General features: G+C 42.2%; 7 protein-coding genes and 1 non-coding gene across 9 annotated transcripts in view; 3 read left to right on the top strand and 5 right to left on the bottom strand.

Moving 5' to 3' along the window:
- The window catches only part of LOC133011954 (alpha-1A adrenergic receptor-like), a 12,030-nt gene extending 4,506 nt beyond the window's left edge, over window positions 1–7,524 (top strand). Inside the window, exon 2 of the mRNA XM_061079898.1 lies at window positions 6,311–7,524. Coding sequence (XP_060935881.1) covers window positions 6,311–6,876 — 566 coding nt within the window. The 3' untranslated portion in view covers window positions 6,877–7,524. The remainder of the gene's footprint in view (window positions 1–6,310) is intronic.
- Window positions 7,525–8,284: 760 nt separating this feature from the next.
- trnaw-cca (transfer RNA tryptophan (anticodon CCA)) lies at window positions 8,285–8,356 on the top strand. Its single transcript has one exon. It is a non-coding gene; the product is annotated as a tRNA-Trp (tRNA).
- A 1,833-nt stretch (window positions 8,357–10,189) lies between these two features.
- Window positions 10,190–10,869, top strand: LOC133012254 (gastrotropin-like). The gene is made up of 4 exons (XM_061080232.1): window positions 10,190–10,256; window positions 10,349–10,509; window positions 10,594–10,683; window positions 10,810–10,869. Exons 1-4 carry the CDS (start codon window positions 10,190–10,192, stop codon window positions 10,867–10,869), a joined length of 378 nt encoding a protein of 125 aa, XP_060936215.1.
- A 9,838-nt stretch (window positions 10,870–20,707) lies between these two features.
- Window positions 20,708–33,681, bottom strand: ccnjl (cyclin J-like). 2 transcript variants are annotated; one of them, XM_061079854.1, is made up of 6 exons: window positions 33,604–33,672; window positions 29,837–30,047; window positions 22,032–22,331; window positions 21,761–21,920; window positions 21,205–21,260; window positions 20,708–21,108 (listed from the first exon to the last, which is right to left on the bottom strand). In XM_061079854.1, exons 1-6 carry the CDS (start codon window positions 33,670–33,672, stop codon window positions 20,738–20,740), a joined length of 1,167 nt encoding a protein of 388 aa, XP_060935837.1. In that variant the 3' UTR covers window positions 20,708–20,737. The 2 variants fall into 2 exon arrangements, with proteins under 2 accessions (XP_060935837.1, XP_060935835.1); XM_061079852.1 differs by having other exon boundaries at window positions 20,708–21,260; window positions 33,604–33,681.
- A 3,892-nt stretch (window positions 33,682–37,573) lies between these two features.
- On the bottom strand, window positions 37,574–39,131 carry c1qtnf2 (C1q and TNF related 2). The gene is made up of 3 exons (XM_061080200.1): window positions 39,116–39,131; window positions 38,543–38,800; window positions 37,574–38,214 (listed from the first exon to the last, which is right to left on the bottom strand). Exons 2-3 carry the CDS (start codon window positions 38,790–38,792, stop codon window positions 37,574–37,576), a joined length of 891 nt encoding a protein of 296 aa, XP_060936183.1. The 5' UTR covers window positions 38,793–38,800; window positions 39,116–39,131.
- Window positions 39,132–39,745: 614 nt separating this feature from the next.
- On the bottom strand, window positions 39,746–45,211 carry LOC133011391 (pre-mRNA-splicing factor SLU7-like). Its single transcript, XM_061079123.1, has 13 exons — window positions 45,045–45,211; window positions 43,743–43,893; window positions 43,576–43,656; window positions 43,273–43,437; window positions 42,883–43,071; window positions 42,678–42,775; window positions 42,486–42,553; window positions 42,028–42,167; window positions 41,385–41,546; window positions 41,193–41,294; window positions 41,025–41,102; window positions 40,016–40,138; window positions 39,746–39,925 (listed from the first exon to the last, which is right to left on the bottom strand). The coding sequence occupies exons 1-13, from the start codon at window positions 45,209–45,211 to the stop codon at window positions 39,746–39,748; spliced, it is 1,704 nt and encodes a 567-aa protein (XP_060935106.1).
- A 3,647-nt stretch (window positions 45,212–48,858) lies between these two features.
- LOC133011598 (pre-mRNA-splicing factor SLU7-like) lies at window positions 48,859–55,374 on the bottom strand. Its single transcript, XM_061079369.1, has 15 exons — window positions 55,246–55,374; window positions 54,831–55,005; window positions 53,509–53,662; window positions 53,343–53,423; window positions 53,071–53,235; window positions 52,647–52,712; window positions 52,407–52,538; window positions 52,204–52,301; window positions 52,055–52,122; window positions 51,672–51,811; window positions 50,983–51,144; window positions 50,791–50,892; window positions 50,623–50,700; window positions 49,201–49,323; window positions 48,859–49,118 (listed from the first exon to the last, which is right to left on the bottom strand). The coding sequence occupies exons 2-15, from the start codon at window positions 54,995–54,997 to the stop codon at window positions 48,939–48,941; spliced, it is 1,716 nt and encodes a 571-aa protein (XP_060935352.1). The 5' UTR covers window positions 54,998–55,005; window positions 55,246–55,374; the 3' UTR covers window positions 48,859–48,938.
- Window positions 55,375–56,794: 1,420 nt separating this feature from the next.
- The window catches only part of nsd1a (nuclear receptor binding SET domain protein 1a), a 14,440-nt gene continuing 1,826 nt past the window's right edge, over window positions 56,795–69,408 (bottom strand). The window contains exons 3-23 of the mRNA XM_061079122.1: window positions 69,181–69,322; window positions 68,917–69,089; window positions 67,011–68,817; window positions 66,795–66,919; window positions 66,200–66,416; window positions 65,670–65,773; window positions 65,514–65,570; window positions 65,199–65,411; window positions 65,021–65,113; window positions 64,802–64,925; window positions 64,489–64,686; window positions 62,937–63,116; window positions 60,357–60,513; window positions 60,061–60,266; window positions 59,864–59,976; window positions 59,507–59,776; window positions 59,259–59,375; window positions 58,753–58,894; window positions 58,555–58,661; window positions 58,256–58,445; window positions 56,795–57,738 (exon numbers count right to left, since the gene is read on the bottom strand). Of these exons, the coding sequence (XP_060935105.1) occupies window positions 56,795–57,738; window positions 58,256–58,445; window positions 58,555–58,661; window positions 58,753–58,894; window positions 59,259–59,375; window positions 59,507–59,776; window positions 59,864–59,976; window positions 60,061–60,266; window positions 60,357–60,513; window positions 62,937–63,116; window positions 64,489–64,686; window positions 64,802–64,925; window positions 65,021–65,113; window positions 65,199–65,411; window positions 65,514–65,570; window positions 65,670–65,773; window positions 66,200–66,416; window positions 66,795–66,919; window positions 67,011–68,817; window positions 68,917–69,089; window positions 69,181–69,322 (5,679 nt within the window). The remainder of the gene's footprint in view (window positions 57,739–58,255; window positions 58,446–58,554; window positions 58,662–58,752; window positions 58,895–59,258; window positions 59,376–59,506; window positions 59,777–59,863; window positions 59,977–60,060; window positions 60,267–60,356; window positions 60,514–62,936; window positions 63,117–64,488; window positions 64,687–64,801; window positions 64,926–65,020; window positions 65,114–65,198; window positions 65,412–65,513; window positions 65,571–65,669; window positions 65,774–66,199; window positions 66,417–66,794; window positions 66,920–67,010; window positions 68,818–68,916; window positions 69,090–69,180; window positions 69,323–69,408) is intronic.

Genomic DNA, 69,408 nt, shown 5'->3' with positions numbered 1-69,408 from the left:
ACACCGGATTACAGTAATAATTACAGACGAGTGCAGACAGTGGATGAAACAGGCTTTTTAAGAAGCGGATACTTTCCAGGTCATTAAAGCAACCAAACGCTTTTAATAAGCTCTCAAACTGCATCAAGCAGATCTATATTAGTCTCTTTTAGTACATTGAGCAGTAAGCTGGTTAATATAAAATGTCCCGAAATACTGTTAATGTCAAAATTTGTCAAACATTAACATTTGTTATAGTTATGATGCTGTAGATGTCCTTGTAAATATCACAATATTGGATTGTGTTCTCACAGAGCAGCTAAAGATAGTTAAAGCACACAGAGGTTTATTTTAAATTCTTGTAACCTGATATTGACAATTTGAAATGTTTGTATTCGGTCTATTTTGCAGTCAAATTAGTAACTTAAGCTGTTTTCCAACATGAGCTCTGAGAACAGGGCCCAGATATTTTCTGGAATTTGTATTTGACATGTTAGGATGGCAGCAGCAGATTGTCTGGGTCAGACACATTCACAGGAACAGGAAAATGTCCGGAACGTTCAGGGAAGGGCTGGTGTCTGGGGCGAGCAAGCAGGAGGATGGACCTCTCATATAAATTCCACTGTGGATATCATGTGTTTTTTTAAAGCACATCAACATCGGCACAGACCCATATCTCCAAAAGCTCTTGAATCTTCTTGTCTTTCCAAGTTGACGTCAGCGACAGCATCTTCGTGTTTGGTGCCTATTTTCATCCTGAGATATTTATAGTCTTTTAGTTGTGTTTTGTTCAGTTTTGCTCCAATCACATGTTAGAAACATCTCGCTCCTACTCGCTCGCCTTGAATTTCTGTGGACATTTTCCTGCTGTATTCTCACATGAGCTTACTTGGACATTTTCCGGACATTCTACAAGGAGAAAGAAGTTTCACAATACATCAGGATCAACTGACTTCACAAACAGCAACTCTGGATGATCTCAGAACTTAGTGCATGTCTGAAAGCAACTTTATCAAGGATCACTGGAACAGGCACTTGAAGAATAATCTGAATAAAAGGGGGTACACAACAAACCTTTACTTAACATAACTTATTTTCTTTTACATTATTAGTCTGCTGATTGCTGGAGCAAATATTCATCTTAAAGAAGGTGGAACTAGTCTGTGTTTGTCATTGAAACATAGTCACCCTTTAATTTATTGTCTTTTCCTTCGTTGTCATCGCCTTACTCAACCAAAGGGAAATCATTAGTGCTCAGGGGGATGCAGCATGTTATATCATTGCACACATTTTCCCGCAGCTCTTTAACACCCAGCACAGCCACTAATGTCCTGTGAAGGGCTCACATTTAACAACTGGTGCAGGCAGTGAGCTCAAATGTGAGAGAAACCAACACTTGGAGGTGTTAACCAATTGTTTCCATGTACGTGTTTGCTGGGAGAGATGCTGCGACTGTGTGAATGTCTGCTTGCTGTGTGTGTATGGTGCACTTTTATTTTGTGGCTGCCACGAGCTGGTCGGCCCTGGTGCTCCGGGGGTAATTGAAATCGTTTTTGAAGGGGGAAAATAATGAGAGTGCTAAGTGTCAAAGCGATGGAAGAAAGAGTAAGTGGCTGAGCTCGAGGGGCCACAGGGCAGCGGGGGGGGGGGGGGGGGTGAGGGCCAGGGACCCTGCAACGTCAACCCAATTTCCCTAAAAATAGCTTCATGCTATGGTTTCATTGAAAGCAATATGCAAGGGCAATAACACTTCTGTCCTTTTAGATCAAAACATATTAATCCTATTTATGGCTTTGTGATGAAACAGGTTGTGTGCGTGTGTTTGGTAGAGGTTTTACTAATGTTGTGGGGTCATCAATCTGTTTATACAGTCACATTATGGAGACTTGTCTTCCTCATGGGGACAAAAAGCAAGACTATATAACACAAATAATTGAATGCTAAGATGATGACATTTCTTAAGATAAGGTTTAGGTTTAGGTTTAGGTTAAGGCTTAGGGTTAGGGTTAATGGTTAGAGTAAGGGTAGGTAATAACTATGGTTAAGTGTCCAGTATATCAATGTATTTAATGTCGCCATGGAGAAACGACTGTGTGCATGGTGTGTGTGTGTGTGTGTGTGTGTGTGTGTGTGTGTGTGTGTGTGTGTGTGTGTGTGTGCGCGCGCGTGTGAGTGTGTGTGTGAGTGTGTGTGTGTGTGTGTGTGTGTGTGTGTGTTTGTGTGTGTGTGCTCGGCCCATGGCACAAAATAGGTATTGCTTCTTCCAACAGTGACAATAACAGGATGCCTTGCTTAGTTAAGATGTTCCTGAGTTTGACTGTAAGACATGCGGTGTGTAGGGTGTGTACGTGTGTGTGTGTGCGCGTCCTCAGGAAGGAGGTACAAACATTTCTCTTAGCAGAAGTGGTGAGACCACCAATAATAACTCTCCCACCGCTATCTCCACACCTTTGTCTTTCAGCCGAGACCCTTGCATCCTCTGCTGTTTATACTATGGCCTTTCAACATAAACACTCTTCATGCGACAAAAATGGAGCGCATTCACACAGGACCAAAACATACCAAAATATGCCATATCTGTTGACAGGGAGATGTTGTAAATCCGATTTCCTGCTCTTTCATCTGGTGCTGGTGTAGAAAATAGACACCTTTTGTTCTGTGTAGGGGTCTCCAGCTGTTCAGGGACCTTTCCTTGGAGCCAGGTAGAGACAGACAGACAGACCAGACAGCTAGATAGCTAGATATATATAGATATATATAGATAGATAGATAGATAGATAGATAGATAGATAGATAGATAGATAGATAGATAGATAGATAGATACATAGATAGATAGATAGATAGATAGATAGATAGATAGATAGATAGATAGATAGATAGATAGATAGATAGATAGATAGATAGATAGATAGATAGATAGATAGATAGATAGATAGATAGATAGATAGATAGATAGATAGATAGATAGATAGATAGATAGAGATAGATAGATAGATAGATAGATAGATAGATAGATAGATAGATAGATAGATAGATAGATAGATAGATAGATAGATAGATAGATAGATAGATAGATAGATAGATACATACATACATACATACATACATACATACATACATACATACATACATACATACATACATACATACATACATACATACATACATACATACATACATACATACATACATACATACATACATACATACATACATACATACATACATACATACATACATACATACATACATACATACATACATACATACATACATACATACATACATACATACATACATACATACATACATACATACATACATACATACATACATACATACATACATACATACATACATACATACATACATACATACATACATACATACATACATACATACATACATACATACATACATACATACATACATACATACATACATACATACATACATACATACATACATACATACATACATACATACATACATACATAGATAGATAGATGTGTAATTTGTGGCAAATCTTGAAGGCGTCTTTTGCATTTTGAAATATTTAATGTATAAAATAATTAAAAGATTCATCTGTATTTCATTTTTAGTTCAGCTTCTGTTTGTATCGTATTTGTGTTAAGTTTCAATAGAGTGAGACACAAGAAAAATCATGATAATTTATAATGAAGTTATTATTGTTTTCTACCAGTTACTGCCACCACAGGCAGGCAGACAAAGGGTGAGTCGAGAATGACCAAGTTTAAGTTCATTCCAACTCTGACATCATACAGTCATACAGTTATGTAATCACATTCAAGTGGCGCTCCAGAAGAGAAAATAACATGATGTGAAAATGCCAGCCACTGAGAAGAGGCCCATTTATCCACAGTAAAGGAGGCCAAGACACAACCAGACAGCAGTTTCCTCTCACAGTCTGGCAGCTAGAGCACCCACGATCACACACACAGAAGCAGACGCACACAAACACACACAGCTGTATCTCTCTCATTTAGGAGCCACTGAGTTAAATTCACGTGTATTTTGTCATGTTGTCGTACAACGACTTTCATTGAGGTTAACCAAGTGACTGAAGTAGTGTTTGTGTGTGTGTGTGTTGTCTCTGTATCATGACTATTAAATATCTTCTGTGATGTTTTCCATAGTTGCAATGGGAGTTTTTCCCTATCTTTATTCAAGAGCGTGGTCTTGCAGTTTGAGAGCAGGGTGTTCCCGCCCCGATTCTGTGATTTTTCCACTAAGAACCCTGCGCTTGCACTCAGATAGCCGCTGCATGTGCTTAGAGCTGCTCCGCTTGTGCTCAAACTGTACGCTTGTACGCTTGCACTCAGATGTTTCGTTGCTCGGACAGATTTCCTGCAGATTTTTACTCTGCTCTCAGATTTTTTTTCTTCTGCTCTTGTCCATATTCTTAAACCAGTAAGACACCTGTTGAAACCTGATCCCACCAGTTAAAGCACAAGCAGAGAAATTCTAAGCCCAAACAGGGGTTTGAGTGCTAGCGCAGGGTTGTGAGTGAAAACATCACAAAATCTTAACGTAAAATCATAAAGTCCTGCTCTCAAACTGAAAGACATTACTCTTACACACAGATAGGGAAAAACCTCATAAGTTGTCGGTATACACACAAGCTTCGTTTTGTGGCATCAAACAGAAACAGTGTTATTTTTTATATTTTATTTTCCACTAATAATGTGGAAGCAATCCCCGTCCCTGTCTGCAACATTTCCCCCCAAAGGCTATGAACGAAACGATGCACCTTGGCCCGTTAAAGATAATTGTTAAAGCTTGTGATCTGATTTTCATGAAGAGCGGCAGCGTCTGTGAGCCCATAATATCATACAAGTAATTCACACACTTGAAATCCTGAGATTACGGAGCATCCTCAGTCTTTTCAGAAACCTGATATTAATTTAAGAATTTGGGTTGGTGTCAAGAAACAAACTTCTACTTAAATCTACCCACGCACACAAACACACAGTCCTTTTTTCTTAGATTTTCTCTTTCTTTGATTCTTTTATTCTTCCACAATAATATCACACTTGGTTATTAATCCCCTTTATCCTCAGGCCTCCCCCTCTTACCTCATTAGTTTGTTAGATATTCTTTCTCTATTTCAGCTCGGCCACAGAAAAAAGCCCAACACGGACGGATTAATGCAATTTAGCGAGTGCAGGCTAAGCTCCCTCTCTAGCATAAGTGACTAACCTGTTTTTAGATACTTTGCAGTGTTGTTATTTATTGCCTCTAACTCCTTATCTGAATCCATATGCACACACAACTTCAGCTGTGTAGCAGTATACTTGTTTTTGCACCAACATCCATCTAGAGGTGCTGGAAAAGGAAAGCTTGTGGTAGTGCAACCTCCATAACCTCCCAGAGAATGTGCTGCCACTTTTTCTCCAAGTTCAGCGTACACACTTTTCTTATCTCTCCCTGGAGTATTCATTCATTCAAATGAACCGCGAAAGGGCAACCACACATGCTTTTTGACAAGGAAGCACTTTATCTGCTAATGAAGATGCTCACAAGGTCTTTGCTGTAATGATAAACGATGTGTAGAGCCCACAGTCCCCTCTGGCCATTTATTCTGCTGCTTCATATCACTGTGCTACTCTGTTATTCTTGATAAATGCTGCCACCTACTGGATATAATCAATCACAGACAGGATCAATAGGCTGCACTTAAATAACACTGCCCTGATGGAGCACGTTGAATACAGATTATTCATCTATGTCATTCTAACTAAGTATTTCCAACACTATATAACCAGTTTCAGCGTCTTGCAAGTGGCATTGATCTTCTCATCAAACCCTTGGCATCAGAGCAAACAAGCATATTTCTCCAAATGTTGAAGTATTGCTTTAAATGTTCAGTGTGTTAGATTTAGATGAAATGATATATTGGCAGAAATTCACTTTAAAATAGCACTTGTGATTTTTTCTCTAGTGTTTTTCTAAATCTCATGAATTGTTGTTTTCTCAACCGTAGAATGGGCCCTTAATTTTTAAATACTTTATATTTACATCTTGAGTGGGTCCTCTCTTCAGAGGCCATCATGTTTTTTACAGTAGCCAAGACCCGACAAACTAAATACCTTTTGATTTTTTATGACAACTAAAGGTTTCCACAGGTTCTCTTTAGTGTTTGGAAGGGGATAATGAGGTGAGGGATATTCAGCTGCAACATGCACATTCACCACTAGATGTCACTTTATTCTACCCGCTGAACCTTTACGGAGTTCATTTGAGTTGTCACAAAGCTGGACATTAACCTTTGAATCAATGTTTCCCCTCTCCCCACTGTCCTTTCTCCAGGGTCTTTTAATGTGAACCTGCGCCCACCTGAGGTCCTCTTCAAAGTCATCTTCTGGTTAGGCTACTTCAACAGCTGCCTGAACCCCATCATCTACCCCTACTACAGTCGTGAGTTCAAGCTGGCTTTCATTCGCATCCTGAGGTGCCAATTTAATCAGCGCAAACATCCCGGCTGGAGAGCCTACAACTACCGCTCCTCCAACATCAGCGCCTCTGGAAACTCGCGAAAAGGCTCAGCTGACCACAATTCCAGCTGCTTGAACGGCAGCCAGCGTACTCTGCCATCCTCTGCCAGTCCGAGCCCCAGCCACCTGAGCAAGGGGCTGCCATCTTGCCCAGAGGGGGAGACACTGTATATCTGGGGGGAGACCACCCCAACTCCCTCCACGCCTAATCTGCTGCCCGGCAGCGCCGCAGACCACCAGCAGAGAGCACTGAGGGGGGAGGTCAGAGGGGGAAAACGAGACGAGGAGACCACCGGTGGTTTTTTATCTTTCTCCTTTGTGAAGAACCGAGACAAGAGGGGGCTCAACCAGGACAGCTTCGTGCCGGAGGACAAGGTGTGACTGTTGGGCCTCACTGAGCTGTGACTCTTTCAGTCTTTGTTGGGATTAAAGTCTCCTACACTGTGTGTATGTAGAATTTCACACAGGTTTGCTGCAGTCACTGTATATGGTCCATCCGTCAGTGGATTTTCTTTATCATTAGTGGTCAATGTAAGGTGAAGATAACTTAGTATTGACTATGCTGCTGTGTCACAGATATTTGTCTTCTATTTTACTGTATCTGCGGTTGACATATAGGTTTCTTTCATTGGACAGTCAGAAATTAAAGACAGATCATCAAAACCACTGTTGGGGTTGGAGAGACAGCGGTGCATGCTTGATTTAACAACAACGTCATCCAAAAGGAAAAGGACATAATTCTAGAAAAGAACTGTAACACAAAGTTGTCAGCCCTGTAAAAAGAATGGACATGACAAAAAACAAAAAAACTGTCGTGAAGAGACCAATGATGACCTTTGCCGTCCAGTAACTTGATATCTTTGTGGTATGTTGTGGAAATAAAGTATAACCTGGTTTATCTGTTGTGCGCACAATCATCAGACGTCATCGTATTTGTATATTTGATTTACAAAACGTTCTGAATATCAATATTGGGAATGTGATTGATACGTAAATAAACTTAAATATGACTGTATCTCAAACTCTTAATTACTCGTTATAGTTTGTGGATTTAAAAAAAAAAAAAAACACATATTATTCCCGTAGGTGATTCATTGCATTTTTATTCGTATAGCAACCAATCACAAAATAGATGATCTCACCTTAGACAGTAAGATGGAGACAGTACTGAAAAACTCAATATTTCCGGGCAAACACATGGCGAAAAACTGGAAGAAACCCCTATAGCATCACCAAGATTAATGAGAGAGAGAGAGAGAGAGAGAGAGAGAGAGAGAGAGAGAGAGAGAGAGAGAGAGAGAGAGAGAGAGAGAGAGAGAGATACCAGGAACAGTTGTGTAACCATCACAGCAATTTATAAGTGTAATGACGTTATTAATGATAGCAGCACCAATTCATTAATAACAGTAGTAATAATAACATTAATTGGTAAGTACTGTCAGATCTACATTCAAAATACAGAGAGAGAGAGAGAGAGAGAGAGAGAGAGAGAGAGAGAGAGAGAGAGAGAGAGAGATAGAGAGATACCAGGAACAGTTGTGTAACCATCACAGCAATTTATAAGTGTAATGACGTTATTAATGATAGCAGCACCAATTCATTAATAACAGTAGTAATAATAACATTAATTGGTAAGTACTGTCAGATCTACATTCAAAATACAGAGAGAGAGAGAGAGAGAGAGAGAGAGAGAACTAAAAACACAAAGTCAGTGACATGTGGTAATATAAAGAGCCGAGAGAAAGAGAAGAACTCAATGTAGCATGGGAGTGTTGTAAGCTGTTCACCAGACTCTGTGGCGCAACGGTAGCGCGTCTGACTCCAGATCAGAAGGTTGCGTGTTCAAATCACGTCAGGGTCACATGATTTCTTTATTGTGGTAGTGCAAGCCAATAACTGGAATGAAGTTCTGAACCAATCTATGAAACCAATGCTGAGCATTAGAGGCACATGTGACTCCATATAAATGGTTTGTGTGTTTTTATCACATCATGAGAAACTTCCTGAAATGAGGTTCAATTTTTTCAGGGACTCCCCCTGAAAGACCTGACACTGTAAGCACTCGGGTGTTACTGTCAGCACCTCCTGAGTAGTTCATTCTTCTGCATGTTCCAGATGTATTTGGAACAAACATTTTCTGGTTAGTTTGTTAGAAGCAGACAGTTCATCCGATCTCTGCTGCACAAAGTGTATAAACAGCAGGTTTCTCTGACAGATGAAGGAGTTCAGGATGTGCAGAACGGTTCAGTGGGGCACGGTTGCGACACTTGAATATATATAGAGAGCGCATGTATTTTCTAAACATATATTTCTTTTCTCTCACACATTGAGCTGGAACTGAACTGACCTTAAAAGGTCCAAACCTCCATTCAGAGGAGAGCACTTAATCTTACAGCACTTCTCACATGTTTCCTTTCCACTTACGCGCTTCAGTTTACATCGAGGGATGAGGCGGCCGCTGCAGTGCAAGGTGAAGGAGCAGCATCTCACACAGACTGAGATTTCAAGCAGTGTTTCAGTTCTGCTTCCGCCCAACACATGTCCTCAGGATTTGTTTCCTGCCCTTCGACAGACCTGTCAGTCGTTTCCTGGTCAGAATTAATTTCAGCTCTTTGGCTGTTCACCTGTTTCCGCTCCTTAAGATTCAACATGTCCACACTGGTCCTACAAGTATAATGGTGGGAAAGAATGTTTTCAAAGACGCTCTGTGTTAGTATAATTGAAGAGTTAATAAATAAGTAAACTTAAATAAGTATTTGAAAACATAATAGTAATAATAATAGTCATGTGATGAATATACAAGGATGAATGAAAATGTGTTTTTACAAAATATATATACAATAATAAGGTTAAAAAAAATCACTAGTACAAGGCATGATAAGAACAAATATGTCATTTGATATAGCAGTGTGTGTGCCTGGGTGCGTGTGTGCGTGCATGCGTGAATGTGTGTTTGTGTGTGTGTGTGTTATTCATAGTGTTCACACCTGTTGATGTTCCTCAGAATCCCCTTGTGCGTTAGGCTTACATTTCTTTCTCTTGTTTATTTGCCCATCTGGCTCATTCATTTATTAAAATAATATACCAGCAGCGACCGCCTGTGTTTCTGTTGCCACTAACCCTGACAGACAGAACCACTCTGGCACATAGTTCACCCACTAATCGATCAAGAACATACTGTGATTCACCTCGTTGTGGTTGGGGTGTACTGGTTGTGGTTCAATTGTTGATTTTGTCTTGTTAGTACAAACAGTTCTCAAGAATAACTTTTCAAAGCCTCAACTTCAGCTGCTCACTGCACTACATAGAGTTTCATCCCTGAACCTCACAGGTAGAAAGAAGAGTTCACTAAAGCTGAACATATACATCAGCCCTGTGTTCTGAGCATTGTACTACATGATACAAGTCCTAACATGCAGAGGAAATCTTATCACACGACAGAAGTGCTGGAAGAACCTGAAAGTGACAGGGGCAAGGGAATAACTAGGATCTTCGTCCTATTAGATCACTGTCTTTAAAACAAGGTGATAACTGTGTTGGAAAAACATTGCTGGCATGTCTCACACATGAGGGGTGAGGTAGAGAACATGTGCGACGAGAGGAGGAGAGAGGGTTTGGCAGTGATTCAGAACAGAAGGCCACTCCTCTCTTCTTATTGAACTCATTCACTCGGTCGCTCCTTTCTTTCACCATCATGGCTTTCACCGGGAAATATGAGCTGGAGAGTCAGGAGAACTACGAGGAGTTCCTGGAAGTTTTGGGTATATTAGTTTCTTTGTGGATAAACACGAGCTGTCATTCATTTAAAGTTTGTTGACTGTCTTCATTTGGGATTTCGACCACTCTGTGACAGGGCTTCTCAACGCCAAGACCGACCACAAAGTGGTGACGGACGTGGTTCAGGACGGGAACCACTTCACCTGGACGCAATCCATCCCCAACTGGACCTGGTCCAATAGCTTCACCATTGGCCAGGAGTGTGAGCTGTTGACGATGAAGGGCCCCAAATTCAAGGTAAGCTCACGACAGATGAGTTTTCATATACCGGACCTACATCGCTCGTTTCCCTCTGTGACCTTTTATCCTTGTGACCTTTAGGCCACGGTCACGATGGCCGACAGCAAGATTTCAATAGAGTTTCCTCAGTACAACTTCACAGCAGAGATGAGTGAAGATAAACTAGTGATGGTAAGAGAAGCACTCGCTCAAACTTTGACCGCCACGATACTGACTCAATGTAACCTTAATGTGACCGAAATGTAAGCTGCAGTTTGTTTTATATTCACTTTTTCTTTCCCACTCTATTTTCTGCAGATCTGCATAACTCCAGGAGAGAAGGGTGTGACTTTCAAAAGAGTCAGCAAAAGGATCTAACGCTGCGAGACTCAACATGCAGCATTGGAGGAGAGGCTGTGGGAGGCAGAGGAACCCATAATGAAAATGCCTCCACCAGTTTAAAAATGCATTCACCATGTGTATCAAGGAGCAAGTGGGATTTTCTGGTGCATACTTTCAGTTTTACTGAAAGAAATGTAAAAAACAAACCAACTAGGCTGTGCTATCTGTTGTATTTCTACAAACCGTCCACCAGGAACAGTATTCCTCTTTGATTCAATAAAGAAGAAAAATGAACAAAGGAGCAGTAATGACATTTTCTTAAAATTGGTTTCAGCTCTCGATATTGAATTGATAATATTTCTTCCTAATTTAAAGACCTATACATTAAAAAAACATATTAAACATGCCTCATATGCCAGTTCCCTAATCTGAACATTTGGAGCAGAGATAATTTATCATTATTGTTATGGTTATTATTTAATCTCTCTATTTGTTTGCTGGTAAATTAGATTATGCAAAAACTACTGGATGAAATTCCAACTTGGTAGAAGGATGTGGAGTCAGGGAAGATCCAGATCACAGGGCGGTTTCAGATTATTTTTTTTTATCCCTTTCTAATTTAACGAAAGAATGCTTGGCACCTCCATTAAACAGAAAAGGTGTGTTGTAGAGGCACGAGTGGATCAAATACTGCTCCCACACACTGTCCAACTTGCAATCTGTGATTCATTATGCTGTATAACGTTTCGGTACTAGACCTTCGTTAGGCCAACCTCTTCGAATTTAAAATTTTCACTGTTAACCGACAGAATCCTTCTTTGACCTTGATGATAGAATCAGGCATATTCAGGGAAGTGATATATATTTAGTGTGTGAAATGTGATGCAGCTTGTTTGAATTCAAGGGAACAGTTAGGCCTTGGCCAAGGTAATGTTCTCTACTGGGTGGCATTCTAGTTCAAACTATTTTGGGCTGACTGGAAGCAGAAGGGTTGCGGATTCCAACTAACAGATTTGAAACAAATCGTCAGGTTACTCCACCCACAGTTTGAACCTTGAACGAAAGAAAATGCAGAAATGTTCTAAAAAGGCTGCGTCACATCTGACACAAACACACACACAAACAGAAGTCATATGTGCTCATCTCGACGAGCTTGTCAGCGACCACTTCAGCAGTGTAAAGGTAATTTGGAAACTGAATCTACAATTTACCTCCCTCCAGGGTGACAGTGGTCTGAAAATTTAAAATGCACAATTGGAAAACAGCCAGTGATGAGAAATTAAAATATAACTGCTTAAACATTGGAAAATGAGAAGGAACTGACCTTGAATTTCTCGCCTGCCACAGTTTGCAGCTCCGCCTCCTTCCCAATGTGGAATTTGTTGCACCAGGTCTTATCCTTCGTGTGTTTAGTCACCCTGAACTCGTCATTCTGATGGATCTCTGTTATGACTTCCCCTGCTCCGTGGTCTTTGGGCATAGTAATTCCTACAGAGAATATACAACATCGTTATCACATTTAAATCAAATATAATTTGCTTATTTTTTGGGCTGGGCCATTTCCATGTTTTCCCTCTTCAATCAAATTAATTGAAATGTCTGCTGGCCTGCAGTCAGTGTTCAACCTGTTGTGCAGCTTAGTAGCAGAATGCTTCCAAATGCATTTATGTGTAGATTATTATGAAGCACCAGCCTGTTACTCAAGAGACTCAAGTGCTAAAAAGTGACCAATTTACCACACAGTCATTATTCTTTGAGGCTAACCAATCCCCTTTGACCTGGGTAGAGTGGCGGGGTTCAACCTGCAGGGCCGATACAAATAAACATTCAAATCTACGGACAGTTTAATTTACCCTAAACTCGATCGCCTGTGGGAGGAAGCTGGAGTATTTCCACACAGACACAGACAGAACACCCAAACTCTACACCCTGGCCAAGCTGGAATACAAACCAATAACCTACTCGCTGTGAGGTGCAGTGTTGGGGAGTAACGGAATACATGTAACGGCGTTACGTATTTAGAATACAAATTATGAGTAACTGTATTCCGTTACAGTTACAAATTAAATAGATGGTATTCAGAATACAGTTACATTGTTGAAATCAGTGGATTACATGACGGTACTTCTCGAGTTTATTCACTCTCTCGTAAATCCACCGGCGGCACAGCCCCCAGGAAGCAGCTGGAGACCAGGGCTGCCGTAAGAGCGCACCTTCCCCCGGCGGCGTGAAGAAGCCTCACCGCTACCGGCTCGGGGCCGGGACCGAGGCTCTGAGAGACTTCCGTCGCTACCAGAAATCTACGGAGCTGCTGATCCGCAAGCTGCCCTTCCAGCGCCTGGTGAGAGAAGACCGACCTGCGCTTCCAGAGCTCCGCTGTCATGGCTCTGCAGGAGGCCAGCGAGGCACGCCGGGTTCACACCGGACGCTGAAGCGCCGGGCAGCGCTAATAATATCACCCGTTGACCCAGTAGTATAAAAGCATATAGTCACTTGTTGCTCCAACATTAACTGCAACAGCGTCCCAATTTAATGTCATCTATCTGCAAGAACTTCTCCGCTGTTTGCTCCGTTCAATGTCGGGTGTCGAGGGTAAATTACGTATTCTCCCCCCCCCCCCCCCTCTCTTTTTATCTTTATGACTGCTTGTGTGTCTGTAGTGGATGGGCAGAGGGGGGCATTTAATAATGTGATCGGTAAAATTGGTAAAATTAAAACTCCAGGACAACAGAAGGGGAATACAAACTATGGGATGCATACTTTATCATTTATATCATATAAAATGTCATCAATATCGTTTAAAATCATTTTTCAGTGTGTTTCCTGGAGCGATACGCTCGCGTCAAGCGCAAAAAAAAATAGACTCGACGCCGAAACGATCGCTGCACGGCGCGAGGCAGCCTTGGCGCAGGGGGGGGGGGGTCCTTCAGCCTCCGGTGGGGCCGGCACAGAGATGGGAGAGGATGGGAGCCGGACATCCAGCTGGCCCGCCGCATCGGCGGAGAGAGAGTTTAAACTGCTGCTGCTCCACTGACTATAACAACGCCGCAATCATACACTTGCATTACAAACCGGAAGTATTCCAAGTATTCAGAATACGTTACTTAGATTAGTTAATGTAATGGAATACGTTACAGATTACATTTTTGGGCATGTATTCTGTATTCTGTAACGGAATACGTTTTGAAAGTATCCTTCCCAACACTGGTGAGGTGACCTTGCTAGCCACAGTACCACCGTGCCTATTGGTTTCCTTTTGATTGCAGGGAGTCATGTATTATAGTGTTTTTTGTCCTAAGCCTCCATAGGCTTACAACACTCAAAGAGCAGTAGAGAGCAATAACACAATGATAATGACAAATAAACTGATAATCCACCTCCATGTGTCTCCACTATGTTCAAGTATTTCAAAGTTCTTAGTTAACCAGAATATGTGGATGAAAGTGATATTCTAAATCTACCTGGAACTATGGAGCATACCTGGACAGGTGATCTGGTTTAACAACTGTGTGAATATTTCTAAGGACATATCTATTCTGTGAGAAATATTGTGTTACTGCCTTGTCTGATAAATGTGAACATTTCTATAAATAAGATCCAACAGAACTAATGCATTAGGCCCAAATAAATAGTGACATAATACCAGACAAACATAGCACGCCTCTTCTTCACGTGGCTTGTTCTTTAAAATGTAACTGAGCTAATATTTGTTGGTGATATTGGATGTTCCTCAGCATTATAAACACAGACATAACAGGCCACAGGCGCAGGAGGCGAACAGGGCCCAGCTTGGCCCAGGTGGCAGAATATATTTCAATAGATATTTGATCAACATGAAATCTGCCTCGGGAGGTTTTCTGGTGTCGTAAATCATATCATGAACACCTGTGTAAACTATAACAGTCCCACAGGCCTGGGAGAAAAACTGCCACTGTCAATGATGTATAATATCGTACATTTTCTTCAATAATTATGAAACCAGTGAAACAAATAAAACATGATATGTAGAAAACCATGAAGTGAAATGAATCATGTTGGTAAGTTTGAGACAGGACGGTTTATGTGGATGTAAATGAATAAAGTAAATAAAGTCTGTTTTATGTTTTAGGTCTATTTAAGTAAGAATTCATTCATTTAATCATCATTTATAAATTTGATAACTTCTACAACTGATCCCGTGTAACAATCACTTAAATGCACTAATGTTTCACGTCTTCCCCTCTGACCCTTGCTTCTGGAGAAGAGCGGCACTTCTCCACTGTCACCACTGGGAGGCGTCATCACTCCTCTATAAACAACTCCTCTCCACATCCAGTGTTGATCTGTTACTGTGGATCAAGTCTATATTACTAGACTCTGCAGTTTATATTGGTTTATGTTCTAGTTAAAAGTCTAACTCCACTTTTCTATATGACTTAAGCTTCTGTTGAATATTCGTGCAAGAGGAAGTGAAGAACGTGTTCATTAAATTATCTGAATCCTGTCTATTTGATCATAACACCAGGTTTTTCAGAGGTTTTAATGCTTCACGTGTGACATCACACATACACAAAAATGTGGGTGGTTGTTTTTCCTTTCATTTGTTCTCATGGGGACTGAATCTGGGAGTCAATGATACATGCTTTTTAAAACTGATAATCAGTGAATACTAGAAGTTGCAGGATATCAGAGGATTTTTGAGTATTTACAATTTAATGAAAAACTTTCAATTAAGCTAAACTCTGATCTTTGAAACAGAAACACTTTATGCATGTAACAAGTGGATGCAAATGATGAAAAGGTTGAAAAACCTGTTACGGGGCCAGAGGCAAAAATAACCTGCCAGGTTCCTTTTAACCCCCCCGATTCCTTTGACCGTGTGCTGCTGTGTGGTCACTTTACTAAACTAAATAAGCACACACTGAAGAAATGAAATCCTGAGACGTGGGAAATAAAAAAATAAAGCAGCAGCTACATTAAGACTAAAAGATCACAAACTTAGATACAGCCACGTGATAAAGTTATTACTGAGTGTAAATGAATGCTCAAGTCTTAAGTTTATATTTTAATTTACACTTAGCAGCCCTGATCCCAAAGATAATGTTGGCAGTTGAGGCCCATGCAGCGAGACCCCCACCACAAACACAAATTGAGCGGCCCACCCTAAACCCCCCACACAACACTATTCCAAATACTTCCCCGAGGACACATTTGAAGGAAGCCAACAGCCTACGACTTCAGCTCCACATACAAAAGCTTACAGGAGGAGTGTTAGAATGATCCATTATTAAAGTGACGGCCCTGAGCACTGCAGCCTCCCTCCAACTCCTCCACCTCCTCCACGCTTTACAGATGGGCCACTGAACACTGGAGGAGCTTAAAGAACGCCCTTTAATCTCAACAATAATACATGTTTTAAACAAATGTTGTAGAAACCATATAAATACTGTGCATGTGAAACCACTGTCAAAACATTTATGTAGATTCTTCAATGAATAACTCATGGACCTTGATGTAAAAAACAAGCTTAAGGGTTTGATATTCATGATTGTGTGAAATTTGGTGCAGATCCAAATAGAAATCTGGATGTAGTGAATTTAAAGGTGGTTTCATGAGGCGACAGTTTGGCTTTGGCGGAGGAATGTGCTCTACTCTGTGACATTCTAGAGTTTACATCTTGTGTGTTTGTCAAAACAATTACACAAAAGCTACTGAATCCATTTCCATGAAGCTCGGTGGAAGGTTTCGGTGTAGGTCAGGAAAGAAGCCATTACATTTAGGGGGGGACCGGATCAAGGATTTTTTTTTTCTTTCTTTAACATTGTATGATTTTCCGATAATTTCAATGATTTCCTAGAGAATACTTCAAAGATCTCAATGGAAAAAAATCCGACTTGTTTAGGGGCCAACATCTATAAGTGTGTGTAATTTGGTGCAGCTTGATTGAATACAAGGCGACTGTCGGGCTGCTAATTAAAGATCTGTGAGTTGGGCAGTTGCATGTGATATACTAAAGATGTCCAACACAAGTCATAACTGAACAAATATTCTGATGCATGGGAGGGCTCAGCTCAGACATTTCTAAGAGTCCACTGTGCTGTGTCTAACACAAGGAGGGTGGTCTGTTTGCAAGAATTTTAATGCACTGTGTGTGAGCGAAAGCCTCATTGTCATGGAATAGATTTCTATATATCAAAATGCCATAAGACATAGAAAGCCCTGAGTGAGCTGTGCAGGCGGAGTTAAGAAGAAGAAGAGAGACTTCAACTTGTTTCTCAAACATTGAATAGCAACTTTGTCTTCAGGCTGAGAGATGTCCCCTCTGGGTATAATATTCAACGAGTGGCAAACAAAGATGAAATAGTCGTTTCCATAGCATGTGGTCACAGCTGGAGGTTTGATTGTAAAAGTCCGCTGGGGTTTATCTCTGGAGCCAACTGCGACCATCGTTTTCCTGAAAGCTGCAGGCACGTCACAAGAAAACACACCCCTCAGAAACTCAGTTCACTGGTGTGGTTTATTTTTCCATGGCACATTATGATAAAGGAATTCCTTCCATCATTCAGTGTCACATAAAGCCAAACAACAGATTGGCAAAAAAAGAAAAAAAAAGAAATATCATACAAAAATATTAATTGGGAGTTTGTGGTGTCATTTCATTACTATCACAATAGACAAGTGTTGGTTTTTTTTGGTGTGGGTGACATCAGCACCTTTCGGGGACGGAAAAATGCCCAGTAAATCTCTAGCTAAAAGACAAAAGCATTCAGTTATAACTATCACTCAAAGGAAGTTGCTGCAATATGCAACATATTCATTGTGTTCAGAGCCCTCTGCCCTGTCGAGGAAACCAAGCTACAGCAAGTCAAATCACACAATTATCAAAAATAACTTAGAAAAAGATGAACCAGTGGTGCACACGAGACAGTGATGGCTGTGGTCAGTTTAAACAGGAAAACAAAAAACAACTTATTGCACCTTTGACACCTCAGTGAGAAGTTGCTCATGGATGATGAGGAAAAGAGCAAGTTGAACTCTGAAGAAGAAAAAAAAAAAACTATTTCACAACCACATCATTTGTCAAGAGATCGGAAAAAGCTTTTAACTAAAGTACAAGGAAAACAAAGGGAATGTTAAAAAATATACAACAAAACTGTACAGAAAAGTCAGCAAAACAAAGGCATAGTATCTCAGTTCCCATCACTGGAAAAGCAGATTAGCTCGTCTCTTTCAGTGGTGGGAAAACACATCTGGCTGTAAAACATCTGGCGATTATTGATAATATTACTCAGAGTGTTGTAGTGTTCAGTGGGCTTCATGTAGTGTTATCTAAGAGATGCACAGGTCCGACTGTGAATGGCAGCTGTGACACAGTAAGATGTCTCAAGTCTACAAAATAAACAGTTTGAAAAGTAAGAGTCAACTTAAGATCATGTGTGAAAAGCAAATTCTGTGAGGAATTGCAACAATTTACAAAATATTATGTGGAATGATTTCTCCCAGAGCAAGCAAACAACACTACTGCTTGGGCATGTGATATGTCAGACAACACTAGCTAATCCTCCTTCCAATCAGATTAATGTACACAACCAGCTGCAGCTATATCTCACCAAAACGAGCAGAAATCCTATCAGGAGGAAAACCTTTGGCCCCTACGCACAGCCGGCAGTGAGACGAGTGGGCAGCGCCAAAAACACATATCCCAAAATATTCAATAAGGATCACTGCTGGAGAGTGTAGAGTCACCCAAATCAATACACATATAAATAGTCTCCTCCTGGTCCGAATACAACTCTCACTTTGGAAAAGTGAAATAAATCGGTAGATGGTTGTGTATTTTACTCTGAAGGAAAGGAGGCTAGGCTTGTGTTTTATGGACGTTTTGTTTTTTAGTAATCAATCTGTAACGTCAGAATCTGTAAATATCTTTCCAATTTTACCACAGCCAACCTACTCCTGTACTTTCATTTCCACACAGAAACCTAACAAGCCAAAATGCACTGTGGTCTGACATATCTTTCAAAACTTTTCAGAAACTTTCACATGCTTACATTATTTGAGAGGCTCAGTGGATTTTTTTGATTTTTAGATACAATTATGTCAAACATTTCCACTTGGTCAAATATGATAGTAAATTAATAATATGTTTGAGATTTAGACCATTAAATCAAGATAATAACCATGGAGGAAAACAAAGATTAGTTACCAGACCAATTCAGCTAACCACATCCCGGAACTTGGGATAGTCATTCAAAGTATTGCCATGGTAACTAGTGAGCTACTGGCACCGGGAATCTGGATGCGTTTAAATTCTAACAGGAAGTGGAAGAGTGGGGATTGCAGCTTTAGAAATCTTGGAAGCAATTACACCGGCTAAAGACGTTTTTGTGTGAACGCAGTGACCACGAGGTTGTTCCACAGCCATGCAAAGCGCACCATTTTGTGCGTTCATTTACTGAGTTTTCAGCAGTGTATGGTCCAGTGATGAAGAAGGGGGACATTTCAGACCCCACAGATGCTGCAGGAGCATCCGCTTTAAAGCATAAAAGTACAGAGTAATGAGTGGGCTGTGAATTCAGCCATAAAACCTGAGCCTGAAAATACAATTACTATGAACAGGTACAAAAAATATTATTAACAAATGTTTTTTTTCTTTGTTGGTATAAAAAAAAGCTACACTACATCAAACAAAATGAATACGAATAAATCAAGAAAAAACAAGTCGTTATAAATAAAAGCTATGGCATGTTTCAATGGCATCATATTCAAGTAATCTTGTTAAAGTCCCTGATACTTAGTGGTTCATGTAAACATTGGAGTCATTAACACAGACACAGAACCAACAGGTCATAAGAAGGCAGCAGCAATTCATATGTACAATACACAACCAAAGTCCACGTCTCCTTCACCGCGCTGGTCCAGTCACATCGGTGTGTGTTCAAGTCTTTGAGCGGCGGATGTTGGAGAAATTCAAACTTTAGTGTGACAAAGCCTGCAGCTACAAGCCAGACACATTATCACACATGTGTGTGATGGCTCTGCCACAAGGCTCGACTTTGGAGGTGGGAGAGAAGAGATGACAATGACAGTGAGGAGAGGAACGAGAGAGAGAAAAAAAAAAAAATCACACCACAGGCCCGTTCGAGCAGCGGACGTCACCTGCTGTGAACAAAACAATGAATTCTTCGTCCCCTCTGAGGTCTTATGTGGTGAGGAATTCTCAGAGGGGCCCTTCAGCTCAAACAGGGCTTACATTAGATCAATGTTTGCTGACATTGAGGACACGCAACCTAAACATTTCAGTAACGTGCATAGCCTTGTTTCTTGCCAAATCAGCAACAAGCCTCTGTTTCTTCTGCCCTCGCCTCTAAATGACGGCTCAAGAAACAATTCCAGCCAATTTGTCTCTTTACATTTGTGAAAAAATTTGGATTAGAAAATGAAGAAAAGAAAACATGTCAAGCAGCAAGATATCCTTATCCCGGATACTGCTGCTCTGTGCACTTCTAAAATTGGCTCAGCTATCACACAACTGAGCTCAGGCACTGAATGAGGTGGGTGTTCGATCACACTGCTGCTTTCATCTCATTCACAGTGATGACAGTCAACAATTACACAGATCTAGAAAAACCAGTTCAGAGTATGGCAATAACATTTTTGCAATGCCTCAGTATTTCATGAGCCAGTGGAGCGTTTGTCACGACAGTGTGATGACTTCCACCGGGTCCATCTTGCCTTTGGACCTTTGCTTGCGTTTTAGGCGTGTCTGTGAGATGGGCGGGGGGGCTGGATGTGCTGAAGGTGTTGCCGTGCCGACGGAGAGAGAGAGGAGGTCCGTGAGTGGATGTTTCAGGGTAGGAAGCCGGGATGAAAGCGCAGAAGTGCACACCCGCGGCGGTTTGCGATCTCTCTCCGTCTCCTGGCGTCACCTGTCAAAGCAGCCGGCTGCAAAGGTGTGATGAGCCCCCAGGTAGCCCCCGCTGTAGGCCATACTCAGACAGTGCCGTGGCTCACCTGCTAGAGCCATCTGTACAGAAATCGGGGCCTGGAGCGGCAGAGCACGTGTTACCGGCTGAAGACCTGCGGTCAGGCTTGGGTAAGAGGCGAACCCACTCCCAGGAGTCAGGGAGGGAACCCCAGATAACAAACCCATCCTGTGGGTCTGAAGGAAATCCTGAGACATGGTCCCGATGGGCCCCAGAGCCTGAGAGTCAGCGAGCGCTTGCAGATGGGATAGGGACGGGGAATGCTGGGAGAGGTGCGGGAAGCCATCAGGTTGAAAGAGCAGCTGTGGTGTGGAAGAGGTGGAGGACGAGGAGGAGGTCGGTCTCTGGATGGCTGACACTGGAGAGAGGTGAGAGATCTGGGGCTGAGTCTGCAGGGAGGAGGGACGGTGAGGAGGAGTGGATTTGGTTTTGTTGGCCTCCTTTACGTCGTTGTCATGAGCACTGTGGAGGGACAAATATCTCCGTCATCATCATGAAGATGAAAAATAAATACTTTATATTAAGTAATGAAAAATAACTAATCCCATTATTGTATTGTAGGGAGAAAACACAACGTGTGAACACATCAGGGACATTTCCCTGCAAAGATTTCCAGTGGTCAGAGAAATCCATTAACGGGAGTAGAGATCAGTGTGAAACAACCCTTTTTACTCCCACACAATTAGTCTGAACATGTCCAAACAATTGTACTTACAGGGGAGCAGACAAACAAACACACACTGCCTCCCGCTGCCCAAAAAATGTCCAACTTAATTAATGTTGTTAAATTACACACCACATTATTGCACACAGCGTTATAAGCCTCTGTGTCTTATAATCCAAAAACCATGGCAACAAAACTACAGAGTGAGAGAGTGGCCTTAAAGTCAGAGGCTCATCTGCTTGGATTTCTTTTCTCTATATGTACATGTGTGTGTGTGTGTGTCTTGTGTATCTCTTACAGCAGCATAAGTTCAATGCACTGGGTGAGGTGGTCCCAGGTGTAGCCTGTTAGCAGATGCAGAGCTGTCGTCCAGCTTGGGGAAATCTGCAGACAAATGCGAGAGGCTGCCACACACGCAGAAGCGACCTGAGATGGTCGGAAACTCAGGAAGGCGTGATCTAGAAGAATCCAGACACAAGAGTTTTATGAATCCTTCCCTCAAACTTACATCACAAGCAAATATATTAATGAACAAACAAAGCAATGTCACCCTCCACTTCCAGACCCACCTTGCAGTGAGACTTCCAGAAAGTAATGAGTGTATTTGTCCATGAAAGCCTTGGTTTTGGAGAGGGAGGATAGGGGCCAGCCGTTGTACAGGTCGCCCTCCTGCACAGAGGCATGGAGGTAGTAGTCAATAAAGTGGGCGGGTGTGGGCATGCACAGATTCCAGCCAAAGGTCTCCAGCAGCAGGAGCTCCATCTTGATCAGATCCTTCTTGTTAAGAACCAGGTTCAGGCTGCACATGAAACCCAGAGAGTTCAGCTGCTCCAGTTTGGGAACCCGGTCCTCTTTCTCCTCAAATTTACCTGGAAACAAAAACGTACAGAAGATTTTAGAGTTTAGTGCAAAATAACAAATTATGCAGCAGGGCCAATTATTAATTTTTCTGATTTTAAGATGACACATACAGCTATTGTTTTTTGTGCAACATAGACAGTTTACATTTAGATCCTGTAATGTACTTGGTTAGCAAGCATAACAGCAGCAGACTGGGAGGTCATTGATGCGTCAGTATAATCAGTTTGAAACCCCTGAGCGATTTACTGTGCTCTTTTGAATCAATGTTTTAAATTAATATTATTTTATTTTATAAACAATTGATCCAACAAAAGTTAAATAATCATTAATTGCAGCCAATATTTATTACTAAGATGAAGTCTGTGAATCATGTGAAATAGACAGTTAGGCTTAAGAGTTTCAAGAGCCTGAAAGCTGATAATATAAAACATATTAATTAAAATCCCAGCCTAAAAAAGCCATAATTGTATAGACAGATGTATAATCCCAAAATCTCTGCGGATATTCTTAAACCCAGTATTTTTGATGTAATGAATATTAAAAAAATATTTCATTCTAAATTACTTTATTTCTTTTTTACAATAACTAATATCTGCAGCCACATGCAGCAGGTTTATGGTCAGTTCTAAAGAGCCTGCTTCCACATAAACTAACAAGTGCCTGCTAAGCATTAGCAATTAAGTTAACTATTACTGCACATCTGGCCATAAAGCTAAGCCATTACACTAACAAGCATTGGGAAGCATCTCTATATGTTTACAGAGCATGCAGCACTTACTGGGGATTACACAAGCCTGACTATTTTCTATGAAAAGCGAGTAATCTCGATCCCTGAGATTTCTGTCCCTCTCACTCCACATCAAGACATTACAGCAGTACCACTATAGTGAGCCCCCTCCCCAATCGCCATCCCAAGACATACTTTCCATAGCAACAGCCCCCAGGCCCCTGGGGTCCATGTGGCCAATGAAGAGGGGTGACTCTGGTTTTAATCCACAGGTCCAACAGGCCTCTGCTCAAACTTTAAGAATGAGGGCAAGGAGCTGGGTGTCAGGTTACACTGATACAGGCTTTTCTCTGAAGCATGTGCCTTAACTGCTCACAGCTTCAAGTAGAAAGAAGTGGGGGAACGGTGTAGACTTACAATGGAACAGATTCTGTCCCAGAACTGAAGCCCCACAGCTACTGAATTGTTCAGTAGCATTAATACAGGAGAATACAATATTGATGCATATTTTTTATTAAATACCAAATAATTAGTCTTGATGATTTAATTAACTTATGTGCCCCAATATAGCCTCGACTAGCAGTATATACACATTTAATAATAATGTATTCAATCACTTTAATGTAGTCATGAGTGTTTATTAATATATTTATATATTTAAGCCTGTGTACAACCCCATATGCAAGCTGTTGTATAAACAGTTAAGTATCAATATAAAAGAAGTCTTAATGTTTAAAGTTATAATTTGTGACAAATATTGTCACAAATATTTGTCACTAATTTTCAAAACATGAATGTAATATTTATGTGCAATTTATAAACACTAAATGAGGGGACTTGTTGTGTTCGGGATGATACATCTCAAAGGGTTAGATTCTAATAAATAAAAGTCTGGTCTGTATCCTTTTAAAGATACCGAAAGCTGGAGCAAATGAAATGACAGGGAAAATACACCTAATACAAACAAACCAACACATGAATATACAAATAACCTCATCATGCACACTGCTCGGTGGTTGTTGTAGAATTACTTGAGATTATATGTTCAGATGAGGATTGAAATGTTATGTTTCAAAACATAAATCCAGCTGGGAAAAACAACAACCGTGCTGTTGAGGCAATTCTTGGCCTCTTATCTAAAACCATGGCAACTGAATGTTATAAATAGGACCTGTATTAACTTTAGTGAATCCTTCAAAAGACGACTGTCTGACATGCCACAGCTACTGTGGTTGTCTTTGATGGACCTCTCATACCTCTTTATGCCTACGTATCAGTAAGGGGACTCATCTTCCTACCATGTGTGAGTTTTACCACAGATGTTGCGACCTGCCATTAAACAAAGCAGAAGAGGGGGAATGGCTGAGAGAGCATGAGGGGAGGCGAGAGGGGAGGCGAGAGGGGAGATCTGCAGCCCAACAGGCTAGAGGGGTAATTAGCAGAGAGGCAGTAATGGCGTCTCTCCGGCAGAACAGGAAGCACAGTGAAACAAGGCTGTTAAGGGCTAGTTGCACGGCCCAGTCCACACTTACCCCTTTCTCTCACCCTCATATCCTCTGGATCAGGCCTCTGTCTGCTCCCAGACTGCTGTGTCCACACAGACGATGCCATAAAAAGCCATCAATGCCCCCAATCTCCACACAACCCCAGCCTTTTTTGATCTTTAGAGAGACAGTGGAAGTCAATCTCCTCATTGTGCTCTGTGATTACTCCTTTGGTTTACTACTGTGGGTGTCTGGGCGCATGAGAAACGTGGGACGCCCCAACAGCTTGGAAAAAATTAAAACAACCAACAGAAATACAGTAGCAGATTGAGCCACAAAGCAGTTTAACTCACTGTAAAAAGAACCGACTGCGGTGTAGATCACAGTCTGTGTGACAATACAGGGCTCTCATTCATTTCAATGAGATGCCACAGCTAGAGAGCAGCCACAGAGGGATCCAGCAATAAAAAATAAAATAAAACTCTGGGCCAAAACATAAAAATCCTCGTGCTCCGACGTTTCTACTTTTTCTGAAGCACAAGCAACGTCATCCAGTGTCAGGGCCAGGTCTCATTTGAAATTGATAGAAATAGGTGCTAAGAATCTGAGGAATATTTTTTGTTTTCCACTGTTCTTTTGAAAAACATTTATTACCAGAGACACTCTTGGTGTTTTTTTCATAAGCTACTATTTGTTTTATCTCTAGAGCTAAAAAAACAGGATAAACTGTGCATTGAAATCTCAATTCATTTTAGAATTGGGATATTTCACTCTGTCTTGCAATTTGTACAATCCCATTTCAAAAGAATATGAAGCCTCCTTCAGTGTCATTAATCTGGACTTCCTCAAATGTATTCCATCTTCTCACTGATACCCTGTAGCAACATGCAAACACCTCTGCTGTCCTTCTGAAAGTGAACACTGAATTCCTCTCCTGGGAGTTCAGACTACCTGGAATGCAGGCGACTCGATGATCCTATCTGAAGTCAGCGAGCAGGGAAGAGACACAGTGATGACGGACAAAAACAGCCTTGCTTTTTATTTTGGATCTACACCAGCTATCCTTTCCATGTACTGACACTACAGGAGGCCCACTCACACAGGAGGGGTTACAGGTCAGGGGTTAGGGAGAGGTAAGGCTGGGTTGCAGCGCCTCCTCCCAGGTGTGCTGCTTGGGGAAGGAGGTGAGGGTGCGGAGTGGTTAAGAGTGATAGGGGCCGTTAGGAAACCTGAGAGGTGCGTTCTCGCACAGAGACAAAGAACATTGTTTCTGTTGATCCCCATTTTAACGAAACCAAATTTCTAGTTCAGTTTTCATTGTCCCAAATGAAGTAAAATAATTATTTATAAGGAATAACTCAAGTTAATCTTTACTTTCCTCTTCTTTCACTTGACAGCCAATAGAGGAATTTCCTTTGCTTGTTAAACTCCCTTTTATCTACTGGTTCATCTTTCATTGGGAGTGTGAAATCGCTCACAGCTCCATCACAGAATCTCTGTGTTGCCACCCCTGGCCCTGGCGGCTCACGCATTGTAGGCCCAGGCTGACCCTTGACCCTTGATGCTAATGCCTGGGTGACCAAAGAGAATCCTAGAAAACTCGCCCTATGTCTGTGTGCGTGTGTTGGGGGGGGGGGGGTCTTGCCATATAGGTGATGATGGCCGACACAGAGAGAATGTGAGCAAACAGAGCCTTGTGCATTACACAACAAAACACTAAATATTATTACATTTTGAGATGTAATATTATTACATCTCAAAATGTGTCTAATCTACACAACAGCTCCCCAACATAAAATATGAACTGGTGCTTTAGTAGCATCTGATAATAATTTATGATATCCACATGTCCACACCCATCTCTACATCTCTACATAATTTCATTAATGTCGAGGGCTGCACATGACAACAGTTCCATCAGAATTACTGTCAAACCTCAGAGGGGCATAAAAGGGGGAGTGGGTTCCCTATTCATCTACATTTCAGGGCACCCTGCAGAGTGGTTCACTTCTAATATGTCCCATTTTGCAGGCCACCTCTTCTCCCTCCCTTTCCACCCTGTTTAACATCAGCAGCCAACCTGGCTTTGAAGTACCGCTCCACTCATTTCCCAACCCCCCCAGGGATGTGGAGCTGCTTTTACTGGCCACCCTGTCCCAGGACCGGCTCTCTCCGCCTGTCCCTGACAAGGTGAGAGAACGAAGAGGAAACACAGCTAGCAGCTAAACGCAGGAAGACCAGAACCCACTCAGTTCAATTGCTGTGCAGTAGTTAAGCAACGTCCATTCAAATAGGAAATACATTTAGACATGAACGTGTATGTTAATCAGGGTGATCAGGATGTGCAAAAATCCATAGGTTTATCGCAAGGTTGCCACGGCAACCATCTCCTTATTTAGCAAGGTTAGCTTACAGCAAGTCTCTACCACGAACACACAAACACACGCCTGCACACTCAACCTCCAGCCCTCAGTTTCTGCTCCCCTCCCCCTCTCTGGGAAGCGTCTGGCTGGCTGTCCTGCTTGCATTGACAGGCTTTTGTTTGAGGCCTGACTCGGAGAGCATATGGCAGGTGCCCCTCAGCACACAGTCCCCCCCCCTACCCCCAGGCTCTGAGGCCTATGTAAGTGTACTGTTTAGTGACTGAGCTTCTTGTGCATTTCACAGGATGCTCTTTTTTTGCTTTAGAGACCCTTCATTGGATCAGGTTGACTGAACAAAATAGAAGACATCCAGCATGAATAATAAGTCACAGTGGAGACATGACAAATTAGATTGCTAGAGCATCTAACGTTCATTATCAGGATCCACAGACCAACTTCACTGAATACATAAATACATTAGGAAGTGTTGCAACAACAATAAAAATCCATAGCAGTCTTGTGCTGGCAGGCAGCAGAGACACATCGACAATCTCATTTACCATAACAAATAGCTGCAATATGCAGAGGTCTGACTCCAGGGAGCAAGATCTGTCAAGAAGACTGATGTGATCACTGCAGGACTTCATGGAATTTAACACAATAGACATTTAAGTTTGTGGAGTGATTTCAAATGGAAATATGCAGTGTATACATAAACAGCCTTCACTGAAATTTACATTTCATTTTCCAGGATTTTGATTTCCTTGAAAAATTGTGTTCTCTGGAATAAAGTGAGGTCTCTTAATAAGTACCCAACAGTCAATAACACTCTGTCCCTGTGGGTTCGAAAACCTGACAAAGATCTTCCTCTTGCAAATGAAAAGGAGCTCATCCATGAACAAACACATGCACACACAAGCATCCACAAAAACACACAGCCACAATGGAGTAACAGGATTAAGCAGTGACTGCTGAGAGGCACAAAAGAGGTCGCGATTAATTAACCGAGTGCAGAAGCCAGAAATATTTGAAGAAAGACAATGTATGTGCCTGTCAAAGGAAGGCAGAGGGATCTGGGGAGGCCGTTCAATAACTAGGCCAGATTCCAAAGCACCTCAGGACAGATAAAAACCCAAGACAACTTTGAATCAAACACCCTTTCAAGCCTTCATCCATCATGGCAGAGACTCCCTAGAGTCGTGGAGGAGTCAGAGGCAGGAGAGCAAAGAGGAGTGAGGCAAACCAACTGAACTCCACAATCAAAAGATTCTACAAAAAAAACGATAAAGGAGAGTTAAATTAGAACCTCTGTCCAGGTTAGGTTGAAAATATTTATATCACTCCAAGAGCCAACTCTCAAAGCTATTCTTGGATCCTTGTGAGATTGCTTTTAAATAAAACCTCTTTCAAGTGTCATATTCAAATCTATTGCACCACAGAGACTACTCTGATTGCAGAGATGGCCTCTGTGCCTCTAAACATACACATGCACACATGCTGAGCCCTCCCAAGTGAGCGGACCCTGTTCCAGACTCCCTCTTTGACGTTATCATTAGTCTAATTACCCATGATGCCGAGGGCTGCATCAATGCACAGAAAACCTCTGTCGGTGAATCACGAGGCAGACACAGAGACACTAATAACTAAGACGCAAGCCACACCATGCGTCAGCCAGACAAAGATTAACACACCTGCTTTTGCAATAAAGCATTTTTCTGTTTTGCAGCAGAGAAACATGGTTACTGGTCGTCGCACCACAGCAGTGAAACAGAAATTCATACAGAAAAATTGACAGCTTGAGAAAAGCAGCTACAAGTACAGAACAACAACAACCAATCGAACTGGCTTAAAAACAAGGAACCGTAGTAAAATAAAAAGTTTCAACTTGACTTAGTTTCTGTAAAATGCTTTTTGCAGGGACAGTTTTTAAATGATAACGCTAGTATTTTCTAAACATATTTTCATAAAACAAATCCCATGAAAAGACCTAACTGAACAAGCTAACAAACCTTATTCCAACTATCATATTGTCAGACTTCTCCGTCCTGTCCGTTTCCCCCGATGGTGGAAAGGCTCAATAACAGCAAATGATTGTATGATTGTACAAATGCAAATACAAACAATGCAGGTCATTCAGGACAATGGTGTGGCACGCTGATGAAGTAGAGGTTGTGACCCAGAGGAATACACTACATCAGACTCCACAGAAGTGTAGGTATGAATCAATCTTTTAGGTATGAAAACATAGCGATCGCAAAGAAAAGTGCTAATGAATAATTAACCAGAGGATTGGTGTGGGGGTTGGATGAAATGCATCCAACAATGTTTTCAGAGATAAAAATGAAAAGGGGGGGGGGTGAAAACATGTTTTAATAAGAGGATATTTTAACCACATGAAACTGGTTCATCTGAGATTCACTGTATAGGATTAGAATAACAGGAGCAGCCCCAGACGTGTTATCCCAGCTAGCATCAACTACACAGATAACGCTCTGTAGTTTCCACTAAAACAATGGTATAGTCATCCCACCACAATGCTAACAAGGAGTCTTTCGTGAAACTAGCGTCGCAGCGTTAGCAGTGTAGCCGGAAAATGAAAATCATCATGGTCTCTAACTCAAATTAGCCTTGTGAGGGGCCTTGTGCCATCTGGGTATGAACCACAGCCACGGCTCCTTTTTTAGCTCAGAGTATTTACATTGCAGCTCTTGTGAATTTGCACGTTATGATGACAACATAAAATCTAATCTTAGTTAAGCTACCTCTGAACTGTTTCAATATTTGGATTTGAGAACTGTAGTTTCCAAAGCAACAATTTCAACACGCGTCTCGGAATAATAAGGAAGATGAAGGGTTAGTCAGTCAAAAACCACCTGGAGTGTAAAACAGACATGTAGACGGAGTCAAGGAAGAAGCTGGAAGGCTGTTTAGGGACTTACTGGCTAGGAGCAGACAGGAGAGGGCGATCACATAGAGCTGCTTGACAGCCACATCATAGTGGTCCATGAACAAGTCCAGCAGGTAGACGGCCAGGTGGCGTGCTGTAGGACATAGCTGATACCGATTACTGAGGATGGCCAGCAAGTCCGCGAAGTACCGTCGCATGCCAATCTGCGGCGAGTGAGCCCGGTACACCGGCAGCTTCAGCTCCTGGAGAGGGAGAAGAGAAGAGGAATGAGAAGGGATGCAAATGACGGCAGTTTGGGGGGTGGGCAGGAGGCAGAGGTTAAGAAACACAGAGGCTGTAAAAAATATGCATAATAATAGCAAGCAATGCATCTCTCCTGCTGATTGTGTTAAACTGCTTTCAGGAGAGCTGCTGACGGTCTGAAATACTCATGTGAGGAATAAAACTAAATTTAACACCAAAAAATAAACATTTTATTCACAATCGCTGCATAGAACTGGAGCTAATCTGGGTCATTGCAGGGGTCTCGATGGGCTGAGGGCGCTGGTGTGTGGGTGTGTGTGTGTGTGTGGTTTTTAGCGGGGGGAGGATGAGGGGGGTGTGGAGGTTGAGTAGTAGATAGGATTAGGTTTCACCCCTAGCACATCTCCTATTCATGTTCAATTAGCTGCATGTGTTTCAAAGTGGAAGGAAGATACTCGGGGGCATTAGCATTGAATCGGCCTCTTCCCCAATCAGCTGCAGAGAACAGGAGAGCACATGGCTCCGGTTTCAGAATCGGCTTCAGACCGCAAAACAATGGACGCACAAACTTACTTTCCTCAGTTCTTAAGCGGCTAAACCCCCCCAAAATAAATTAGTTTTCAAAAAATGTTTTTTTTAAATGATGTGTTTTTCTGAATCCGGGTAAAAACAAGGGCTTTTGATTTGGATTTAATATGAGATTGGGGATTTCCTGGTTAATCTCCTTTAGATCACACAGTGAGGGGTCCTTATATCAGAGGAGTTATACAGACACACACACATCGCGTAAGGACAGTTGTTGAGGAATATCCCTGCCTTTAGGCTCTGAACATCTCAGGGCTACAGGGTGACACTATTTATTTTGAAAGCAACTGAGACAACAAGGATGCTCAGACTGACACTTCAATTGAATCCAAAAATAAACAGTACCCCCACTTCCAATTCAACATATAGCAGCTCCACCCCCGGTGCCACAACCCACCACACCACCCAGTCCTCCCCAAACTCTTCTCTCCTCCCACTGCTGCAGATTCTGCCTCTGGTCCATCTGTCTGTCTCGGGGTACAAGGGCAGTGGGAGGAGGGGGCTGCTGCCGAAGTCTGGAGGGGCTCCAGGGGGTGGGTGGGTGGAGAGGTGCCTTTGTGGGGGACCTGCACCATAATTAAGGATTCCACAGCTGCCTCCTCCTGATTTGCATGTCTGATAATTTGCCACATGCTACACACCACCACTATCTCCCACATCAGGGCATTATCACTGCAGCAAATGTCATTAAGGCTGGAAGAGACAGTGGGGGAGCAGGCGCCAAGCAGGAAATGTTAACACAGACACCCATTTCACCTCCTCTTAATTCCACAGAAGCCGAGGTGACCGAAACCCAAAGCCATTTTAAATTCATCACGTATAGAACTTGAGTAAATTTAGTTTTGGAATGTTAACTCGTATCATGAACTGCACTGGCCTGTCTAATCTTATTCTTGTTTTTTTATCGTATTTTATTTTGCTCTTTTTAAATCCTGTTGCTTTTTGTATGGCATCATGTTGTAATACTCCATGTAAAGCATTTTGAATTGCCTTAAATAAACGAGCCCTGCTTCATTGCCATCATCAAACAAATTAATTAACGTATCATCCACAATAAAAATCCATGTTCGCGTTAGTTTATGAGTCCTTAAATCCAAATACTTCAGAATTTAGTAGAAAAACAAGATGCTCCGTTGGCATAATAAGAAAGTAAAAGTCAGCATGTTGCAGAAGTATTTGAGGTATGATTAAAAAATATATATATAATGCCAGAAATCTCCTATTATCGTCTTATATTATATTGTGTCTAAAAGTAATTGAAATCTTTTTAGAAACAGGGCATAACTTCTGTTGGGCTTAGTGTTATTTTATAATCAGTTGTGAAACAACTATACAGTGTGTTGTCTTCTACCAGTTCCTAAATAAAAACAACAAATCTTATATGTCTCTCTAATTAGTCTCTGGCATTTCTCACTTCACCACATGAATCGTATTGCTCTCTTTTCTAACTCTGCAGAATTCACACTGAGGACATTTCATTACACAGCATTAACTGCAGCGAGCCTGTTGCTCAGGATTCAAACCAAACTGCTGTTATAAGGAGATCAAACCTGACATTAGACTGACGCTATCACCCCCTTTCATTACGGCATAGGAGAAAAGAGTGGGTGTGTTGTTTAGTTTCCAGCTCTGCGTACAGATCCTCACTCTAACTGACAGCTCGCTCTGAGTCAGACACTGTCCAGCATGAACACAAATGAATCAAACTGTGTGTAAGTGAATGATTCATTGTGAGTCTCACAAATATCTGATTCACTACAGTCCTCTTTCTCCACATAAATACACATAACCTCACTCGCACGTTCAGGCGCCCGACGTCTCAAACCTGATCTGTATTCAGCTCCCCATGTGCTGAGCTGGCAGCAGAGCCTCAGCTAGAAGATGCCAGTCAAGTGACAGATGTCTCCATTAAAAAGGGGACACATGGGAAGAAATATGATCATGCTTGGAGGATAATTAAGACATTCTCAATTAATGAGTCTTAACTCCTCCATGTAATCTAATTTAGACCATGTTTAAGTAGACAACAGGCCCGTGTAATTATTTTAACTTCCCAACTTTAAATAAACTGTGTGGTATATGTGGAACAAAGATGTCTGGCTTCACAATGTCCAAGTTGTTTTGACTGCATTATAAATGATTTCTTGATTAATCATTAAAATGTTAATAGATTAATAGTAAATCTGAAAATAGGATTACGATACGATTAAATTCATAATGAGACAATTATGTCCTGGATTAATCAATTAAAAAGATCACAATCTTCTCAGAGCCCATTACGAAATTTTAACAAAACGTCCAAAGCCCAAAGAAAATTGATTTGTTTTTGATACCAGAATAATTAAATTAGTAAAAAATCCTTTTCCTTTTGACTTGAAATCAACAAATCCGATTTAGATGTATTTTATTACCTGCACCACAAAGGTTATGTTTTCACCCGTGTCTGTTGTAAACAATTTAACACAAAAACGAAAAAAAATGAATTACCAGAAAACTAGGCCGAAGGATGCTATGGGGGTCAGGGAGGAATGAAGTGATTAATCCACTCTTCATTTAGCCTGGTCTAGTTTAGGTACACAATAATATACTTTACAACAGAAAAAAACACCAAGGTTGGTATTGGGTACAGCTTGTCACAACTTAAATTAATTTCATGTGACAAAAAAGTTTGTCTTAAATCGGACAACCACGCCAAACAAAATTGTTTAAATAAAGTTAAAATGCTCATATCAATCAATATAATTATCATGATAAATGTCACATTATTTTTTGTGTTAAGTTTAAAGGCTTGATTTTTCCTCCTAATGTTTTTAAACTCTTCTTTGAGGGCAGAGAATGACAAACACTTTAAAAACCGATGGATCAATTATGTGTTACACCTCCTCATTGAGCATTCAGCATGAGAATTCAACTAAAGTTGTGTTGAAAATGATATTGAGATAATTTCTGTTGTTGTATCGCCACACTCACCTTGATGCGGAGGGACTGGTGGATATCTGCAGCTAGCTGGCCTTTCCACCATTGCAGCTCCCTCTCCATCTTTCCCATCCAGAGGAGAGTTCAAGAGTCAACTTGTTACCTGCGGAGACACACAAGTCCAAAACAAGACACAGATCAGACACTTTAAAGTCAGTGACTTTAGGAGAAATGTGAGGATTGTTAGATAATGAAGAGTTTTCAACTGAGAAAAACAAACTGAATCTAAGTGTTTGTATGAAATAGCTTATTAAATGTATTAATTTTTATTTTATTAGCTGTGTGTTGGTTTTGTTAGTCAGAGCAAGGCTGTGGTTTGAAGCTAAACTTAAAGAAATCTAGAGGTTTTGACAAAGTTTGCTAACATCTCGCTGATCTCACACAGGTCTGTTTGGCTGCATAGGCCATTTTCTCTGCTCGGGAATTTAAATGGCCCAGTTGAAAGACTCGCCGGACCACGTTACTGGTCAATGAATCGATGCAGCTTTCCTCTGGAGCCAGTTTAACACGATTGTTCACATTTAGTAACAAACCCAACACAACCTTATACGGGTTATCATTCAGAAGGCGCCTGCAATACGAGACAAACAGTGAGGCTACACAACTTAACTGTCCTCTCTCGCACACACGCACACACAGACAGAGTCGCCTCGCTTCAGAACAAAAACACACACCGACGTAAAACCCCACAACCTCCCCGCAAACCCTCACACATCCCCGCTGCAGCTCAACGAACCTGCTCAACTTCGTACCGTCGCGGTCCACACATGTGCCGCTCGCCGCTCCGACGGGAATGTCCCCCCAGCCCCTTTGTCTCAGTCCGACATCCTGAATGAGAGAACTCCTCCTCGGCTCAACTTTGAGACGAACCTTCCGCTTCTAAACGCAAACTTAGAAGCCGCGGACAAGTTCCCCGAGCCGCCGCCACCACCGAGTCCCGGAGCCGAGCGTCGGGTCGAGCCGTCTCCCCCAAACTGTTGACACTTTCCCCCAGAGAGCTCTGGCTCCGCCGCTTCCTCTCCGGTGGCTCCGCGGTAACACAGTCGCCTCCTCGGCTGCACCAGCTGCTGCTGCTGCTGCGGAGAGACGAGGCTCCTGCTCCAGGTCCCTCCTCCAGCCTGGGAGTTGTAGTCCTTTAGAGGTCAGCGACGGAACTACAAACACTCAATCTCTTCCTTTTTCATTTTGCTGGCTTGTGTTGACATTTCTAAACAGTAAAAGGGCAGAGAATGAATTTAAATGGTAGAATACTAAACGGCAAAAAGTTTAAGTAAAACAAAATTAGGTCACAACAATTGTGTAATTTATTGCATTACTTACCCTGACCCTAGATTACAGAAGCATATTGCTGCCACTTTAGAATAAGAAACCCACTGACCAGTATCACCTTAAATATGATAACTTATTATGAAAAATATAAGACATATATTATACAATATACAATATTTCACATTATAATTTGATAACTTATTAGGGCCCGAGCACTGATAGGCACTGACAGACAGTGTGGCCCTATTGAAATTGAAAGTAGTGAAAAATTACTTTTCATTTATTTTCTGTTATTTATTAAATTTTTTTTTTAAATGTATTAACCTCCTGCACAGAAGCGGACTGCGCACATCCTGCGCAGACGACTTGATCCCCCAGATACTGACTCAAAATATAATAAGAAACTAGGACTGTGAGCAGCACTGTGCTGGCCTGATTACTTGCGATCTCGGGAACTGATGCGGTTGCAGGGAGGACGAACAGGTACCGGGTGAAAGGGCTCCATTTTGGGTGCGTTTTGTGGATCGTGCTTGATCACGCCCACTAATCACACATTACGGTCCACGCCATCAAGTGTAGACAACACAGTGAAAATTGAATGTAAATCAAATTAAAGTAGTGAAACGAGGCTTACATCCTTTTGGCAGTGTCATCACTTTCCCTTCATGCAGACTAAACGGTGTTTATGTCTTTTCAGACCTATAAATTGTTCACCTTTGCATCAGTCGAAGACATCAAAGATATCTATGACCACCGACACAGTGATATTAAAGCAAACTTAAAAGGAAACCTTTGATTAATTAATACTTTGATGTGATCTTTTATATACCGCCTGGGCGGAGTTAAAAAAAAACAAATAAGTGTTGTTCATTCAGCTTAACCCTTCGGTACACAAGTCAAAAGTGACACTTTGAAGCCATGCCACTAATGCGGTGTTCAACAGAAAATCACAGTTTCCATATGACCTTATCATCAATGTCTTGAGGCCCTTCTGATAAAGTTTGACATGGCTGTGGTCAATGGACGAGGAGGATTACATCAAAGTGTAAGACGTGCAAAACAAGACATGTCCTGTTGCCACCAGGGGGCACTGTGATTTCTGTGTAGATGTCATTAGGCCGGGACTGTTATCATATATGTCCAGTTTGGAGTCAATTGGACCATCACAACCTCGTGTTTTGATGGGGATTCATACAAATTTGACACCCCGCCCAGGTCGCAGCATGTGACGAAAACTCACAATTTGAGTAAATTTGAATCTCCACTCACAAAATTGGAAGTTAATCCGATGAAAGGTCTAGGAAGAGTTTGTTAAACAACAGCCAAAATGGCCCGAAATCGAAAACGGCCGACTTCCTGTTGCGCTAATCAAATGGTGCCAGGAACTTATTCTCGTCCGGGCATGATACACGTGTGTACCGAATTTCTTGAAGATTGGTGTAACCAGACAGAATTGCTGTGGTGCACCCATTTCGAATTACTCCACAATACGTCCATTTTCATCAGGCCTGACGAGCCCACAAAGTTTGGTGAAGTATGTTCAAGCTGTCAAAAGATTCTATTAACTTTCCTGAATAATCAAACGAAAAGCAATGCTTCGAGCTATCCGTGCTCTGGCCCTAATGAACCAAATGAAGAAGTCTTAACATGATGAAGAGCAGTACAGCCAGTCTCCATATTTAAATCCCATCAGGCTCCACTGGACAGAGGGTGAGAGCAAAGCAAACTACCAGTGCAACACAATCATGGAGTTGGAAACAGCTGTATTGGATTTACATTGTAAAAATTGGTGTGTTGAGCTGTTGGATGTGTAAGAATTTTGATTAAGTTTAGTTCAACAATAAAATTCAGCACTTCATTGTTTTTAAAATGTCAAATTATTTACTTGTTGCAGACTTTACATTTCAGACAATCGAATTATGTAACTTTAAACAACAGCTTTGACTTGTACTTAATAGTATAATTTCGTTTTCATTTGTACTGTTACTGTTGCAAGTTTTATCCTGTTTTCATTTGGTGTATTACTTGGCACTTAAAAATATTTAGAGTTGTCACCATACAAAACCAGACATCTGTAGGAAACAATTGATTGGCTGAATGATTAATGCTAGGGATCATCATTTAAATGGACCCCAACCCAACCACAATGTTTTTACGAGAATGGCTATGAAACAAGGGTAAAAAAAATGAAGAACAGAACAATGGACAGAATAAAAGATTTGATAAAATTGTGGAGAAGTGTGGAGAAACAAGAGAAGCCAACTTTCTGTTATGCTCAAGTTCCCCCTAGACCTGGGATATACAATTTTTACTGATTTTAGTTTTATTGTTGTGGATAAAAACATGGCTGCATCAAAGACTATGGCTCTGTGCCACTATTAAAAACTCACAGCAGTCTCACAGCTCCTGTAAACTGCATTAATTTAATGAAACAAAGGAATTTTAATTATTAAGTCCATCCTTGAATTCATTTTTGAAAAGATCTTTGTCAGAATTGTGATTTCATGAGTGATACATAATTGCTGAGTGGTTTCCCAAACGTTGTTGCGTTTCTTCTTTCCTTGGGTGCCCCCTAGTGTCAGAACTCACACGTCACTGAGGCCTTCAGCAGGGGACCTATCTATTCAATAAGTAAATAAAGTCAATGGAAAGAGTCAATTCTAAAATCAAAACAAATCCAAAAGATTGTTCAGGGTTAACTGTCATCCTTAGCATTTGCTTTGCTGTCAGCTTCATTGAGAAAGTCCTGGTCCGGGTAGATTAGGAAGCCAGTGAAGGTGCTGTCTGTCCAGAAAGGGTCAAAGAAGAGTCCGTTCTGTCCCGAGTAGAAGATCTGCAGCCAGACCTGGTGTCCCTGCTGCAGGTGGAGAACAGTAGAGCCAGATGCCACATCGTGGTTTCCTGTGTTTGCATCAAAAGTCTTGATCTTGTACTTTCCGTTGTGCACCAGCCCGATGGCCAGGTGTTTATTTGCCAAAGTGATATCATAAGTGAAATAATAGACTCCAGGGATAATGCAGACAAATTTCCCACTGCTGACATTGTAGTGATTTCCTTCATTTAGCAGGATCCTGCTGAAGCGGATGGGCATTCGTTCTTTAGGGTAGCTCTTAGTCATGGCCACGGAGAAGGCTGAGCGGGCCGCTCTATTACAGTTGCAGCCGCCAGGGGCCCCTTCCTGGCCCACGTCACCCAGCACTCCCTTTGGTCCCCGTTTTCCAGCCAGCCCTGGCGTTCCACGAAGCCCCTTCAGCCCCCGGGGTCCGGCCTTGCCGATAAAACCTTCACGGCCTTTTACACCAGGTTTTCCTGGGTTCCCAGTCCTTCCTGCATCCCCTGACAGTCATGACAAAATTATGACAAATCAATGTTATTCACATGTTTTACTGATCACAAATAATCAATTTAACAAGTACAGCTCGTCAGTCAAACTGTGTTTCATGACAAGAACAGGTTGCTTCCTATCATTAAAGTGGACTTGATTGTCAGAGTAAAATCATAATTTTTTATGTTCGGAAACAAACAAAAAATAATTTTCAGCCCTGGATGTTGGAAATTGGGGCTTTGATGGGGTGTGTCATACAGAACAGATATTCTTCCAGATAATAGAGAATGAAAGAATTGATTCAAACATTATGATAGAAAAGAGTTGGCAGATAACTACCTCCATCTCCCTTTTCTCCCTTTTCCCCATCCTTCCCATCCGGCCCATCCTTCCCCGGCGGCCCCATGGGTCCCATGACCCCTGGGGATCCATGGGCTCCTGGGGTCCCCTCAGGCCCCACTGGACCTGGCAGACTGCAAACCAGCTGGGAGGAGTGGATGGTGATGTTGCGACCTTTCTTGGATGAGGAATTTGTTGACTGGGGTATGACAACTGACAGCAAACAGAGCAACACACACATCTGGAGCATGTTGGAAACTGTGGAGTCACGACAGGAACAGGGAAAGTCATTGTTTTGATAAGAGATTTGATTTGGGTGTCGTGTGCAGGTCACAATCAGATAAGGTGAATGTGAAACAAAAACCATGGCACTCCACATGCATATAACCCACAGCTGTAATCCAGTGCAGTAACAGTAACAGTTATCTTAATGGCCTTTTCATGCAACGACTGCATTCTTACAAAGCAAAATTATATGGTCATCACGCAGGGGTTAAAAAGGGCACAGCATGCAGCATGTTATAGAACAGGGATCGCACATGACATTTAAAAACACGCAGAGACACAACTCACCAGTTTAGAAATTATGTCCCAATCACTATCCAAGTCCTTTCTCTGCATGTGAGAACACAGGCGTTCTACATGACTTTCCAGTGTCGGGTGAGATAAGTCTCCAAGAGAAGAACTGAAGAGAAATGTGCAGTCACAGTCCACAACATCCGCCCTTTTCAAGCAAGTATACTGCCAGAACATTTTTTCACCATGATGTCATTGTATTCATGTCGGTGCGACTGTATTGCACAGATGAAGCATCAAACTCATACGATGGGAAAATAAATAAATGTTACATATCACATAATAATGTAACCAGAAGTGTGTTAATCTTACATGTGCACATTAAACAGCACAGCACAGTGGTCTAAAGCAGTGTATGAAATGTGTTTGTGTTTATCTCAGGGAAGCAGAGCCAAGAGAAAAGAGACATAATAATGTTCCAGCTGTTGGGTGAGGCAGTGTCCTGAGTTCACAGTGTGAACAGAAATTACATCAGCGCTTCTCATGTTGCAGGTTTCTATGAGACGATATTGGCAAATAAGCACCAAACAATAATTCTCTTTCATGACACAATGTAGTCAAATATTTATATTTTATTTATAAAAATGCATTAATCCCATGGGGAGAGTCAGCAGGGAGGGGAGATGGTTACGTTGCAGGGAAGGAGGCCATGGGATCATCCGTCCGGCAGCGCTTCATGCGGAAGGCCTCCAGCTCCTCCTCGTTGGGCGCCTTCACTTCCTGCAGGCTGGAGTACGGCCTCTTCCTCTCATCTATCTGCATCAGTGCATCTATGTGCTTTCTGTGTTTGTCCTCTGCTTCGAGGGCCTGGCAGAGAGAAAGATGTTGGAGGTCAGTCGCCGAAATGAGCCAAAACCAGAGATACAGGAAGATGAACACAGACTTGTTTATTCTTACCTTCTTCAACTTCTCCTTCTTCTTCTCTTCCTCCTCTGAATCGCTCTTGTCAGAGCCGCGCTTCTTGTTCTTTTTGCTCTTCTTTTTCTTCTTTTTCTCTTTCGTCACGTTATCACGATGCATCTGGTGAGTGAAAACAATAACATTATACCATATAAATAGGGGTGTTTTTGTTAGAGGCCTTTTGGTTCGGTACGCACGTGTACTGGAAGCACATGGAACATGCGGACTCGTTTGAAACGGAATCAGCAGAGTGATGCCCCACAACTTTAATGGGACAGGCAAAAAACGAGTTTGGTTGAAACCCAACATTATCAGCCGCTTAGAAATAACTCATAACGAGCCACATAGGTGTTTTTATAGCAGCGGACATGCGACCACTCCGGTGGAGAACGTAGGGTTCAAGCACACGTTGAAAGTAATCACGCCCCATTACGAAGTTCCTTCTTGTCCGCATTTCAGTCAGCAAGTCCTTTAACACCAGCCCTTTATAAACCTCTGTCCCCAGCCTGACAGTGTTCTCCGCAGCGGAGACATTGTTAGTATCAGCAGAGCATCAAACCCTCTCTGCGAACTATGTGGACAAGGTCATTTTTTGGAAGAAAAACACATGTATATTTAATAATGATAATTATACATAACAATAAAGGTGCAGTTTAAGAATAGTTTGTTTTCTACATGCTGCATCTTAATGGATATTTATTTTTATTTATTTATGAGTGTTTCTTTTGTTATTTTAACTTTTTATTATTATTATTTGGGTAAGAAAGACATCGCACTGGTTGACCAGGGTTGAATAAAAAGAAATTCAAAATTAGTTCAATGTTTTATGTTACGTTTCTAATGTACCGCAAACGTACAGAACCGTATCCTCAAAAAGGTATGTACCGAACAGTGATTTTTGTGTACTGTTACACCCTACATATAAGGAGATCTATGTTTACAGTCAGCCAAAAATTTATAATCATCATTGACTTGTGCAAATAGAAATCTTCTCAGCATCACTTACCTCAAGCAGAGTCTTGGGCTGTTCTTCCTCCTGTGGTTCAGTGAGATCCTCTTCAAACGGAACACAGTCTGTGTTGCTCTGTAATTTTTGTAAACAAAACCAGTTTAAGTAACAAAGCAATCAGATAAAGTGGGTATGAAACAGAGAATTAGAAAAAATATAACTTACCACAGTAATTCCAGCCTCTCCTGTGCAGTAACTTTGTTTGACCATGGAGTGACAACACTTGAAGCCCCAGTAGCCGTCCTTCCAGTAAGAGCCCCAAATACACTAAACAAACACAAGATCTTCTTTAGAATATACTTTGAATAAGACGTGTGGAAAATTAGCAAAAGCTTTAGTCCATTCAGTCGTTCTTACCATGTGGTTGTTGATGATCACGTCCTCCTCGTACTTGGAGCGGACAACAGCCTTCACTAGTCCTTTCAGTACAGCGCCGTGACGAGAGTACTCCACGTAGTCCTCTGTCTGGGCCAACAGCAGCTCCCGTGGTGGAGCGTCCAAGTGTTCTTGACCTCCATACTGATCGTCACACACAAAAGCACAAACACAATTAAGCCATCAGCCAGTAGGTATACTTATAGGCCTCTGTGATGATGAATGAATTAAATCAATAAATCTCTCAATGTTTCTGCTGCCATCCCAAATATTAGAATATGTCCTTCAATAACACACATACCGTATATTTTGCTATAGTAAGGCCCATTTTAAATGAAAATAAGATGAAAAAACAATATTTATAAATATATATATGTATCTGTGCATTTCAAAACATAAAAACACATTGATTATGAGATGTCTGATTCCATAAGTTGACCAATCAATGCCGAGTTTGATATGCATCCACATTGACATTATGATTTGTGGTACATGATGAAACCCAGATTTCGTACTAAGCCCTTGTCCAACAACATGAACATGTGAGATTCCTTTCTCACAAATTGTGCGGGCCTTTAGTTACCAGCCCGAGGGTTTAAAACAGAAGATGATATCCGGTATTCACCTTCTCCAAGATGCTATCCCGCTGTTGCTCCTTTAAGTTCTCTTTTTTGTCTTTGAAGGACAGATGGAGAATCTCCAGCTTGGTGGGGTCGGCCTGCAGATGAACCTCCGATCCTCTCTCGTAGGCCTCCCAGGCAAACACTGTCACAAGATGAGGCATTGACAATCACTATGGGGTACATGTTGCACTTTTACATGTTTATGGTTAAACTGTAAAATATAAAAACTCAATTACATTTCTTTGTCACAAGGGTTTGATATTTGAAGAATCATTGCCAATTTCTGAAAATATATATTTCAGCCAATAAATAACTCACTTTTTAAATCAGTATCTGCACCAGCTCCCAAATATAATTTCAGTCAGAGTTTGAATTGCATACTTGTAATTCTTCTTGTTATGTCAGTGTTAAAGAGAGTGGAAAGGAGGTAAAGTGGCTGCTAGGTATCTAAGTGACTTACATTGCGTTTGAGCCATGGTGATTGTGGACCCAGTGTAGCGAGCAAGGTTGTCTCCAGCATACCCCACCCTGTCAGACACAGCAGGAAATGTTTACAATGTGAGCCAATGACAAATTGTGATTTTTGAATATGGGCTATACAAATAAAATTTGATTGATTGATTGATCAGGAAACATACGGGCAGTAACTTACTCATCAGGGTTCATGCCAGTGTTGGAGTATGGGTTCTCTCTCATAACTCTAGTCTTTGGATCATAGTAGGCTGAGTTTGGATCCAGATTCCTCAGGTACTGTGAGAGACAGACACGAGTTCAGAATATGAACAAATAACATTACAGCGACCAAAGGTTTCCTGTATAAAAGTGAAATACTAGTTCAGCAATCGTGTGACTCTTACTTTAGCCGTGTCTTCTCTGATACGCAGATTTCTGACAGTAATTCTTCTTTTGGAGTCAAAGTTCTGACCAGGCATATCAATGTCATCTGCATATTTATCTTCATCCTCATCCTCGCTGCCTTTCTCCCCCTCCAGTTTTCCAGACACCAACTCATCCCGAAGTTTCTGTGCCTTCAGAGTCCTTTTGGCCTGAAAGACAAAGACAAACTCAGATTCATGAAGAAGTTGACAAAAACACCACCTAAATATAAGGTTTTGAGCCCCACTGTGGCATCGCACCTGATTTATGTTAGAGTGCCTGTAACTGAGCACCGGTTCTGACTTGAGTTTGCCCTCCGTAACAAACATTCTACAGTTAAACCAGAATGCATTAACCACTGGTCTACTCACCAAGTCTAGTGTGGCGTACTCATCCACAATGCGCTGGTGGTCCTCTGGGTCGTAACCATTCCAGCGATCCCTCTTCCCCTCGTAGTCCAAAATGAGCAGGACCTGAGAGTGTTCATCTGGAGCTATTCTTGAGGCCGTAAACCTCGCCCCAACTTTTCTGGGACGCTGAAAAGACAAAAATTGAGGTCAGAGGTTATTGTTTATGTATGCAGATATAACATTGAAGAATTGTACTAAATAAAAAAGTGAAAGTTCGTCTATGATGGAAGATAGAAAGAGATAAAATTGCTTTAGTTCTTTTACCTCCAAGCAGTCTTTCTTTTTATGCGTCGTAGCACCACAGTTTTCACAAGCTCCTTTACGAAATTTAGTGGTCACAGCCTTCTGTGTGGAGACAAACAATGAAGCTATAACTTTACGTATAAATTGATGCAGCCACATGAAAGCTAATCATGTTGGGTCATTCTCACCTCCACTCCTCTCTTATACCACTCTCCGATGCTTGAGTATGGCACCGATCTTTCTTCCTGTCCTCTCTGATGCTTTAAAGTGGGCCTATTAGATGGGTCGATGTACCATGGCACTGATGAAATGTACTGTGGGATGTGAGGGTTGATGTCCCTGGAGAGATGAAACAGCACAAGCGGTCCACATTAATGAACAGTAGCTTCAGAGTAAATATTACAAATCCAACACATCAAGTCATCACACAGAGTTTTTATATAGTTCCCAACACCAGTTTAGGAATCTACGAACCAATTCGATTCAATGTTTTTAAATGTATATTAAGCTGCTTTCAGACATGCACTGGACTCCGCAGTTCATCCGCATTTTCTCCGGAGGAAATGCATGCGTGAACGCAAATGTCCTAGTGAGACAGCAGTTTCCACGAACTTTATCCGTCTGACCTCCAAGTATAAAGTCTGTAGAAATCCAGGAGGAGTCAATGTCTGAACAAACACGATTCACTGTGAGTGAGTGGGATGTTGATGAGGTTTCTAATGTGCGACAGACGCCAAAAAACTAAAAGAAAGCAAATGTTTCCCGGTGAAAAAGCAATTTTGTACATGCAGAAGACACAGACAAAGATTTGAAGAGAGCTTGTGGTGATAACAGCTGACAACGGTGTGGGAGTGCTGTAAACAAAATCACATGATCTCCCCAGCGAAGATAACACGTCACTTCCAGCCTCTTTGCGTTTAAAGGGACTGTGGGACTTACACCACATTCATGTAATAAGAAAAGTCAAGGACAGTTCATCAATTTGGCAACACATGCGCTTCAAAAATTCACAACACAAGCTATCTCAAAAAGTGATGAACCTGGCTGTAGTTCAATGCTTTGTGAAGTTCCATCATCACTGACCCAGTGCATTGAGCTCTCTCTGCCACCGTAGGATACCATTGTTTACAGTTTCTGAATATTTAAATCACCCAACAACAACAGAGTTGGTTGCGCGTGGACAAAATATACCACAATATCAAAGGATTTCAGGTAAAGTTACCTTGAAGATTGAACTCAAGCTTCAGTGAAACCTTTGAGTTTGTTTAGTTTTATGGAATTCAGCAAATGATAAGTGATAATCGCTGCTGCATCAAACCCCATACAGATAGGGAGGATCTAATGAAAGATGCAATGGTGTTTCCTCTGGGTAAGTGTAGGATCAGGTGTTTAAGGTTGTTTGGAAACATGGGAATATTTTAATGTCCAGATGTAACGCATGTTGGAACTCATCATTACTCCTCTCACTTTCTGTCCAGACCCACACTTACTTTCCCTCCTCGTCCACCTCAGCTGGAGCGTTTCCCAGCTTCCTCTGCTCCTCCAGCTCCTTCTTCACCCTCCAGTCCTCCCTGGTCATCTTCTTGGGCTCGTCCCGGCCCACGATGCCCTCCGAGGTGGAGCTGGGCCGCTCGGTGGTGCTGAGCTGCTCGGTCATGACTGAACCTGCCACAAACTAATACAGGAGCTTTAGCTGTAGCTTTAAGCTAACCTAGCGGTTGACTTGTTATATAATTGAAGTATTTAACAGCTTTTTAACTGAGTAAGATCAACAACAGATATAAAAATAACAAACGTTGATTTTCCACTTGAAAATGTCAATCTCGTCACGTGAGTTTTGACTAACACTTCTGCTCAGCTGCTTTTGAACAGTGTGACATCAAAGGCATCAAAGGCATCAAAGGCTTCTGCTCAGCTGCCGTTGATGCCACACTGTTCGAAGGCCGCTGTCACAGTTGCCACAAGTGTTTGGGGGGACTTGGGGGCACTTGGGGGCACTTGGGGGCACTTGTCACTGCTGCCTGTCTGAGTCAGGGGCGGTGTTGGGCAGGGGCGGAGCGGGCAGCCGTTTTCATGACACGTGGGGGGCGGCACAAGCACTTAAAATATATATTTTTTTAAATCATCTGTCCGTTTTCTGTCTGTTTTCTATTATCTATCATATCACTGTGTGGGGAATTGGCAAATTGGCGCCCCCTGCAACTGCAGGCGCCCCTGCTTGATGCTGCGTGAGAAGGGGGAAGGGGAGGGGGGGCGCGGGGGATAGTGATTCTCTGTGAGGCGCGCGACCGGAGGGGAACTGGAGGCGGAAGTAATGTTTTGACTTCCGCATCTCTTTAAAGGTGGAACTGTAAACAAATCGTTCTTTCGCCTTAGCCAGGGGTCGGCAACTCGCTTCTGCAGCGGCTCCCTGTACAGTGCTGTGCGGGCGAGTGTGTGTGTGTGTGTGTGTGTGTGTGTGTGTGTGTGTGTGTGTGTGTGTGTGTGTGTGTGTGTGTGTGTGTGTGTCCAGACAGCACACATACACACACTCGCCCCGGGGCTCCGCCCCCACTCACTCGCTCAGAGAGACGCACAGTGAGATCAGAGCTCGTTCCCGTGCAGCCGCCGGTCAGTGACAAACAAGACACAGTGTTCAAACACCAAGTTGAAAAGAAAGGACGATGAAGCCTGTCCTGCTCTTGGCTTCCCAGTGAGTAAAGGAGGACATGAGGAGAGACCAGTGTGTATTTTAGGTCTGAAAACTTTGACAGCTGACAGTAGGAGACCCAACAAATTAAGAAGACACTTAGAAACATTACATTCCAGTCACATGCATGTGTTATTTTTGGTTGAGCTTCATCATCGTTGTAACAAATTGATAATAATTTAATTTTTTTTTTTTCTATTTTTGAAAAAGTACAGACCGATGGAGGAATGTACTGATAAATGTAACCAAAAGTACTTAAATTAAGTTGAATTTAAGCAAAGTTATTGCTGTATTCTTTGAAAAAAGTGGAAAATGTCACAAAACGTTGTTTGAAAAATGTCAGAAATTCCTGAAAGTAATCTGAATTTAATGTTCATGTGTATTTTATGTAAATACGATTATGTGGTCACCAACTGCAAGGTGAATTGGTTTAGTCTTAACTTCTGGACGAGTGACAGTTTTTGGGAATGGGAAAAGTGTTGATTGTCGAGTGCAACTGTGCAAAAATAAGCACAGAGATGGACAGGAAATTGCCAAAGCCGTCAGGTGCCCAATTTAGCAAAGAAAAGAAAAGAAGAAGAGGAGCATTAATAAATTAAAGTTTATTAGATAGTTTGTTTGCCCTTGGGGGGTTGGACTCAAAATGAATCAAGACAAGCTCCACATCTATCAGATCCATAGCCATGATCTTGGTGTCTATGGGTAGGTAAGAACTCAAAGACTGTGTTCCCAGTATCAGTTACAGTGTGACTGATACTGGGACTGAGTAAACTGTCATAAATATTTATCCATTTCTTTTTCATCCACCATCTGATTGCATCCCCGCAAGTGTTCTTAAGGAAGTCTTAAACACTGTTGGCCTGTAGTGGAAATTTATCTCGAGATGTGAAATAAAGAGTTTCTCAGACCAGAGTTGTCTTTGAGTATTTAATCGTAAGCTCTGCAGAGGGTTACACAGTCAGCATCCACTCCCAACTTCATGATGTTTGGCTGGGAGTAAGTGAGCCAGTGGACCTGGTAGCTGGCCTACCTCTGGACCCTGACACAGTCCCTTCAGGCCCCAAGTATGTCCAACACCTCCAAGAGCGACAGGCGCATCAAATCACCAGAGACGCTCTTGGTGTGACTATGAAACATGTAAAGACAATATGACAAGAACTGCTGCCGCACACAGTACCAAATTGGTGATGCTGTGTGGTACCTAATCAAAGGCAAACAGAGAGTAAAGAAAAATGTCAGGAAATTCCTCCCATCATACGGAGGCCCATGCTTCCTCCTGGGACATTTGGATGATCTGGTGTATCACATCCAGATAGGCCTTAAGACCAAGGTGAAATTTGTTGACCAGCTAAAGCCCTATCGCTGTCTTAACCTTTTGGACAACACCTTGGCCATGCAGCAGGCTCGGAGCTGGACACACAGATGGAGGTGTCACCCCCAGTCTTGGACACTGGATCCTGCACACCCTATCTTTGGTCTATCTCATGTGTTCTCTAACAGTGACGCCGAGGAAGCCTCGAGCTGCACCTCATCAGTAGTGGACATCCCTGCAGCTGCTGCATCCCTCCCCTCCACTTCTCCTCATCTGGACTCTGCCACTCCTGGGACCCCTCAGGACAGTTGTTCGGCAGAGCAACGTCATCAGAGCAATCACTCCCAAAGGCCGAGCCGCCAGCGAAGAATACCTGCCAAGTATGGTGAGTGGGTGGCTCGCTGAGATCAGCAGTTCATGGAGAGTTTCTAGGGTTTAAAAGACCATCTTCAGGTTCCAAAAATGAGGTCAAGAGTTTTGTATTGTTTGCTTCCTTTCGAGCTAATGGTTAATTTGTATGTTCATTTGTATATATTTAAAAAAAACCTGAGAAGTAGTGGTTAATTATCACAGCTTTTGGTCACAGTGATATTTTTCTGTTAGAGGTAATGTTCTGAGTAATATAGAGGAGTTGAGTTTAGAAAGCTTCTGATCGTCAATTTAGAGCTCAAAATATGTCCGAGCCTGTACAATGGGTGTTATTAATGACTTCCTAGGGTTTGTTGTGCTCCACTGTATTATGCACACACTTAGGAAAGAACAGATTTTTACGTGATTATATTTGCATTGAGAAACTACACTTTTTGCTATTGTCCCACTTGCAAAGGATTTGAAATCTGCTGGTCATATTTAATCTTCTCAAATGGGCTGAAAGCAAATGAGGATTATATACCTGTATGTAAAGACACATGTTAAAGTATGTTACTGTGCTGGACTGGAATTGTGTTACAATTGCCATCCAGAGTGGGGGTATTGTTATAAAAGTGGCGTGGCTCCTTTAAGAGACGGCCAGTGCATCAGTGTGTGGGTAAGCCAGAGAGTGCTGAAGTTAGAGAGAGAGACAGTGCGCTTATTTACAGCACTTCATATATATTTCTTGAAAATACAGAATATTTATCTTTAAGTATTATAGAAGGAAGATTTGGACATATATTAAAGCAGAGACAGCAGCAAAAATATTTAAATATTAAAGATCAGTGATTCTCCAAAAGCTTGGAAACGATATTAAATGAGCATATTTACAGTGGTGTTGATAAGTGTACATTGTCCCTGGAAAACAATAACTCTCATTCATGACACGATGTAGTCAAATATATTTTATTTATAAAAAATGCATTAATACCATGGGGAGAGTCTAGGAGAGTCAGCAGGGAGGGGAGGTGGTTACTTGTCAAGGAAGGAGGCCATGGGATCATCCACCCGGCCGCGCTTCATGCGGAAGGCCTCCAGCTCCTCCTCGGTGGGCGCCTTCACTTCCTGCAGGCTGGAGTACGGCCTCTTCCTCTCATCTATCTGCATTATTGCATCTATGTGCTTTCTGTGTTTGTCCTCTGCTTCGAGGGCCTGGCAGAGAGAAAGATGTTGGAGGTCAGTCGCAGGAATGAGCCAAAACCAGAGATACACAAAGATGAAGACAGATTTTTACCTTCTTCAACTTCTCCTTCTTCTTCTCTTCGTCGTCTGAATCGCTCTTGTCAGAGCCGCGCTTCTTGTTCTTTTTGCTCTTCTTTTTCTTCTTTTTCTCTTTCATCATCTTATCACGATGCATCTGGTGAGTGAAAACAATAACATTATAACATAAGTAGGGGTGTAATGGTACATAATCCAAACCAAGGAATTTCCGGTACGGGCCTTTTTCGGAAGGCATTTGCATCGAGTCCACGTGCCGAACTTGTGTGTGCGTGTGTGTGTGTGGCTCTCAAATTCCAACCGACAACTTGAGCGAAGCACCAGATGTGCTGTCGGCTCGTAGTCATAGTGACCGCAGACAAACAGGAGTGTGAAAACCCCCCCTCGTCATTTAAGTCCACTCTGTGGTAACACTTCAGTGTCGCAGTCAACTATTATGACGTCGGACGTAGACAAGTGGATCGTATAAAAGCCGACATTGCGCAACGTGTGCGAAACACCATTTGTCGCAAAAAAATGCGGTAAAAGGTGTTTCGTGTGCCACGCATTCAAGCTCTGCATTTCAATATATTTGGTCAATCAGATGGAGCCCTGCCGCCCTAGATGATAATTGAAAGATATTCTGATCATTGACGGGTTTTTCTGTCAATGAATCATTGTCTGAAGAAGAGAATAAAAAGAGAATAGAGAGGGCTCCACCTCCTCCAAATAAACTCTACTGTGGAAACTTCTAGTAATGACGTTATTCCCGAGTTAAATTCAACACTATGAGCAGCTGATTATATAACAGTTGTGTAGCTAATTAATGATCCCAGAACTTGAGGGAAAAGTAACAGCGCTCATGAAAACACCCCAAATTAACACTGTAAGTGGACAAAATGGAGCTGTGCATGGCTCCCAGGTGTCTGCCTCGGACTTGGTGGTCTCTGCGTCAATAGCAGGGACCGTTTGTTGATTTATCGCAAATCATATCGTCATTGAAATATTAAACAAATTTATTGCATGTTTTCCTTATATCGTGCAGCCCTATATTTAATAATCATAGTTATACATTACAATAGCGGTGCAGTTTAAGAACATTTAATTTTCTACATGCTGCATCTTAATGGATAATTATTTTTTCCCATTTTCATTAGTTATGAGTGTGTTTTTTTGTTATTTTAATTTTGTAAAATTAACTAAGGTAAGAAAGACACAGCCATAGTTAACAAGGGTTGAATAAAAATAAATAGAAAATTAGTTTAATGTTTTCTTTTCCTTGTTTCTAATGTACCGCAAACGTACAGAAATCTGACCTTAAAACCGAGGTATGTACCGAACAGTGATTTTTGTGGACTGTTGCACCCTACATATAAGGAGATCTTTGTTTACAGTCGGCCAAACTAAATGTTAATCATCATTGACTTGTGCAAATAGAAATCTTCTCAGCATCACTTACCTCCAGCAGAGTCTTGGGCTCTTCTTCCTCCTGTGGTTCAGTGAGATCCTCTTCAAACGGAACACAGTCTGTGTTGTTCTGTAGTTTTTGTAAAGAAAACCAGTTTAAGTTACAAAATGATCAGATAAAGTGGGTATGAAACAGAGAATTAAAAAAAATATGACTTACCACAACAATTCCAGTCTCTCCTGTGCAGTAACTTTGTTTGACCATGGAGTGACAACACTTGAAGCCCCAGTAGCCGTCCTTCCAGTAAGAACCCCAAATACACTAAAAAAACACAAGATCTTCTTTAGAATACACTTTGAACAAGATGTGTGGAAAATCAGAGAAAGCCTTACTCCATTCTGTCGCTCTTACCATGTGGTTGTTGATGATCACGTCCTCCTCGTACTTGGAGCGGACGACAGCCTTCTCTAGTCCTTTCAGTACAGCTCCGTGACGAGAGTACTCCACGTAGTCCTCTGTCTGGGCCAACAGCAGCTCCCGTGGTGGAGCGTCCAAGTGTTCTTGACCTCCATACTGATCGTCACACACAAAAGCACAAACACAATTAAGTCATCAGCCAGTATGAACACTTATAGGCCTCTATACACCATTTTGGGCTGAAGAAATGTACTGAAATCTTTAATCTTTAACAGTAGTACTAGATCACATCAGATAAATGGACCCAAACTGTCACATGCTGGCTGGCTACTGTGATCACACAAATTCACGGTTTCCAAATTCCAATGCTATGAAATTTAAGGATGTATAATATCATAAAATAATGCAATTGTGGTTCGGAGCAAAATCAAAGTCACTTTCAGAGAGTAAAAATGCTTTTTGTTTATAAAGGCTTGTCAACAAATACGGTTTGAGAGGTGTTTGTGAGTTTTTGCGGAACAATAGTATAATACGTAATTTTCTTTATCCACATTGACATTATGATTTGTGGTACATGATGAAACCCAGATTTCGTACTAAGCCCTTGTCCAACAACATGAACATGTGAGAATCCTAGTTACCAGCCCGAGGGTTTAAAACAGAAGATGATATCAAGAAATCACCTTCTCCAGGATGCTATCCCGCTGTTGCTCCTTAAAGTCCTCTTTTTTGTCTTTGAAGGACAGATGGAGAAGCTCCAGCTTGGTGGGGTCGGCCTGCAGATGAACCTCCGATCCTCTCTCGTAGGCCTCCCAGGCAAACACTGTCACAAGATGAGGCATTGGCAATCACTATGGGGAACATGTTGCACTTCTACATGTTTATGGTTAAACTGTAAAATATAAAAACTCAATACCATTTCTTTGTCACAAGGCTTTGATAACCAATATTTGAGGAATCATTGCCAATTTCTGAAATATATATTTCAGCCAATATATTAACACTTTTTAAAGAGAGTAGCGAAAGAGAGGAGTTGAAGTGACTGCTAGGAATCCAGGTGACTTACATTGCGTTTGAGCCATGGTGATTGTGGCCCCACTGTAGCGAGCAAAGTTGTCTCCAGCATACCCCACCCTGTCAAGACACAGCAGGAAATGTTAACAATGTGAGCCATTGAAAGGCGAGTGATCAGGAAACATAGGGGCAGTAACTTACTCATCAGGGTTCATGCCAGTGTTGGAATATGGGTTCTCTCTCATAGCTCGAGTCTTTGGATCATAGTAGGCTGAGTTTGGATCCAGATTCCTCAGGTACTGTGAGAGACAGACACAAGTTCAGAATATGAACAAATAACATTACAGCGACCAAAGGTTTCCTGTATGGAAGTGAAATACTAGTTCAACAATTGTGTAACTTACTTTAGCCGTGTCTTCTCTGATACGCAGATTTCTGACAGTAATTCGTCTTTTGGAGTCAAAGTTCTGACCAGGCATATCAATGTCATCTGCATATTTATCTTCATCCTCATCCTCGCTGTCATGTTCCCACTCCTGCAGAAAAATGGGATTAAAATGTTTTATGTTAGTTTTCTAGGCAAGAGATTGCATTTACCTCTTGTCAATATAATCCAGTCCTACTACAATCTGTACAAAACTTACAGTTTGGTCCAGTTTTCCAGACGCCAACTCGTCCTGAAGTTTCTGTGCCTTCAGAGTCCTTTTGGCCTGAAAGACAAAGACAAACTCAGTTTATGAAGAAGTTGACAAATAAACAACCTACCTAAATATAATGTTTTGAACCCCACTGTGCCATCACACCTGATTTATGTCAGTGAGCCTGTAACTGAGCACCGGTTCTGACTTGAGTTTTCCCACCGTTAATGTGGGATTTGTGGTTGCCAGATATCAATTTTATTGATTCATATACACCAATAAAATGTTCAGTTTAACAGTTGCTTTGTCTACCTTGTTCGAACCCAGCCCTTATTTGAATGTTTCAACACAAGAGCATGTTTGAAAGTTGGCAGAGACTTACGGTGTTCTCAAAAAAATACCAGATTGAATTAACCACTGGTCTACTCACCAGGTCTACTTTGGCGTACTCTTCCACAATGCGATGGTGGTCCTCTGGGTCGTAACCATTCCAGCGATCCCTCTTCCCATCGTAGTCCAAATCAAGGAGGACCTGAGAGTGTTCATCTGGAGCTATTCCTGAGCCCGTGAACCTCGCACCAACTTTTCTGGGACGCTGACGAGACAAAAATTAAGGTATAACATTATACAATTGTACTACATAAAAAAGTGAGATTCTGTGTGGGAGATAGAAGGAGATGAAAATTGCTTTGGTTCTTTTACCTCCAAGCAGTCTTTCTTTTTATGCGTCACAGCACCACAGTTTTCACAAGCTCCTTTACGAAATTTAGTGGTCACAGCTTTCTGTGTGGAGACAAACAATGAAGCTATAACTTTACGTTTAAATTGATGCAGCCACATGAAGGCTAATCATGTTGATCATTCTCACCTCCTGCACTCCTCTCTTATACCACTCTCCGATGCTTGAGTATGGCACCTCTTCTTCTTCCTGTGGTCTCTGATGCTTTAAAGTGGGCCTTTTAGACGGGTCGATGTACCATGGCACTGATGAAATGTACTGTGGGATGTGAGGGTTAATGTCCCTGGAGAGATGAAGCAGCACAAGCGGTCCACATTACTGAACAGTAGCTTCAGAGTAAATATTTGATGAAATTCAGGAATAAAACATAGCTACTACAAATCCAATCCATCAAGTCATCACACAGAGTTTTAAATAGACATGTCCGATCCCAACACCAGTTTATGAATCTAGGAAACCATCCGATACAATGTTTTTAAAGTATATTAAGCTGCTTTCAGACATGCACTGGACTAAAATGTCAGCATTTTGCCAGTATTTCACATTATCTGGTCCCACGAGTAAACCAGCAATGTGTATCAAAAGCAAGACTTGTGCATTGCTTATCTTAGATTTATTTATTTGTGTTCATTTACAACCATGACTGTAGAACTACATAATAATAGAGGTTTAATGTTCTATTCTCTGTACTTGTTAGTTTCTCAAATGATGTAACCTGAGCCTGGTCAAAGAACAGTGAAACTAATCCTCACATCTAGTCAGGGTTAGTAGGATGTTGATGTTAAAATACTTAATATAAGTATTATAATATTTTGGTAAATACACAGGTATAGATCTGTGGGACTTACACCACATTGATGTAAAAAGAAAAGGTAAGGACAGTAGAAATGGATACTACAGTGGCCAAGAGAGCTCTACGCACTGCAAATTAAGAAAACACTTGCAAATAGAAAAAACCTGTGCATATTAAGAAAAAAACCTCATCAATTTGACGACACCACTTCCATCACCACTGACGAGTAGCAGACTTCAATTACTTCACAAAGCATTGCAGTGCATTGAGCTTTCTCTGCCATCGTGGGAAACCATTGTTTACAGTTTCTGAATATTTACATCACCCAACAAAATATACCACAATATCGAATGATTTCAGGTAAAGTTACCTTGAAGAATGCACTCAAGCTTCTGTAAGACCTTTAAGTTTGTTTAGTTTTATGGAATTCAGCAAATGATAAGTGTTGACACAGATATATTCAAGTTCAACCTGGGTGCTGACGTGCATGCTTTTAAGCTTTATCGCTAGTGCATAAAAACCCATACAAATAGGGAGGCTCTAATGAAAGATGCGTTCTCTCAGGGTAAGTGTAGATTAAGTGTTTAAGGGTGCTTGGACACATTTTAATGCTCAGATGTGACGCATGTAGGAACTCATCATTTCTCCTCTCACTTACTTTCCCTCCTCGTCCACCTCAGCTGGAGCGTTTCCGAGCTTCCTCTGCTCCTCCAGCTCCTTCTTCTTCCTCCAGTCCTCCCTGGTCATCTTCTTGGGCTCGTCCAGGCCCACGATGCCCTCCGAGGTGGCGCTGGGCAGCTCGGTGGTGCCCAGCTGCTCGGTCATGACTGAACCTGGCACACAACATACACAAACATAGTCACATGATCAACACAGACGAGAAACACAAGCGATCGTCACAAACATCATCTGTCCGAGGAGCGGTCAGTCTACAGTCTTCTTACTCGCGTTCACCCAGCATCATTTGCATTGTGTTCACATTCATTGAAGCTAAAACAGAAGCTTTGGCTGTTAGCTTTAAGCTAACCTAGCTGTTGACTTGTTATATATTGAAGTATTTAACAGCTTCTTACCTTAGTAAGATCAACAACAGATATAAAAATATCAAACAGTGATTTCCACTTGTAAAGGTGAAGCTTTCCCCCGTAGCTTTTCAATCTCGTTCCTTGAGCTTCGACTAACGCAACACAGTCGCCATTTTACATCAGACTACACGGACGTCACTTCCTTACGTCCCCTTTGGTGTGTAAGGCACGACTATAGGACACAGCGACATCTAGAGGACGCAGTTGTTCGCACCATTGCCCCCTCGCAGCACAACACTGAGTGTGTGATATCTACTCCCCCGGTTTCTTCTGGCTGTGGCACATGAAACAGGATTTTACAGAAAGGGCTCATATCATAGCAGCACACTGAACCTTTGAGATAAAACGGCTCAGTTTGGGTGAGAGTCGAGGGAATGCCTTATACTAATGAGTGTCCTCACTAATGTGTGCATGTGGGTTCATGTCTATTTCCTTCATCCACATCTGGTAATTGTCTTGTTTAATGTGTCGGATTTGAAGGCGTATAATCAAACAGTGTGGAAGAAGTTTAAAACCCTTGAGTCTCAGGTGGTTCCCAGCTACAAAAAACTCAACCCTTCTGATAGTTGACAGGGAATGAACGGGAAGAAAATCAATAATCAATCAATTAAACCAAATAACCATTTTGTACTCACTTCATCCTGAGTGCTGATACAGCATGTTTGATCAAATACAGTACGAACACAAAAATATGACAATAATTAGGTTATGATGCACTCCATTGATTCAAGATTTTTTTCTGCCATGTGTGACTGTAAAAGAGAAGAAAATACTGGATACAGAGTCAATAAGTACTTTGATTTTATTCTAATAATGATAATGGAACAGCAGTGACGGGTGTGAAACCAATGTTAGTGATGCATAATTCGGCTTTTGCCATGTTGTGGCATTGTTTCATTTCTCTGCGATCCTGAGCTGCCTTTGTGGAGAGAAACAAGGATGAACTCATAGAATCTTGAAATCAATTCAAAGAAAACAGTAGAAAAGATTATCGGCTTGACATAATCATTTCAGTCGCCATGACTCCAGTGGGTTTATTTTTGTGTGCCTCAGACACAGCAAACAGCTATCGTCGTGTCTAACCGTAACATGAACCAGTGAGAACTCCATTTCTTTTATCACTTGTAATGAGAGAGACAAGGTTAAGACGGTAACAACAACATAAGATGCCCTTACAGTGACAGTTTGGTCAGGTGAAAACGTTTCACCTTTTTTTCTTACATTTCAAACATTTTTTTTTTTTAAAAAGGCAAAAAAAAATGTAAACAAATATTGAGAGAAAGAACAAAAGATCATAACAGCACCAGACACAAATAAACATATCAACAGAAGTATAAAGAGACCAGGATCGGTCCTCGGGCCTCAGCACCAGTACGCATCCACACGTGAGTCCAGCGGTGGATGAGAAGGCAACGTTGTACCAGAGTGAAGGCAGTGCTGCGTTCAAGTAGGTACCAAAATATCAAATTCTTTTTGTCTTTTAAATGTCTACTGAGAGTTTTTAACAAGAAGGTTAAAAAGGAATGGATGGACTGTGTCATTTGTCATCGTCCTCCACTCTCCCCCACTCCTCGAAGTCCTCCCCCTCCACCTCTCCATCTTCATCCGCATAACCCCCCCAAGTGTCATACACGTCCCCTCCTTCGTCGTCATCATTATCATCATTATCATCATCATCATGATCATCATCATCATCATCATCATCATCATCATCCTCCTCGTCCTTTTCGCCCTCTTCCAGCAGGTCATTTCCATACAGTGGTTGGTCCTCCTCCTCATCTTCCACTATCTCCATCTCCTCCATTTCGTCCTCCTCCTCTTCTTCTGCCTCCCCCCTCTCTTCCGCCTCCTCCTCTTCTTCTGCCTCCTCCTCCTCCTCATCATCATCCTCCTCTTCATCCTCCTCCTCATCATCCTCCTCATCATCATCAACATCATCAACATCATCATCCGCATCTTCCACCTCTAACCCACACACCTCCCCGTCCTCCACCTCCCCGTCCTCTCTCTCCCCCTTGGAGGAGGTGGGTGTGGAGAACCCTTCAGTCCTGTCTGTCAGGTACACCCTGTTGGAGGGGATGAAGCTAGAGGTAGCAGTCTTCGTGTTGATGTAGAGACGAGGAGGAGGCTCCTGCTTGTCCAGTTCAGCCTGGCCAGTAGGGGAAGAGACGGGAGAGGCAGCAGCAGAAGAAGAAGAACTGGCTCTTCTGGAGTCGGGGGCCAGAGAGGGAGTGCCGGGCACAGCCATTGGCCCGGGCCTCACAGAGGTCGTGTTGGGCACGTATTCACGAATCTCCCCCGGCTCCAGTGGGTCGGGCCCACAGGGGTCATGCTCGCTGCAGGACAACTTGCCGTCCAGCTTGGAAATGAAGAGCATGCCTTCACGGTGTTCCTTACAGTAAGAGCTGGGACACATCTCACAGAACGAAGCTGCCTCTTTTCCACAGATGTCACACTGGTGCCATGGACACTCCCACCGCCCTGGAGACGAGACCAGTGTCATTAAACAGGTCAAAGAGAAACATACTTTCAACCTCTTCCTGGACAACAATGGCTCCAATTTTACAAAGCTTAAAAGAGGTTTTGTCAAAATCTGCAGATGTGACTGAACAATTCCACAACAGCAGCAATTCCACTGGCTCCAATTTTGAAAACACTCGTCTCCAGAAACAGATCTTGGAAGCAAATGTTCAGACTTGTAAAAAAAAAAAGAAGATAAATCTGGCTGTTCCGTAATCTTTTATCCCAAATACAAGATGCTAGATATTTCGATTTTTACTTCACTTTCATCCAAATGACTTCTAATGTCATCCAAATGTGTTCACATTACAATTTTAATTGTTTGACATTAACCACTGCCTAGTGTTCTTTCCTAAAAACCACACAATGCCTGAGGATATTAATAGTAGAGGTAAGGCTACAAACCAATTTAGACTTAATAGAGCCACGTAAGCAGTATGATACGGGTTGACAGTAAAATTCCTCCATGTCCACTTGCCTGCAGGCCTCTTGGCCAAGTTGAGGCAGTCGGCGTGATAGACCTTCGGGCAGCCTGGCTTCTTACAGGACACTATCTGTCCCCCGTCGCCACAGCTGAAGCACTCGTCTTCTCTTTCCTTGGTCACTACTTGCTTGGTCTTCCTTTTCCTTCTTCGTCCTTCCTTCACTTTCTCTGCAGGCGGCTGGTTCTGAACAAAAGCAGGGAACAGGAGGTTTTACAAGTTTTACAATCGTCTGGATGTGGCAGGTGTAGGCGCGATCATGAAGCACTAAATCTGTTCAAATATGCTCTTTTACCTTTGGTCTAACACCAAGGAAACCGCTGCAGTTAGGTGCTCCGCATTTACAGGCAGTTTTCCCATTGCCGAGACACTCCAGGTTGTAGTTGAACGTCAGCTCCACACCTGAAATACACACCGCTTTAGTTCTGTGCTGCTCTCGGGCGCGATCCATCAATGCCATAACCTGCATTCTCAATCCTACACAAACTCAAACCTTGTGGGATGTCCTGTAGGGAAAACAGCCCCACCCTGGTGTCCCCGTTCACAGTCCACTTTTGGGTCTCACAGTTTGGTTGGCAACAGTGGTTCATGAAGCGAGCCTGGTTCCCTTTGGGCCCGGCATCAATGATCCGGTCCTGAAATAAAAAAGTAAATGTATATTAGCAAGTTTTCATCAACCTGCTGATCTACATTATGAAGTTGGTTTCTAAGCAGAACCTCATATGTGTTTGTAGGAATTATTCACATTCTTGATTTACTTCAGGGTCACTCAGACCAAACATAAGACAAGTGCACTGTAGTGCATCCAGCTCACAAATGTAATTTACAATAAACCTGTTACCGGTTATCGTAAGTAAAAAGGTCTATACATAGTGAAAATATACATAGAAATCCACAAAAAAAGATAAATATGCCAAAAAACAGACATTAGGAGATTGCAGGCAAGTTGGTGAAATTACATATATTGTAGAAATAGATTAAAAAAAGATGTGTCCGCACCTTGTCCAGTGTAAGCATGTAGAAGTTACATATGTCATTCTCCTGAGCGTGTCTGATCCTGGCCCGACATTCTTCTTCATCGATCACTTCTCCCACATATTCACTCACAAAAGCTCCCTGAGAAACACCAGAGATGAAATAAATAAATAAATAAGACTGATGTGATGACACGTGAATAATTAATTCACAAAAAGAATTTGAATTTGGCTCGTGCTTAAAATCTTGCGTCTGATCATTTTCCAACGTACCTTCTTGATGTCTGCCACACCGCGTAAACCCCAGCCACGGGACAGCGTCCTGAAAATCTCCACGGTTGTGTACTGGCGCTTTGTGAAGGTCTGGTTCTGACACCGCTCCCCCGCCGCACACACCTGAGGGTGGCACTCGTACATCAGCATGCGGTTGATGCACTCCGAGTCGATGCCACAGGGGTGTTCGTCGGAGGCCTTGCAGTTGCACCGTGGGATCTCTGATAGGTCAGCCGTGATGATCTGAACCTTCCCGATTGGCCGGTTTACCTATGAGACAGGAGCCTGGTTTTTACAGAACATCTCTGTGAACTTATCTCAGGTAAGTCCAGATGTATATTTGGTGATGCACAGTACCCTAATTTGTTTGAATGGAGGAGGTTTCTTGTCATTCTTTCTGTCCTCCTGGAGCTTCCGCATTTCCTTTTCAGCCTGGAGCGCTTTGAACCGCTCTGCTGCATTGGTCAGGGCTATAAACACAGACATGATCTTTACTCAGACTATTAAAAGGGACTCGAAAAAAGATGTACAACAGTATTTCCATTTGAACTTACCATTTTTGTAGACTGCATCTGCTCCCTTTCCCATTTTCTCAATGTTGTGAGTGTCACCATCCATGTAAGGGAAGACTCTGGCCTGGTACGTCCACACAAAATCTTTGGAGCCAAAGAATTGCACTGGGAACTCTCCCACCTCGTGTTTCATCCTCAAGATGTTATTTGGAACATCTTTTGGCATACAGACTTCTGCAGGCCACCACCTAAAGAGGAAGGTCAGGTACATGAGTACAAATATGGGGTAAATCAGCCGCTTGCTCATGTGTACGGGAGGGCAACTTATGTACCCTTACCTGTAACGTCCCCATTTGACCCACAGTATGTCTTTAATACGAGGCTTCTTTCCAGATTTGCAGTCGTTGCAGAACCAGCTGCCCTGGGGCATCTCTATATTCAGACACTCCTTATGGAAAGCAGCTGGACACGCTTCACAGCACAGCAGACTGCCCCCTACAAAATCACAGCAACCACACAATATACATACATTTAATTTAGTTTACTGACATCTAAAATAATCTGATCTTTTGTTTTTGTCATTTCAATAGAATAACTGACCCAAAGTAGACAATGATAATGTCGGTTTATACAATCAATTTTAGTAAAGATGGTAACGTAGACAAGTGCTGTTCAGACCTGGTATTAACATCCGTCCCGAGAGACCTGATCAAGTGGACAGCCCAAGTTCGTCCTGGTATTAAAATGCATCCTGAATGTGTCTCCTAAGATCACTGAGCAGATCTAATTTCTCCACTATTTTTTCAAATCAGCACATACATCTGGTGATCGGAATCTCAACCACTTGGGATCAGATCATTCAGGACAGAACAGGTCTGAGCTTTCTCAACCTAAAATCATTTCATGAAGGGTCTAATGATCTCTGAAGTGACTGGGCTCCTTCAGTGTCAGATTTGTGTGTAGATACAACATTAAAATGGAGAAAAAACAGTTTTTACAAAATACATTTGCCAAGTGGGAGCAGTAAAGTAGAAAATAGGATGTGGCATAAAAATGATTTTTACAACCTATCACGCACAGAGCTCCAGAAAGACAGGTGCAGTGGTATGATCCAAGTCATTTAACAGTATCCCACTTGAACTCATATTAGAAATATAAATAATTTATTAGTTATATTGTTTGATGTAATGAGTGGGACAAGTGGATTTCACATGGAGGCAGGAGGCCAATATTGTTATTTGAGACACAGCATCTGTCTAAAGAGCATGTGGGTAGATGATTACCGAGCTTAACACAATACGACTATAAAGCAACACATTTCAGATGACAGACACCTTGTTATAACCAGACTGTAAAGCAAAGGAAAGGAGGTTTGAATATTGGCAGAGAATGGGAATCACTTATTACTGTTTGAGTTGAGAATTGGATTGTTTTCAGGTTTAGAAAAAAATGAATTCACAAACCACGACTTATTGTAAATATGCGATAAAACCTACAGAGAAATTTGACACCAATAACCGACATGTAAAAAAATAAGGACAAAAGGGAGCTTGTTTCAAAGTTATACTCAAGTACTCAATACAATGTCATCCCAGAGAGACTGGTTATCTCCACCAAGGGGTTTTGTTTTCAACACTGTCCGATTGCTTGTTTAGTGTGTTTGTTTGCAAGACTACAATGAATGACTGAACTGATTTCCATTAAACTAAGCGGAAAGATGGGACATAAGAAAGAAGCCGTTAAAACGTTGGCGCAGATCCAGAGAAATTGGAAGATAAATTATTTTACCACTTTTCTAAACATTGCGAGTGAGGGTGTTTTTCAGCATTTTCGTTATTTTGGTTTCTATGAGTGTGTGAAATTTGGTGCAACTAGATTGAATTTAAGGGGACTCTCTGGCTTTGGTGGAGGTATGCGCTCTGCTGAGTGCTATCCTAGTTGAATACATGTTCTGTACAGTATACTTTGGAGACTTTTAAATTTCAGTTAAAATCCATGCAGACCAGTTCGCTGAGGAGAAGTCTATGTAGGAGAAAATGTGGAGAACAGCTAGCCGATCATTTCCATACATTTTGGAGCCGTCCACTTCTGCAGTCAAACCGGACATGTGGTAACACAAGCAATGCCTCATATATTTGATGATAGAATTACCTGCTCTTTCTATACAATCTATTAGGATAACAAAGCAGCTTGTTTCATCTATTAGCAGCCAGACAGATACGGTTACAGATTGAACTCAAACATAAAAGCTACTAGATCAATATTGCAACAAATGTTCTCAGTAGAGAGAATCACTGTTGTGATTAATCTAGAGGTGGATAAATCCTTGTTATAGTGGTAAAAACTGATTGTGCTTGTGGCTCCATGAGACGAGTACTGATTCATCTCTATATGATCTGACAGGTATTCACACCAGCACAACGTTTGAATGGTATAGTCAATCAATCAAATTTTATTGTTATAGCCCATATTCACAAATCACAATTTGTCTCATAGGGCTTAACAAGGTGCAAAGTCCTCTGTCCTTAACCCTCAACAGAAGTAAGGAGAAACTACAAAATAAAATCTATTAGCAGGGGGAAAACAGGTAGAAACCTCAGAGAGAGCCACATGTGAGGGATCCTCTCCCTGGACGGACAGAAGTGCAATAGATGCCGTGTGTAACGGAGAACAGTATTTGTAACATTGATTAGAGGAAACTATTTGTAACATAGTGGAAAAGTGTGTCATGTGTTTTTGTACATAAGAAAATGTATGATAGAGATGAAGGGAGCAGCAATGACAAATGAATTGAGAAGTTATTGTCAGTAATGGTATGCGACTTGGGGTATTGTATGTCTAGCAGTCTGTAATTATAGTTCACGATCAGCTGCCATCACGACCAGGATGCATAGGTCAACAAACAGAACCCCACTTGCCTTCAGAGCAGACGAAGCACCAGCTCACGTTGATGTGTTCGTGGTTCTTGCAGCCTTTGCGGGCAGTGAAGTGGTTCGGACAGAGAAAACTGTTGTTCGCCAGCACCAGGCTGCCTGCGGCCATGCAGTTGTCGTTGGCGTGATAAGCCACAGGGCAGCGCACACATCGAGCCAGTCGACCTGAAACCACAGAGAAGCAAAAAACGGCTTGATTCACAAACATCTGGACATTTAACTGGAATGTGACAATACACAGAGTTATCAGTCCATTAAATGTTTTATACTGTGCTTTAAATTCACTTTCACTCCTAAAATGTCGTGTGCCCAGTTCACCTTGATTTTGATTGTATCAAATTGATTAAAATCTAAATGTGCAGAGTTTAACAGTCTGTTTTGTGTAGCAACAATAGGACACAATAGGAGGTTACACAAACTGGATTGCCAGAACCAGGAGCTGTTTCAAGTATCTAAGAACAAGTGAGCAAAGATGCCAAAAGAAATTATTTAACCACTTTTCTAAACATTGCGGGTGAGGGTGTTTTTCAGCATTTTCGTTATTTTGGTTTCTATGAGTGTGTGAAATTTGGTGCAACTCGATTGAATTTAAGGGGACTCTCTGGCTTTGGTGGAGGTATGCGCTCTGCTGAGTGCTATCCTAGTTGAATACATGTTCTGTACAGTATACTTTGGAGACTTTTAAATTTCAGTTAAAATCCATGCAGACCAGTTCGCTGAGGAGAAGTCTAAGTAGGAGAAAATGTGGAGAACAGCTAGCCGATCATTTTCATACATTTTGGAGCCGTCCACTTCTTCATTCAAACCGGACAGATCTGTGCAGAGTTTAACAGTCTGTTTTGTGTAGCAACAATAGGACACAATAGGAGGTTACACAAACTGGATTGCCAGAACCAGTAGCTGTTTCAAGTATCTAAGAACAAGTGAGCAAAGATGCCAAAAACCTTTTGCTTGAAGCCACTTAGGTAGACATGGTAGGCGAATTTTTTTTTGAAGCAAACTGGCTCATGATCACAAACAACTGACTGATGCCAGGTTCAGAGTTTGGTTAAAAAAAATGGAACAACTAGAGAGAAAAAGAGAAGCCTCACGTGTGAAGGAACTGGATTGAATGGCACTCACAGCTTAGACTATGAGGTCTGACTATCAGCATGGACTGTAACAACATTATGTATGATAGCACGAGGGTTCAAGAGGCAGAGTGAGCGTGAGGAAAATATGGCTGCAGAATGCTCTATGAGGAATCAACAGAGCAATACTAACTAGCTTAGAGATCTCTGTATTATTATGAAGAGTTGTTGGTTCATTATGAAACTGTGGCAAGGCAAACTAGAAGATAAAGTGATGGCTACAGTAGAATCTTTACCGAGCAGACTCCAAAGCACAAAGCATCACTTTACTCTGATGGGATGCACAGTCCACAGACCTGAGCTTGTAATAAATCAGGAAATGTGTGAGGCCATGAGGTCTTCCTGGCTCTAATCTGCATGAATCATTTCAAAATGTAATAGTGGCGACGTGCAGCACTGGAGCTTACCCTTGGTGCTGCAGATATTGAGGGGGTTGGTGATGTGGCAGGACAGACAGACATGGAGAGGGCAGCGGGAGCCTTTGTTATGCGTCTGCGTTGCCGAGTAGGCCAGGATGCACTCGGTATGGTAGAACTTCCCACATAGTGGTATGATGCAGCGCTTTACCCCCCCAGACTTCTTACACACAAAGCATGTGTGGACACCTGGAGGGAACACAAAGAAATCTGTATTTCTAAATGCCAGTACGGAAGAACACACATTTTATGAGCAGGCACGGATCAGTGCTTTCCACTCATGTGTGACACTGTGCGTGCTCACCTGCTTTGCATTCATGACATAGGAATTTCCCCCTGGGAGCAACTGACAGACCGATACATTGCAGGTGAAAGGCTCCGTAACAGTGTCCATCACACACCAGCAGGTCTCCTGTCCTCTCACACACCTGCACAAACACACACAAAAACACACAAAGGATGTGTAAGACACGGAGACACAAAAAACACACAAAAAAACACAAATTTCGGCAGCTTATCTCACCTGACAAACATTTTCCTTTAATGACGTCGCTCCAATTTTCCCTTTAACATCCACGTGGGAAGGGAGGCTGTCATTCAAAGCAACAGGCTGAACCTACAGAGACGAAGACAGAGCAGTTGTTAACCATGTTGTTGTTGTGTACAGATTGTTTCCTTTCATTGATGAGCAACATGCACACCTCAGGTTTGGGAGTTAGTGTTCCAGTGTGTACGTTTTGTTTCTCGTCAGTGCTGCAGGCCTCCACCTCGGTCTCCTGCTCGGGGGTCTGAGCTCCTCGGGGGCTGGGAGGTCTGTTTGGACTGAGAAGGTCTTCGCTCTCTGGGTGCTGGGAGTCAGCAGCTGGGGCAGAGGATGTGCTGGGTAGAGGCTTCTCCATCTTCAAAGATTCAGCCTAATACAGAGTGAGATTGTTAGGGATGATTAAATACAGTGTAATGATTCAAACATCTCATTGTTGGGCGGGATGGTGGTAGAATCAGCTTCTTGTAAGAACCTGAGTTTTCCGGACTGACACCTTCAGCTCTGTAGCTCCAACATGTCGCTTTTGCTCCTGGAAACAGACAGACAACAGATTATTAAAAAATGAGATTACAGAATACACACACACACTCTTTAACACTTATCTGTTGTAATCTCAGTCCTGACATACCTTCTTTTTTGTAGGATCAACAGACACTTCTTCAATGGTACATTCAAGAACCTTGTGCGAGAGTTTCCTTGGCCTCTTTCTTTCTTGCATTGCCAACCCTGTGTCTTCAACAATAACAGAATGAAATACTGCATTATATTATCATACAACAACAATTCAGATGAGGGATGGCGTCCGGGTAGAGCGTGTCAGAGGCAGGATATAATTTATAGATTCCGCCAGAGAAATCAGATATCTAGGTTTAAATCACATCGACACCAGCGTCAGTTGGTTGTAAGCTGGCCTTTCCAAGTTGTCATTGTAAACGTTTCGTCTTCTACATGTCCTGAGTTTTTTGTATTCTTTCTCTACACACCCTGTTGCTTTCTCACATGGGCTCACTCTGATATTTTACTAATATTTTACCACAGGGCAGGAAGGAAAAGTTCCTGAAATTGTCTGGAGATTTAGGTTCTCACATACCATCCCTCCGGAACAATTTCAGGAAAATGTCCGTAGTTAAATGCCTGTCTGAAAGCAGCTGTATTTACCAGATTCAGGAGGTAGATCTGTTTCTTCTGGCGTCTCTGGGATGAGGGCGGGTGGTGTCGTGGCTGAAGGCGATGAGGATGGTAGAGGAGAAAGCTCATCCCGAGACGGACTGGGTTCGGGCTCGGAAGGAGCCTCGGTGGGCCCCACAGGAGAGGAGGCTGAGGTAACACTTCCTTGTGGGGGACTGCCATCGAGGAGTTCCATCATCCCCGATGCCTGTGATGTACACAGCAAAGCAAGACTGTACATCAAATATGTAGTTTCCAAATATATGCAAATGGAGTGATTAGTCTTGAGGAAAGAAGGAGGTGATAAGTTATATTCACGGAGAAGGCCAATGGAGGTGCAAAGGCTTATATATGATATGTGTGTCTTTAGGTGCCAGGTTGCAAAACGGAGTGTGATTGTGCTGTGATTTAAAAAGGCACACCTTCTACACACAGCATGTGCACAATAGAAAATATTTTCAAAGCCTTCCTGGGAACACATTACACACTGCACAGATAACAGCGGGGGACAAAATAAACACAATAAAAAGGTGTTGAACAGTAGTGATTCCATTATGAAAAGAAACCAATACAAACATGAACTTACCATTTTGGAAGATTCTGAGGTGTGTTTCTTTGATTTCTTTTTTGGAGCAAATATTTGTTCGTACCCCTCAGTTGACTCCAGGAACCTTTTAGTTGGTTTCCGGAGACGTTTGTTCTCTGAATTCCCTGCGCAAACATACATGAAATACATGTGACTCTGCTGCTCCGGTTACTTCTCAGCAGGACGAACTAAACGGCAGCAGCTTGTGTCTCTTACCGCCTGTGCCGCTCATCTCCAGGAAGAGCGAGTCGTCCTCCAGCCTCTCGTCTTCCAGATCAAGATCCGGTGTTGCCCTTGTGCTGTAGGACCTGTTCATCTCAGCAGACGCGTCGCTCATCACCTCTCCTTTACTCTCAGCGGCTCCCTCAAGCACCTGCCAGCGCTTCTTTGGAGCCATGGCCGATTCTGACATCTTGACGAGGTAGCTGGCCGACGGATCAGCAGCGGCAGCGGGACGAGACCCGGGATCGGCTAAGTCGGCGTGGCCGCTGACAAACTCCCTGCCGTACGCCAAGTCAGCCAGGTCTGAAGAAAGACCCGCTACGCTGGATTTCAATTTGGCAGGTACTCTTTGTTTTCTACGCTTCTTGTCTAAGCTGCCGATCTGAGAGTGAAAAGAAAAGTCTTCACAGTGGTAGGTGTCAGCCATCATGAGAGCTTTAGTCCTGTTCTTGGTTTTCGCCGCCGCGTTGCGGGACGTTTTGTTTTTACCCAACAGGCCATTCTCTGTTTTGATCTTCTGAGAGAAACCGTCACAAGACCCCTGCAGCAGGTCAGCTCCAGAGACAGCAGGGATGACCAAGGGCTCCTCCTTGATCAGGACCGCTGATGGCGGGACGGTCAGGGGTTTACCGTCTTTCTGTCTCGTGTCGTGCATGTCTTTCAGGAGCATCAGGAAGGTACTGAATTGATAATTGGAATCAGGCCGAAACGCAGCGAGCTCACAGTCGCTGCTGTTCTTCTCCTCGAGAGATCTGAACATTAGTTCCTTGACATCCTGAAAGGCATCCATTGGAGACAGAGTCGAGGGCGGGGGAGAAGAAGAAGATAAATCCAGGACGACGTTTTCTTTCTTGACTTCAACAGGATGCATGGTGGATACACCCGAGTCTGCACACTTGGACTTTATCAATGAGCCGTTACGAATAAGTTTCTTATCAGGCTTCCTTGCTCGTCTTTTTGGAGAGCTGTGATTAGTAGAGGACGATGCATTGCTGGGGTATTTCCTGGTAGGAGAGGTTTCAGTTGTGATGGCTACATTATTATTAGGAAAATTGTCATTGTGGGCATCTGTTGAGATTTGGCTTGTAGCCAGTGCATCTTTCAGATCGGTCTCTTCCTCTGCTTTCAGAGCCCTCGTCATCAGACGACTGCTGGCAGGAAGATTTGTATAGTTCTTCTCAGCTGAACAGTACAAACTCTGCTCGGAGTTTGTATCTTTAGGCGTCAATTTCTTTGATAAAATGCTATCAAGGGAATCTGTACATTTGTTGGATTTATCAGCACACTTTGTTTTACCTTTTGTTGAACCCTCTTTTTTTCTGTGCTGTATCGGAGACACTGCTGTGCGTTTGGGACGATGCAGCATTGGAACTGAATCCAGGTCAGCATACGGGGAGTCCTGTGGCTCTTCTTTCAGTGCATGAGTTGTTGTATGAAACTGGTCCAGCATGTTTGTGACATAAGATGATTCCGTTGATCCACCAACTATATGCCCAAATATGTCCGACAGACATTTCTTTTTCTTCTTGCAAACTTTGCTCTTGTTGGTCTGAAGGCTAGAGTTTTCTGTGAGAAGGGGCTCATTTTCACTGGGGGGCATATTTGCTGGTGGATTGAGGCCGGGGTCCACGGAGGGAGAGGGGGCCTCCGGTTGCTTTTCAGGAGGTTGCGGGCTGGGTACACGCTCCTCTCCATTCAAGGACACTGAGAGCACACTTTCAGTATTCCTTTGTCGAGCCGGGAGCAGATACTCAGCTTCTGCTACACTGACTTTCCACGCAGTCAGTAAACTTCTGGGTATCTGTCAAGAACAGAAGTATAATTCAAAATATTATACATATTATACAATATATGTTCACAGCCGGTTTAGATGAGATTTATAGTACTTTATTGTATTTACCGTGTACTTGTAGTCTTTTTCCTTCTGCTTCCCTCTCCGTCGAAGCACAGGCAAATCTCCAAACTCATGGCCTCCTCCAAAAGCTGCTATGGCGTTCGTCGGGACCCAGGCACGTTCCACAATCTCTCCAATCGTCTCCACGAAGTACATCCGGCAAGGACGGGGATTGGGAACTGGAACTAAGTAAATTAATTATATAATTCCTTTTGATCTTTTCTAACCTGTCAGGTAAAGGTCAAGTTCCACCTGTAAATCAATGCTCACCTTTCATCTTAGTGTGGTTCCCCTTGTCCTGATCAGAGGTGACTTGGCATGGCCACCAGGGCCGTCTGTTGAACTTGGCCCACACCACGTCTCCTTCCAAGTACTTCACTGTAGGAAGAGGCTTCTTCTTTGGGCTGTTGGACTAACAAGGACAATAACAATACTTTACTATTTGTGATTTAGAAAATTGTTGGCTCCCTCTGTATATCTTTTAAAAACATCAACAAA

This window comes from Limanda limanda, chromosome 10 (assembly GCF_963576545.1).
Source record: "Limanda limanda chromosome 10, fLimLim1.1, whole genome shotgun sequence".
Lineage (NCBI taxonomy): Eukaryota > Metazoa > Chordata > Actinopteri > Pleuronectiformes > Pleuronectidae > Limanda > Limanda limanda.
The sequence above is the reverse complement of the archived record's forward strand: the minus strand, read 5'-3'. Positions and strand labels throughout refer to the sequence as shown.

Coding starts and splice junctions, on each gene's coding strand:
- c1qtnf2 (XM_061080200.1), bottom strand. CDS start 38,792: ATGCTCCAGATGTGTGTGTTGCTCTGTTTGCTGTCAGTTGTCATACCC. Junction 38,215..38,542: donor GGGAGAAAAGGGAGATGGAG/GTAGTTATCTGC, acceptor CATGACTGTCAG/GGGATGCAGGAAGGACTGGG.
- ccnjl (XM_061079852.1), bottom strand. CDS start 33,681: ATGGGAAAGATGGAGAGGGAGCTGCAATGGTGGAAAGGCCAGCTAGCT. Junction 30,048..33,603: donor ACCAGTCCCTCCGCATCAAG/GTGAGTGTGGCG, acceptor CTCCCTCTCCAG/GAGCTGAAGCTGCCGGTGTA. Junction 21,921..22,031: donor TCTGGAAGTCTCACTGCAAG/GTGGGTCTGGAA, acceptor GGATTCTTCTAG/ATCACGCCTTCCTGAGTTTC.
- LOC133012254 (XM_061080232.1), top strand. CDS start 10,190: ATGGCTTTCACCGGGAAATATGAGCTGGAGAGTCAGGAGAACTACGAG. Junction 10,257..10,348: donor GGAGTTCCTGGAAGTTTTGG/GTATATTAGTTT, acceptor ACTCTGTGACAG/GGCTTCTCAACGCCAAGACC. Junction 10,684..10,809: donor GTGAAGATAAACTAGTGATG/GTAAGAGAAGCA, acceptor TATTTTCTGCAG/ATCTGCATAACTCCAGGAGA.
- LOC133011598 (XM_061079369.1), bottom strand. CDS start 54,997: ATGACCGAGCAGCTGGGCACCACCGAGCTGCCCAGCGCCACCTCGGAG. Junction 50,701..50,790: donor GAGAGACTGGAATTGTTGTG/GTAAGTCATATT, acceptor CAAAAACTACAG/AACAACACAGACTGTGTTCC. Junction 49,119..49,200: donor AGAAGGAGAAGTTGAAGAAG/GTAAAAATCTGT, acceptor TCTCTCTGCCAG/GCCCTCGAAGCAGAGGACAA.
- LOC133011391 (XM_061079123.1), bottom strand. CDS start 45,211: ATGACCGAGCAGCTCAGCACCACCGAGCGGCCCAGCTCCACCTCGGAG. Junction 41,103..41,192: donor GAGAGGCTGGAATTACTGTG/GTAAGTTATATT, acceptor CAAAAATTACAG/AGCAACACAGACTGTGTTCC. Junction 39,926..40,015: donor AGAAGGAGAAGTTGAAGAAG/GTAAGAATAAAC, acceptor TCTCTCTGCCAG/GCCCTCGAAGCAGAGGACAA.